Source organism: Cryptomeria japonica, chromosome 10, assembly GCF_030272615.1.
Source record: "Cryptomeria japonica chromosome 10, Sugi_1.0, whole genome shotgun sequence".
NCBI classification, from domain to species: domain Eukaryota; kingdom Viridiplantae; phylum Streptophyta; class Pinopsida; order Cupressales; family Cupressaceae; genus Cryptomeria; species Cryptomeria japonica.
In genome coordinates, this window is record NC_081414.1 from 587113485 (window position 1) to 587185573 (window position 72089).

Below are 72089 nucleotides of genomic sequence, written 5' to 3' on the forward strand. Positions count from 1 at the left end.
CCAACAATTGGTATTAGAGCCTAGCCCCTCGGAAGAAGCCTAACAACTTGAGGAGGATCTGGGAAAGTGAATCAAAGGATTTAGGTAGTCTTAGACAATAATTTCTTGTTGCAATTGAAGATCTTGATCAATCACAAGTTGAGGTCTGACAAGTGAAAGCAAACCTTAGGGATGCTAAGAACTTCATTGAATCATTGAAAGATCAGCTGAACAAGTCAAGAGAAAATAGAAAGGAACTTGTTGATAAGTTGAAGGAGAAGAATGTCAAAGCATTGATGACCAAATCTTGAAGGAGAAGATATAGGAATGTGAGAAGCTTGCTAGAGAGAATGTAGTTCAGAAGAATGAGATGGAAGCCATTATTATGAGATTGACAAAGGAGATTGAGGAAAGGAAGAAGAATGGGGAGAAGCTTTCTCTATCATTGAAAGAAAGATTTGATGAATGTTGCAGACTTGATTGTGACAATGACCAACTGAAGCATGAATTGCATGAAACCAAAGAAGACCTTGGAAAGGAGATCCTTCTTCTTAAATATGATCTTGAAGCTGCAAATGAGTATAAGGAAAAGTTCAGAATCATTTCAACCAGACTTGATGAGATTCTTGAAAGCCAGAAGAATACTAATGACACAAGAGGTCTTGGATTTGAGAAAGGTGAAAGCTCTGGATCTGGTCAAGGTAATACCAAATCAACACATTAGAAGATCAGTTCTAGAAGGCCTCTGGTAAGGCAATCTAATGCTTATAATTTCAATGGTAACTATTTTGTTTGCAATAAATTTGGTCATATGGCTAGTCAATGCAGAAATGAGATGAATAATAATCCCCCATCTTTCTTCGGTCAATGTTTCAAATGCAATAAGTATGGACACACGTCAAATGAATGCAGAAGTGTGATGAATAATTTTCAAAATAGAAGAAATACTAGATGCTATGCATGTGGTAGGTTTGGACATGTTGCTAATCAATGCAGATCAAGAGGAAATTAGATGAATTTCAGGCCTATGCAAGGAAATGTTGTTTGCTATGCTTGCAACAAATCTGGTCACATTGCAAAATATTGCAAGAGCAGAAAAGTGAATAGGAAGGGTCCGAAAGATAAGAAAAAGAATGTGAAGGCAAATGATAAGGGCAAAGAGAAAGTTAAAGAGATCATAGATTATATGAAGAAGACATGGGTTAAGAAAAATGATAATGATATAGGAAGTGGGTCCGCACTTGACTCCGACGTTGGAACTTCATCTGGTCACTAAGCTAAGGCATCCGGCCTTGGGGGATTTTTCATGGAATCTTATAAACCCCTTGTTTGAGATTTGTGCTCGATCCCGACAGGTTGCAGAAGTTTAATTTGATGATGACTAATCTATCTAAAGGATTTCTGGAAGAGTATGAGCAGATTTGAAGATCCAGAAAGGAATTCTTAAAGATGTAAAGTATCTGGAAGTATTAGGGTAAAGTGCATTTATTACAATGAAAAGTTAGGTATGCGAAAGATAAAAAGCATTTTAATAACTTCATTTCTCACTTTGCATTCAAAGAGAATAAGAAAGGAGAGCTCTACAAACAGAATGTTTCAATGACCGAAGCATGAAAGAAGATTTCTCAGGTGAAAACCGAATTTGGTGGTAAAGGTATTTATCGGTGAAACCCTTTAATTTGAAATTTGAAAAATGGCTGCATATAGTACTGCTACCCCTTTAGTTGTTGACATCACAGAGAGAGCCCGACCTAATTTCAAAATCCATATATTTATCTCCATGGAAAATGATTCGAAGGGTGCATTTTCATTGGTTCCGTATGGTGTATTGCATATTGAGGATGTTAGGGTTTATACTCATTTCCTTATCAAGGAATTGGGAAGCTCTGACCTATTAAATCTCTACGACAACCAATTTTTCGATGGAAATTCGATGCTTAAATCAAAGTTCCAAGTTTTGGAGAACAAGGGTTTCATGCAATATGTAAGATTTCCAATGTTTGATGAACCTGAATGGGTCTGATATGTGTTGAGCTGAATTCATGATGAGTTCATGTGGTTGATCAAGACTTGCAAGATCATGAAGAATGTTATTAGGGTTGTTACTAGTTTGTGTTCATCCAGAGAGTTGCCCTCATTAAAGGCGGTAAAGAATGAGATTGTTACGAATGCAACCCAGTCTAAATTCGATAAAAGCACAATGACTATCAATGATATCTTGGAGCATGATGTCAAATTTGCCTCAATGGTGATTGGGTACAAAGTTTACTACTCCAGTAGGGAGAATTGTATTTCCAGAACAACAATCTATGTTGCATATGACATTATGAAGGAAAATAAGAAGTATGACGTGTGAACTGCTCCAGAGTGAGCTAATAAAAACTTGAAGAAGATTAAGGAGAATAATAAACATTCGATCTAATACAAAACTCTAATCCTATTTTGTTTTTCTACTTCATGAATGAAGTAAAGAGAGTTGGTCAGGTACAGTGGGCCTTTGATAGACCTATAGGTGTGCAGATCGAGGAGTACTTGTATAACTCTGGTGACTCTAAGGTCCAGAATGCTAATCTGTGGGGATACTTTAAGAATTTTCAGAAGGAAATGCATGAAAGAGAAATAATTCCCAAGTCCATAGTGGAGAAATATTAGGATACAATCTATTTCATGGTTGATATAGATTAGTGTTTAATCGAAGTCGTTGAACCAAGAATACCCTAGATTATGCCAATGGGATATGAAATAGATGAGAAAATTCTGGATCTCAATGCACAACACTTGTTGAGAAAACTAGTGGATCCCTCTTAGGAGAGGTTTAGCACCTATGCGGAGAGAAGCTTAAAGTTGCATCAACAATTCAAGAAGCCTATGATTCAAAAGAAGGTGAGGAAAGAAGTTGAGGCTCTTGCAGAGAGCATGGGAATTACTAAAGAGGCAGTCCGGAAGGCAAGAGAGAGGAACATCCTCTCTGAAGAGAAGACAATTAAGAAGGCCAAACCGAAAGCATCTGCACCTAAATCAAGACAATCAAGGAGCTTTGCTCCCTCCTCCGGTCCTGCAAAACCAACTAAATCATCAGTCAAATCATCCAAAAAGGGAGAGAAGAGAAAGACAGTAAGATTTTTTACTGTGGATGATGAAGCGGTGAAGGAGGTAAAGGCCAAAGCTACTAAGGCCTCTAAAGTCACAAAGGAGAAACCATCTGGTGGAGGAAAATCTGGTAAGAAACCAAAATCATCTATAATTGATGAGGTAATGAAGAAAGGAAAATTTGAAGTTAAACCTCTTATGTACTTGAATGAAATTATAAATGAGGTAGTAAAGAAATGTAATCTGAAGCCTCTGACAAAATGGTATGACAATTTTGATGCAAATTGTACAAGATCATTAGAGGAAGCTACTGTAGAATAACTGAATGTGTATAGTAAAGCTCTAATTGAAATAATGTTAGAGATACCCAAGAGTTTGTATGAAATTTTGGATGCAAGAAGACTAACAGCTAATAAGGAAGATGGGAGACTAAGAGAATATGTATTAGTTAATTTATGCTCCGTGACTTCTAAGGAGGAGATAGATAGAATTCTTAAGTTAGTTAAGAATGAGTTCTGGAGAAAAACTAGAGTAAATAAGATAATTCAATTGGAAAGACATGTGTTGGCAATTTGGAGGAATTGATTACGTGTTGCATTAATGTCAACACTAGCTTATTTGGTTGTCTATCGGATTCTGGTAGAGTGGTTGGACTTTGATGATGATCAGGAGACTTTTCTCTAGTATATTCTGATTGGTGGAATTGGTTTGGTTTGGTCATTCATGTTATTCAGATACGTGTCACATTCAGTTGGTTTGGGATATGGCGATCTAGAAGCTATCATATGTTGTAGTAAGCCTTTTGGTTATCGGTAAGGGTTTTATCGACAGAGCTTTGTTGAAGATCTTTTGATGAATTTGATAAGTGGTGTTGGTGTGGATTCTAAAAGGTTTTCAGGATGTTGATGGTTATCGTGTTCGTGTTCCAGTTGATCAATGGTATTTCATTTGGCTTTTGACAACCTATTTTAGGTCTGGTGTTATTCTGCTAGGTTATGGACCGATTTATGTAACGCGTTGGTGCATGCTCTTGATGCGTTACCAGTTGAATTTATTGTTTGGTTAATGTTATTTCGGTCTTAGGCCGACTTGGTTTATCATTGGTTTGCAGGTTTATGTAATGGATTTATTGTATTATCTTTTAGGTGGCCAACCTAATTGTTTAGGTCCCGGGTTGGTATAAATATGATGTAAGAGCTCTTTGTAGATTGTTGGTCATGGTTATGGGATTATCTATGTGCGAATAAAGTTGTAATCATATGCAGAAGGTTTGGTCGATCATAGGTGATCGAATTGGGTTTGTGTAAGAGGTCTTAGACCTACGACATTGAGCTTAATCGAAACTGTACTCAGGCATAGGAGATGTTATTCTTGCAATTCATTCTTATTTCTGGATTGTGGTATGGATTTCTTTTGTAGTTAGTGAGGCTCCTTTGTGATGAGCAGTGTGCTATAGGTTGTTGGCCTTCCTGCATGTGCATGCCCCTTATTGTAATCACATACTTACTGCAGAAGTATTATTTGACTGTGGGTAGGCTTCCCACTGTGGTTTTTCCCTTTACTGTGTTTTCCACATATAAATCTTGGTGTTATGTGTTGTGGATGCATGGTATTTGGTTTATGGTTTATGTCTGTTCTTAATTGATATATCTTCTCTTCCGATATTTGGTTTATGCATTCTAGTAAAAGGTTTTGTGTGCTTAAAATTTCATAATCTGTAAACAACTGATTCACCCCCCCCTCTCAGTTGTTCACTGGTTATCCTAACAATCGGTATCAAAGCTTGGTCCTCTCTATAGAAGCTTAACCGCTTGAGGAAGATCCTATGGCAAGTAATCATTCAACTTCAATTACTTATCAGAAGGACAACCCTGGGCTTGAAGGAACAAATTACAAAGTATGGAAGCTTCAGATGGAGACTCATCTGAGATGTCTTAAAAAGGAGATTTGGGAGATCACTGAGAAAGGCTATACTCCTTATGATCTAGCATCTGGAAACCCTCCTCCAGTAGACTTGGATAAGAACATTGAAAATGACTGTAGAGCTAGATAAGCCCTCTTGAGCGCCCTTTCAGATTAGCAAGTAATGGGATTAATAGATAAATTATCTGCAAAACCTACATGGGATAAGCTGGAGACTCTGAATGAAGGTGATCATACTATTAAAATTGCTAAACTTGATGGTTATCGGGTAAGGTATGAGAACCTGAGAATGGAGCAAGATGAAAGAATTATAGCTTTTATGGAAAGAGTTAATGAAATTGTCTTCAGAATTCAATGTTGTGGTGGATCTCTAAGCGAAGACAAGATTATTTCTAAAGTATTGAGAGCTTTTCCTCCAGCTTACAAGATCAAGGCTCTTGGAATTAATGAGCTGAGAACTATGTCTAACACTTTTGTTAACAGGGATACTTTGGTTGGAAAGATATCTTCTTTTGATCTTGAAGAATTTGGTCCTCAAGGAGATGCAATTATAGATTCTGCATTAAAGGCATCTACATCATCAACCGACAAGAGTGATTGGAAAGCATTATATGCGAAGGAACTGGAGGATATGAGGAAACAAGATGAAGAGTTTGAAGAACTTGAAGCCCTATTTTCTATAAGTGTACCTAAAGGTCTGGGAGGAAGTAAGTATGAAGGAACATCACTTTTCAAATGTTTTGTATGTAATAAGATAGGTCATTTTGCATCTAGATGTCCTAAGAGGAATTCAAGATTTGAAGAGAAAGATAGAAGATCTTTTAGGCCTAACCATGAATATCAGAGCAAGCATATGTATAGGAGAAACAAAGATAAATCATGCTACTATGCGGATGAGGAAGGTGTAACTGATGATGAACTGACAAAAGATTCAGCTAGTGGATCTGACAATGGAAAGGAATGGGTATTCTTGGCTATCAAGGAAGATACTTCAAAACCTATAAAGGATAGAAACATCTTTTCTTTATACACAAACACCCTTAATAGGTGTTTCCTAACTATCCTTGATTAATAACCATTCCTTTGTAATCTTGAATATTTTGTTGTAGATCTTGGTCAAGAAGTTTCCTATTTGTGCTAGTCTCTTCTCTCCAAACAAGATAGTGAAGAAGTCAACTTTCAAGATATCATTATATTTAATCCAAATATCCTTTAAGTGAGACATTTCATGATGTAATAACATTTTGTTTCCATTAATCCCATATACAAAATGACATATTCCATATACTCAATTTTGTTTGGACATCATCCATCTTTTAATTTTACACCCAAGATAATGCAAAACTTTTTTTAATTAGACTTGCAAAACTATTTTTCCTTTTTATCTTATTTCTACTCCATATATACTTTTTACATGTGATCATAACATATGTAACTTTCACAGGGCCCTGTGTCCTCCTAAACCCATCTCTGTTCAACCTGCTCCCTCCATCCAGGGCTCCCCTGCTGGTACTAAAAAAGGTCTCAAAAAGACCTCGAAAAAGCCTATTATGCCTTGTCAATCCCCTGACCACGCCCCTCTCATTTCGCCCAAAATTGGGGAGAAAAACAAAGGCAACCCTTCCGTTGCTAAACCCACCTCCAAGAAACCCAAGAAAGAACCTAAAATCTTGTTAGTTGAGTCTGACACGGAGGATGGAGTGACCCCGCGAAGATCCCATGGGTTTGCTGGCAAACCCCAGATGAAACAAAATTATCGTGAGGAAGAACTATGTTAATGAGGAGGAGGAAGATTGTGAGAAGGCAGAAAGTGATAAGGTTGAGGATGAGATGGAGGCTACGGAAGACTCAGATTCCTCCAAGCTGGGTACAAAAGCCCCTGACTCTGAGATTATCAAGGATGATAATAAGAACGCCTCCCCTTATTCTAACACTTCCCCCCCGCATATCTCTGAGGAGGACGAAGGAAAGTCTGAGGGTGGGCAGACTGCTGCTGAAGGTGGGTACAAGGAGGAGGTGGTGCAGTGTGCAGGTTGTAATGCTATCTCCGAGGACCTGAATGGAGTGAAGAAGAAGATGGACTATCTGGAGTCCCATGTCAACAAAATTGGGAAATTCGCCATTAAAGTCATGCACTCCTCGACTACTTCAATGTGTTTGCTGTACCAGGAGAAATTGGAACATGGCGGTTTGAGTTCCTAGCTGAAGATTGGATTGGGCTTCTGCTCTCACAACACATGGGAGCTGGAAAACAAGATTAATGGTGGAAGCTTTTCTTTTTTGTTATAGTTTTAATTTCTGGATCAACTGGATCTCTGTTAAGTTTAATTTCCTTATTAGCCATATGAGGCTTGCCAAGACTCTTACTACTTTCCTCAGTTTTTATAGTTTGAACAATATGTTGATTATCTGTTGTTTAAGGTGCTATTTGGACGAGATTGTTATCAATCTTGGGTTATCCAATAGCTGTAGGCGGTTTTTGTTTTTGATGATTAAGGTAGGGATTGGCTGACTGCCGTTTGACAACTGTGTGTGTGCTGATTTTACTCTTTTTTGAGGCTTGCTGTATTTTCCAAATCAGCCCCCTTATTTTAGCTGCTTTATTATAAAAAATATATGTAAATTCTTTGATATAGTAATCTCCTTTTCCCCAAGTTAACTTCATAATATTTATCATCCATATTTTTATTTTCCTAATTCTTCATTTGGCGCTCTTTCTTCTACTCTTACTTTTCCTCCACGGCTGGTTTTCATCTCCAGTAATAAAGTTTCAGTCCAACTCATTTTCTCCTGCATACCAGAGACCTATATAAAGTGGTCGGGGCAAAAGTGATTGAATGGAGGAATTGAGCGAAAAGTTTGAGAAAACGCTAACCTGCAGTGCAATGGAAGTTGCTGAGGACGTTTCAAAACCTGTGGCGGTGGTCGATCTGCTTCGTCGATTTCTCTCCGTGCAGGAGAATAGAGCCGAAATTTATGCACGGCTAAAAAGGTGCAACCCTGTTAGCATTTCATCTTTATGAAAAATGTGGTTTACTGTCAACTCTATTACATTGAATTCTATAAACTCGGTTGCAAATTGCTGAATTGTAGACAACAGCGCATTTATATCTGGCTTCGTGGTCCACATATCTATTTAGGGCAGGGCTTAACGCACAATTTGTCATTTTGTAATAGCAACGCCAAAAGTTTTATGTTTTTTTCGCCCCTAATCTTCTATTGCGATCTTGCAATCCTGTTATTTTTTTGCTCTTACTTTGATGATGAAATACTGGGTGAACTGAAACGTTGATAACAACTAAACACACAATCTTTCAAAAGCTCTTCATCTATCTTATTTTGTATTTCAGAAACCAGAAGTTACATATTCCTTTACGTTGGATGTCCAGGTGTTAAATGGTTGCCCCAATTTTTTCCCTTCTTGGCTACGGATAAACATTTTTTTGATTTCACGGAAGGAACTACAAAATCTCGGTTGAAATTTCACTGAAGAAGTTATGAAACGTCAATTGAATTTCGATTAGTGTTTTTGGAGTTTAATTTCCTTGTTTAAACATTTTGGGGTTCTAAGTCTACCAGGGTTTGAACCTTGGCATTTTGCTTGTTAAACTCCTCGTCATCACGCAATTCAGTAAACGGACTCTGATGAAATCAGAATTTCATTAGAATTCTTTTTCTAAACATTAGGGACTATCGAAACGTGAACTCGTCTATCAGATGTCTTATATTGGGATGGAAAGTTGACAGATTATGTGCACAACATTGGTTTTAACTAAAGCCGAATTCTTAATTCAAAACCAGCGGTAGAACCGTATTCTAGTCTTGTTTTGGCGCCAATCCTTTGAGCAGAAGTTCGAATGAAATAAAATGTACTCATTATATTTGGGCCGACCTTGTGAAGTGAGCGCCCAGTTTTGGAGGCAAATGAAAATTGAATAAAATATTTATCTTGGCCGACTCGTTCTTGAGAAATGCAACCGTTGGTAAAGAGGCATGGGTTGGTATAAATAAGAGATCACTTGAGGTCATTCAATCATGCAATCAATTGAACATTATTTGAATAAGAGCAGATCTAGGGCAGTCCTAGAGCAGACAAATATGAATTTTTTTTCAGATTTGTTTTGTGCAGGTTTTGCAGATTTATAAGAAGATTATAAAGGACAGATTATGGCAGATCTATAGGGAGGAGTTAATGCCGATAAAACTGGAATATATAGCAGATTTATGAAGAAAAGAATATAAAGAAGAGATATATGGCAGATTTGTAAAGAATAGTATAATATAAATGCAAGATTTAGTCTATGGCAGAAATATACAGAAATATACGTGAAAGCATTGCATTCAGATTTGTGGAGGAACACATTGCATCATCATCAAGTAGATTTGTGAAGAAGAGCATTTGTATGATAACCATTGGATCATCTATAAACAGATTTGTGAAGGAAAGTATATCTACTTTCAGATTTGGAACTTGGTGCTTCCAAAAGGAGGGATTGGTGGTTCTCACTAAGTTGGTGCTTAGTTGTGGGGGTTGGTGCCTCTATTAGGTTGATGTCTATGAATTGAAGGGATTGGTGTCTACAAAGTTTTTAAGACAAGTTTATATAAGCAAATATTTTGCCGTGGTTTTCTTCCATAAGGGTTTCTACGTAAATCTTGTGTTCTTTTTGTGTTGTGTAATTGTTGCATCTTATGTGAATGATATTGTTCAATTGATATGCTTATAGTATTAAGTTTGGAAAAGTGAAGAATTGTACTATATTTATTCACCCTCCCTCTCAGTATAATTGTGTGCTCATCAATAAATACAACACAGATTTTACTTGGGGCTTAGAACTTTGGTCTGTGCTCCCTATTTTTCTTGCTAACAATGACCTTTCAATTATCATCCTCGTGGACACTATATTTTTACCTTTCTTTTTGTCCTTGCTCTTAGGTTGTACCTTGCTTTCTTTAAATAATTCATATGTTCTTAGGGAAGGGGAGATTCTCTCCCAACTGGTAGTATCAAAGGTCTGTTGGGAGACTTCCATATCTCTAACTGCTGCATCCCTTCTTAATTGGTATTAATGCTTTTTAATGTACACATTTTGAAAGTCCAGATACTCATCCTGAAACTTCTTTTCAACGTTTCTGAGGTCTTGTGGCCAGTAGTCAGCTTCTTTTATGTCTTCTTTGTACAGTGGAGAGGATCCTTCTTCTAACACTTTCATAAATCTTTCTGTTGGCAGCCTGAGTGTTAGTGTGACCTGTTCCATAATCATCAAAATAGTGAGTCTACAAGTAGACCCAGCAAGAATTCTATCTTTGCCTTGGTATAGATGTTCATTCTGTTTTTTCCATATAAACCACAAAATTTCAGTGGATAGACAAAACCAAAACACATTATGAACTTTTCTTACCTTTTAACACAACTGGACAAAATTTCAGACTAGGACCTTTTATCACAAACATCCCACCCAACAATATTACCCATGAATATGTTGGAATAAATAATTCATATATTAATTATTCACTTAATTATATTAATTCACTAAATAATCGATGCCTTAGTTAGTAATTAATTATTGGCATTTATTAGTTAGTTAATTAATTAATTATGAATAATTAATTAATATTTATCTCCATGCATAATGCAAACTAGGTAAAACAAACTATGTTTAGAATTTTGAGAGATTCATGCATTAATTAGTCTATTATACTTTTTGTGCATACATGACTGAATCATGCATTGTGTTTCAACTCTCAGTCTATCTTGTAGACTCCACCATTTAGGGTTTCTACCTTTAGAGTTAGATTTCTTTATAAGGATAACATATCCTTCATCGTAATCAAGCAATTTGAAAGCAATACATTCAATTATTGTTAATTGTCTTCAATTCTTTTTGCTGTTCAATTTTCTTTTTATGTGTGACGGGTATTTTTGTAGAAGATAACTGGGCTTGTGGGATTCGCATTTCATGAATTCTAACAAGGTATTAGAGCTCTAGATTTGAAGATTCCTGTTCACTTTTTTAAAGATTATTTGCATTTACACAACAAATTGTTCACCTTGGGTTAATTTGGAGCTCACCATCAATTCCAGAAGGCTCGAGAAAGTCAGGATCGTCTTTTGTTTCATTGAAATCCGATATACAAAGTCCATTTTGCAAGGGTTCGAAGTTCGAGGGTTTTCTTTGTTCTAGAGGGTACCTAAAAAATTGGAGCTTTTTGGGCCCAAAAGGACCTTATGGTTGGATTTAGAAGGTCGATTCCATGGATTTTGATATATAATTTGCCTATTTTCGGCATTAGGGGCATGATTTTTTCATTGGCACACTTTTTGAGGCACAAAAATCCGTACGGCTGTACCTATTCCTGCACTTGCGTCAGAAATTTTTCCAAAAAATAAAAATAAAAAAATCAACTGGCTGGTAAAAAAAGAAAAATTTGATTGTTGGGTTTTTTAATTAAAAAATAAAATTAAAAAAATGAAGTGGGTGCATGTTTTTCAAAAAGTTTTTTTTAATTTAAAAAAAGAAAGTCAAACTCTTTGCAGCAAAAGTACATTGCATCAGCGCTGATGTCATGTTGACGGACCTACTAAATTTGGAGCTCTTCTAAATTTAGTTGATTTTCTCCATTTTTAGCCCTTCAAAGTTAAAAAAAGTAGTGGTTGGTTTTTTGCTCATAACTTGAGCATACGGAGTCGTTTTTTGACAAACCATATATCGTCGGAAAACTTTTTTCGAGACGGATTCATTTTTGGAGGTATTTTTTTTGGTTTTTTTATTTATTGACAGTTGAAGTTGTAATTTGCAGTTTGCACTCTCGGGGGCATATCTTGTGCATTCAAACTCCCTTTTTCGCCAGAAAGCTGATTCAGAGCTCTATCCAGATCTCAGGTCCTTATTTGTAGGTTTTTTTATCTGATTTCTGTTTTTTCCTTTTGAAGTCAACAGTGCATTGTTCTGGTCCTATTCTGCCTTTCTGTGATCCGAGCTCAGCAATACTTGTTCTTAGAGGTATTTAGTTCTGAGTTTTGGGCTCTATTACTGTATTTTTTTTTGTCTCAGATCTGTACTTTTTCCAGCATCATGGAGAAAAACATCATGCCTCTTCTTACCACTTCTAATTTTCTCGAGTGGAAGTCTCACATTGAGATCACTCTTAAGAAGTTGGGGTTGTGTTGAGTCACCAAGGGTACAAAACACGAACCTACAAGTGCTGCAGAAAAGAGGAAATGGTTCAACAGATGTGATGAGGTCTTTGGCACTCTTTGCATGAGTATCTCTCCCGATCTCTTGTTTCATGTTGAGTCTTGTAATACACCGTAGGAAGTTTGGGCACAACTTGAGCTTCTATTTGGTAAGCAGGATACACTTAGGAGTTATCAATTGGAGAATGAGTTGATATGTCTTAATCCTTGTGATTTTGACACGATCCAGGACCTCTTCACAAAGCTTAAGTCCTTGAGGCTTCAGCTAAAGCAGCCAGGTATTGAGAAGAAAGATGATCAGTTAATCCTTTCTATTCTTGCAAAGCTTGTTCCAAATTATTCTGTCTTTGTTTCTGCCTTCTATGCTACAAAGGATGCTATGGGCTCCAACTACACCATGCCTTCTCTTGATGAGTTTTCCATTCAACTCATGCGAGAACAATCCAAGTTGATTTAGATGGGTACATTGAAGCCTTCAAAAGCTTCAACTCTTCTTACTACACCAACTCAAATGGATACGAAGGTTTCATCTAGCAAAGGTAAGAAACAAAATCCAAAGACCACAAGGCAAGGAAAGGATTCCACTTCACAGAACACCTCTGGTTCACCTTCTCCTAAGGGAGAATCATTGAAGAGAGAAAGACCTATTTGTGCTTACTGTAAAAAGGAAGGGCATAATGAGACATATTGTCATCAGAAGAAGTTTGATGGATATGACAAACAGATTTCAGATATGACTGCTCTTCTTGCAAAGAGCAATATTCCTTCTTCGTCTAACAGGTCTTCTTCTCCTTCATTCCAGACATATGGACAGTCCAATGGAAAGGGTCATGCATTATGTGCAACCACTTGTTCACCCTCTTCTCGATGGCTACTGGATTCAGGTGCTTCACACCATATGGCATCTTCTCAAGATATTTTCTCATCTTTTCAGGATTCCCCTACACCACACATCTTGATGGGCAACAACACTGTTTTGACAGTATGTGGGAAGGGTTCTATCGACATTGATGACGCTACTTTCAATGATGTACTTTGTGTACCATCTTTGTCTTCTAACCTTCTCTCTATTTATCAAATTGCTCACAGTGGGATAGGGAAGATAGTTGAGTTCACACGAGATTCAGTGCACATCAGAGACAGCACGACTGGAGACATTGTTGCTACAGGGACAGTTGATCATTCTTTTCGATTGTACTCCTTTTCTCATTTTGGTCCATCTTCTCCATTGTCTGAGAATTCATCTCTTTTTTCAAGAGAGCATGTTGAGGTGAAGTCAGGTCACTTGAACTTATGTGTTGTTCCTGAGACCAGTGTTGTGACTTCTACACCTCCACCTCCTGTTGAGTTTGCATCTGTTTAGTAGGATTCCTCTTCAACACCGCTAGACATTGGAGCTCCATGCATTGAGCCCACTACTGCAATTGTTGAGGACATATTAGAGGATTTTCATTCCCTCTTAGATTACATATTTAACACATCTGTTATCCCACCATCATTGGAGCTTTCTTTACAAGATCATCATGCATTCTCCTTTGATTAGCATCCAAGCCTTCCAGTTTTGCCTTACATACAAGTTTTTCCTCTACTTTGTCCGTTGACTTTGTTTCCTCCGCATTGGAGCCTCATTGGTTTGATCATCGACATAGGGGTTCTATCATTCTTGGGGGGCTTTGGAGCTTCGATCCTCTCTCATGGGGGGGTTAGTAGTACATATGTCCTTGAGAGAGTCTCTTGAGACATTGTTTTTGTACTTACTTTTTTGTTTCTCTTTTAGAGAGGAGTTCTGTTCCCATTGGGTTTTCTCCTTTGCTTCGTTTCTGAGAAACTAGCATGTTTGTTCATGGGTGCCTAATCAGGCTTTAGGCTGAGACTCATCATGCATTCATCTTTGCATGCTTTTTCCTATATCTTTGCCTCTCTCCCAGTTGTGCATTTAGGGGGGTGTTGGAATAAATAATTCACATATTAATTATTCACTTAATTATATTAATTCACTAAATAATCAATGCCTTAGTTAGTAATTAGTTATTGGTTAGTAATTAATTATTGGCATTTATTAGTTAATTAATTAATTACGAATAATTAATTAATATTTATCTTCATGCATAATGCAAACTAGGAAAAGCAAACTATGTTTAGAACTTCGAGAGTTTCATGCATTAATTAGTCTATTATGCTTTTTGTGCATACATGACTAATTCATGCATTGTGTTTCAACTCTCAGTCTATCTTGTAGACTCCACCATTTAGGGTTCCTATCTTTAGAGTTAGATTTCTTTATAAGGATATCATATCCTTCATTGTAATTAAGCAATTTCAAAGCAATACATTCAATTATTGTTAATTGTCTTCAATTCTCTTTGTTGTTCAATTTTCTCTTTATGTGTGACAGGTATTCTTGTAGAAGATAACTGGGCTTGTGGGATTCGCATTTCATGAATTCTAACAGAATAATGACCAGATAGAGGTAACAAACTGAGATATATTGCAGACTTGTCAAAGGTTAGCTTTTGGATCATAAATTGCCACCTAAAACATCTTTTCTTAGGATCAATTTTACTAGACCAGCAATGTAAAAACTAAGACCACATTTTATGTTCCCAATCAAGGTTCCATTTCTTATTGGCATGCTCAATAATACAGCTTGACTGAACAAGTATATTGTGTAGACACTTCCTTAATTTTCAGGAAAGGAGATCCATCAGTCCATTTAAAGTTAGAAATACAGTCAAGATCATTGTTAATTTGAATAGGCTGATTCAACATTAGTAATTTCTTCTTAACCACAACATATGTTCTTCTATTATTATCTGACAGATTATATTCATCTTGGAGAGTATTCCATTCTTTTGTTGTCCCATTGCAGAAAATATCATTTAATGTTGAGATTCCAATCTTATCCCATATTCATAATATTTAGAAGAGTGACATAATGAATTATGTAAATGCACCACATGGAGATCTATGGGGAACTACTCAAAATGTGATGAAATGCCATTCTCTACTATGGCATAAACTTGTGGCTTGAGTTAATGGTTGTTTTTTTTGATCGGTAAAATGCTATTTTATTAATTATTTATAAAAGTAAACTATTACATTGCTTCATTACACCCATCGCTGACTCTGTGAAGAAAAAAACCAGAGCCCGAATACAAGATATAAACCAAACCCCTATATCCATCAAGACCGCCATTCTCCCATAACCGGGCAAAAAACCAAGATTTGATTGTCATGCCCATTTCCAATATCATATTATAGTACTACACTCTATCCGTGACTATAACAAAGTTCAAAATAATGCCCATACATCCTTGTGTTCAGATTTCCACACAAAAAACTGAAAAACCCTAGACCACCAGCCCAAAAAACAGACCCTACCCCATAATCATAGTGACACTTTTACACATTTACAAAGAAACTTTCCCTATTCACAGAGAAATAAGCATTGCCGAAGCCGAATTTACAAAATTTCTACCAAAAAAGAAAAACCTTTTCATTTTTTGTCTGCAAAAAGCTGAAGCAAGATCAAAATCCTACCACCACCCGAACAAAAAGGCCAATTACTGCCCTCATGCACGCCTGCGTCGGCGTTGAGCTCGAGCACGACTGCCATTTGCATTCCTACTACCTGCATTTGCCACCGGAACCAATACACAACCACCCACAGCCATCCTCTGTCGCAGAAGGTTCTTCAGAGAGTCCCACGCAAGCACCACCTCTGCCCTCTATTCAGCTCTATTGAAACTGGTCGGCCACCGCATGAAGGGGACCAATTCATGGAGGTCCTCCATCCTTTGGTCCGCAAAACACTCACTAACATCGAATCCTGCTCCTGGAATAGCCCATTCCAGAATCGAGTTTAGACCCACCAACTACTCATCGTCCAGTATAGTCCGTACAACCCATTCCACATTCTCTGTGGAGTCACCCAATTCTAGCCCCCATGCCACCACCATAGTCACCACGTCCATATTTGAACGAAACCTGTGTTTCGCCTCTAGAAACACCTCCCCAAACAACGACTCCATAATGTGGATGAATTCATCATCCTTAACTTTGAATAAATGCTTCATTCTGAGCGACGAGACAAGATCGAAAAAGGCAGTTTGTGGCCTGTTAGTATAAAGAGGGAAATTCGCCTCCATCCTTGCCAAACACCTAAAATTGTTGCTGAGAGAAGGAATGAAAATGAATGCCACAATATCCTCCGACCGTCGATTTATTGATCGTCCCACATGTGCTGTCTCATCTCTCAAGCACAATCCCCTACCATTTCATAAATGCATTATAATGAGAAAGAGTGCCAACTCAGAAATCCTTGAAAAACACTGTACGAAAATCTTCCACACGAACTTCACCGATTTCGTTAAACCCAACCGCCCATTTTGACAGAGTGTCAGCCACGTCATTTGCTGACCTACGAACATGACCAACCGGGAAGCATTGAACATCTACCAATTCATCCCTAATTACAGAGATTATCTTACTCAAGTGCCATGCATGACATTCACCAGCAATAATAGCATTAACGATTATCAAAGAGTCACCTTCGATATGAATTTTGGATAAGCCCAAGGATTTAGCAAAGCGGATTGCCATTAATGCTGCCATTCCTTCCGCAGAGTTATTAGTTCCATTCTCAATTCTTTGAGCCCCAAGAGCCAGAATATCTCCCCGCCAATCCCGAGCAACAAATCATATCCCTGATGGCCCCGAATTGCCTTTAGAGGCTCCATCGAAATTTATTTTTACCCATCTTTCTTTTGGTTCACACCATTCTTCCTTTAGCCTACTATTGTGAATCGGATCCACTCGACTAAGCCCATTCATGGGCCTCAATTTAATGCCTGGCCAAGCCCTTTGAATTTTCTCATCAAAATTTGACATAACCACATTTGGAAGTAACCTCTGAGATACAGCCGCACTAGAAACTTCCCCAATAAGGTGATTGATCCGAAGGCACAATCTTTCCACCGACTCCTGTTTGTCCTGAAAAATTTGTCTGTTACGTTCCTTCCAAATCTCCCACACCACTGATGAAGGACAAACATTCCAAATACAAGACAATAGGGATGAGTTATTCATCCTGGGCCACCCCCAAAAAAGCTGCCTTAAACTGGCAGGGAGGGGACCATATCACCCCAATTTATTTTGAATCATTGACTAACATTATTGAGCGATGTTACTATTGAGCACTAAGTGGTCCACACTCTCCTCATTCTTATTGAACATAACACATTTCGTGGGGTCTGCAAAACCCAACCTCTTCCTCTGTTCACCTGTCAAATCCTTCCCCTAAAAGAAAGCCAGGCAAAAGTACCTGCTTTGGGAAGGCAAGCATTGCCCCAGCACAACCTCATCGGCCATTCTTCATTTATTTCCCTGCTATCCAAGATCTGGTATCCTAGTTTGACAGAATAAGCACCACTTTCCTACTTTTGAAAATTGCCAACATTCTTTCTCTTTGATCCGGGGAAAGATTAATCCCCTCTAAGGATTTCCACTTGCATTCCTGTCCAAAAAGATCCTGCCCCAATTCCACATAATCTCTCACTTTACAACCCCATATCTGGCAGAATAAAAGTTTCAAATCAATCAGATCCTCCCAATTACCTAGAGTCTCCAAGCCATCCCATGAATCGTCCCAAAACTTAGCAGTTGCTCCATCCCCAATTTTCCACGAAGTATGGTCAGTAATAACACTTCGACACGACAGAATGAAATTCCAAATTGCTGACCACTTCACTGGATTTCTGATCGTGAAAATCTTCTGATTGTCATTTGAATCGATATATTTAGCCTTTTAATATCTTCACCCATAATTGATCCGGATTTGAGTAGATGGTCCATACTAATTTAGCCCCCATGGCTTCATTCATTAATTGCGAGTCTCGTAACCCCGCACCACCTTCCCCTTTTGCTCTACAGATACTATCCCAAGCTAAAAGAGGAATTTTATCCTGCTCTCTAGCCCCATTCTAGAAAAATTTCCTCATCTTCTGACTAATAACTTCAATAACCTTAGGGGGAATCTTCAAACACATCATAGAAAAGATTGGGATAGCCGAAATCACTGATTTATGCATTAGGATCCGCTCAGCTGAGGAGAGCCAACGACTCTTCCATCTGTCCATCCTTTTCAAACATATATCCACTAGTTCTTTCCAAAGGCTAGATTTACAAGCCCCACCAAATAAGGGGGTACCCAAATATTTACCAGGAAGGAGACCAGACTTCATGCCCAAAATTTTCCCGATTTCAATCTGCTTTTGAAGTGGGGTATTAAAGAAAAATATATCCGATTTTCTCCAATTCACACATTGCCCCGAGGCCCTGCTATATAAGTCTATAGTTGCTCTCATAACTCTTGCTTCCTGAAAGGATGATTCTCCCATTAATAATGTATCATCCGCAAATTGAAGATGTGAAACTGGATCAATGCCCCTAGCAACCCTGACTCCTCTCCATACTCCTTCCCTTTTTCTATCTCTAATCAAACGCCCAAGAACCTCCGCCATAGTGATGAACATAAAAGGTGATAGGGAGTCACCTTGCCTTAACCCTTTACTGGACTAAAAAAAATCTTGAGGACTCCCATTAACCAAAACTAAAAACCTGGGAGTGTTGATGCAACTTTCAACCCATTTAACCCAATCACTACAAAAACCAAAAGCCAATAATACCTTCAAAAGAAAACTTCTATTTACCTCATCGTACACTTTCTTGATATCCAGCTTGACCAGCATGCGATTAGTGCGAGCACATCGAATGGAATGAATAGCTTCATGAGCCACAATAATACCTTCCACAATTGATAGCTGAGGAGAAAAACCAGTTTGTTCTTCAGAGATAATAGAGGGCAAAATCCTTTTGAACCTGTTAGCCATTACCTTAGAGATGATCTTATAGATAGTGTTGCACAGGGAAATCGGTCTAAAATCCTCAAAGGAACAAAATCTCTCTTTTGTAGGAATAAGGGCAATAAAAGTATTATTTAGATCCCTCAGCATATACTTCTCCAGTCTGGATTCCTCCACCACTATATCATTAGCAAAGATATCCCAATATTTTTGAAAAAAAATAGTCGGGAAGCCATTCGGCCCGGGAGCTTTTTCACCCCCCATTGAGAAGAGAGCAACTTTAACTTCCTCCATCGAGACCGATCCCATTAACATGCTATTTTGGCTCGCCGAAATACAACTTGGGATAACAGACAAAACCTCATCCACTGCCCCATCTTGATGCTCCGTTTCTTTGAGGAAGTTTGAAAAATACTCAATAGCTTCCTTGTTGATCTCCTCCGGGTCCTCCAAAATCTTATCACCTTGACCTGTAATAGAATAAATTTTGTTAAGGGATCGCCTCGCTTTTACTGAATTATGAATTTTTTTTTGTGTTTCGATCTCCCCCTTTCAACCACAACTCCCTTGACTTTTATCTCCAATATGTTTCTTCTTTAGCTAAAATTTCAGCGTACTCTTTTTTAAGCAATTTTTCCTCCTCAAATTCCATTTCAGACATTCCATTATCAATTATTCTGGAATGTAGAATTTCCAAATCTAATTCCACTCTAGCTCTTTCCATAAAAATATTCTTGAAAACTTCCTTGTTCCATCTCTTCAAGTTTTCCTTAATAGACTGGAGCCTTTTAAAAAATATGAAAGCTTTTGAACCAGTCCATAAGTGGGGATGAGACCACCATTGAGATAACAAATCCCTCAAATCCTCATGTTTCATCCACATCTTTTCAAACTTAAATGGACATCTTACCGGGGCTTTGTCCTCCTGTACAATAACACTGATTGGATAGTGACCAGAACCAACAAATGGGAGAATCTCTGCCTCCGTGACCCAATTACCCTTCGCCCATTCCCTGCCAAAAAAGAAACGATCAAGCTTCTCAACAATATTAAGAAACCCCGCACGCCTATTGTTCCAAGTGAAGTCACCTCATTTGAAAGCAATTTCCATTAATCCATTTTCAACCACAAAACCGCTGAAATCCTTTTGTGATTGTCTAGCCCACCCAAGACCACCTTTCTTATCAGAAGGATGGAGAATAACATTAAAATCTACACCAATTAGAAACACACTGTCCTTATCCTCAGCTAATCTCCCCCCCAATTGCCGCCACAAAATCCTTTTCCCTTCAGTACTGGTAGGTCCATACACATTGATAATAAAGAAAGTGCATTTTAAAGACTTAGAGAAAATCCTAGCACAAAGCCAATTGAAATCCTGGTTCACAATATTTACCTCAATAGTGTTCTCATTCCAGAGAATACCTAACCCTCCAGAAGCAGCCACTAAATGGCCTTTCCATCTAAAAAACTTTTTGAAAAAAGAGTCAAAATCCTCATTATTCAACTTAGTCTCCTGTAATAAACAAATATCTAGTCAAGTTTGATCAAGACATCTCTTGATCAAACGAATTTTGTCAGGGGCATTGCAACCCCTGACATTCCACGAAAGGACCTTCATTGCCCCCGGGAACAGGCATAGCCTCTTCCCGATCTCAATTTGCTTTGCCCTTTGGCACTGCCTGCCATCTCCAGCTTATCCCTAGCTGATTTTGGGCCTTTTTTCTTTTTCTCTCCATTCTTCACCTTAGTTGTAAGTGATGAAGTTTGTCCCAGGCTTCTCTTCTCCTTAATGCCAATTAGTTCATTTAATCCAAAAGGATCCTCATCCCCCTTATCAACTTCTAGAGTATCCGACTCGTTTGAGTCATCAGAAGACTCACCATTTCCTTGTTCCGCCTCAAAGGAGCTCTCCAGGTTCCGAATAGGAGATATTTGGATATCTTTGAAGATTACCTCCTCATTATCCTCACCCACCTCTTCTTCTTCTCTTTCGATCTTCGGAGATTGGAGCCTAGCTTGGTTCTGATCCTGATCAATGACTCCTAACTCATAGCTTGAATTAATCTTTTCCCCTTTTGACTTATCTCACACTGCGGCCTTTGGTCCTTCTAGACTCACTCCACTTGATCCCCAGCTCTCAAATTCATCCGAGTATTCAAAGGAAATACGTTGTCCTCCAACAGCAACATTTGTCCCACCCGATTCAATTCCAGTCACCTCATTAGAGTTTAGAAGGTTGACACCTTGAGTCCCTTCATAAGCCTTGTCAGTTGTATCTTTATTGACCTCAACTCTTCCTTGAAAGTGATTTTACCCGACTTCTTGTTCCATAATAGCATCAATGGCTCCGACCCACACCATATGTTCACCATTTGACATGTCTGTGCTTTCCCCAAGTTCATTTTCTTGACTCAATAAAATTTGAAGCTTTTCTTGTACCTCGTCCTCTGTAAGCCCTTTCCCTTTTTCTGAGACTAGACGATCCTTTGTCAAATGCCGAGAACTTTTGCAAAGTTTACAATTCTCAACCACTTCTTCCAACTCAATCTTTTGTTTCTAGATCCCCTATTGAGAAATAAGATCAATCTCTTGGGGAATCAGGGGTAGTGGCCTCCAATATACACATATTCTGGTGTACATACTAAAGTCTTTCTTTTCCACCGCATCTTCTGCACTAATAAAATGCCTAATCTTGTTACCAATAAGTTTTAGGGTTTCTGGATGCTTATATTCGCTCGACAGGTTATACAGCCTAATCCATACTGGAATCTCCTCCATGGTTGTCGCTAGGGGATCAAAGTTTGGGATCCAATCTTTAATAAAGAAAGCCATACCCCCCATAATATAAGGTCCACCATTTAGAATCTTTTGTTTCTCCTCTGCCGTATTGCAGATGATAAGGTAGAATCCGTTCGGCAGTGTGTTGATAGTGAAATCTTTGCTCCAATGTTCGTTACACCACTTACGTATTCTAATGTAGGCCGACCATTCCCCAACCCACTTCATAAAAAAAGCTTTTGCATACATGGAGTTCATTGCCTCCTTCCATTCCTCATTCTCTATTTGGACTGCAATAGTACAGGTTGGGACTGAATCTCTTACCTGGTTAGATGTGTCGTTTTCTTTCACTCGCCAAAATTTCTTTTCAATCTCCTTAAGGGGATTCCAAGCTCTTTGCTGAAAACTATTCCTAGTTCTTCGGGGTCTTTGCATCCCTTTGCCCTGTGGAAATCTCCGAAACCCTAGCCATCCATCACCCATTCTCAAAGCCATCCGATCATTGTTGACAAAAAAAAAAAATCAAGTTAATGGTTGTTGATGTTGGGGTATTGTTGTAGTATTTGTTGTATGCTGTTGAGTCTTGACTTGTACTTATATTTGCATCAGTGTTACCCGGAAACGCATTTCCGGCCTTAAGGCACCTGTTTCGGAAACGGAATCCGTTTCGGGGACTTGGGGACGACCGAAAATGTTTCCAAGCCGTCCCCGATCCCCAAAAATTTTCGGAAACCGTCTCGGAAACTCGGAAACGGTCAACTATTTTTTCGGGGACAGTTGACCATCCCTGGGACAGCAGGGGATGCCCAAGCCGTCCTGTAGCCGTCCTGGGGACAGCTAGCTGTTTCTGGCGCTAAGGGCAATTAAAAACCAATTTTTTTTTATAAAAAAAACTAAAAAATATTATTTTTCAGTTTTGAAAGCAATTAATTTTTTTTTGAGAAAATCCAGATCCTTGTTCGCAGCGAGTAAAGTTTTTCTGATTTAAAAAAATTAATTGCTTGTAAATTATTATAAAATTTATTATTTATTAATAAATATTAAATATTATAATTTAATAATTATTAATAAATATTAAATATTATAATTTAATAATTATTAATAAATAATAAATATTATAATAATTTATGAGCGATTAATTTTTATTCTTTTGCAAAGTTTCATTTTGTTTAATATTTTAGATATTATCGATATACTTTGATATCGATATAGTATTATATCGATATCAATATAATACTTATCAATATCATAGAGTAATTAGTATATGATATCGATATAGATTATATCGATATTATATATGATTATCGATATAATCTATATCGATATTGTATTGCTTCCCAAAGTTCAAACGAAAAAAAGAAAACATTGCTGGGCGTCGGATGGGAGGAGTTCACGGCAGGCAGCACTCAGGAAAAATTGGAAAATAAAAAAAATACTGGTGAAAATTGAAAACGTGAAGTCAGAGACTCAGAAGTGAAAGGGTTTTTTGCTTTTGGTCTGAGAAGGAAAAAAGATAATGAAATTAGAATTAGAATCAAGACTCTAATATATATATATATATATATATATATATATATATATATATATATATATATATATATATATATATATATATATATATATAGCCGTTCCTTGTTCCGGGAAAAAAAAAAACGTCCTGGAAACCCGTTTCCCCGGCCCCCGTCCCCCCAACCCAGAAACTCGGGGTAACACAGATCTGCATATAACAAGTTTTGTTCAATTTGAATGAATAGTTCTGATATTTTCTAACAGAATACTGTAAATGATTTCTTCACTGTTGCTAGATTTGTCTTGGGTTTCTAATCCATGTGTGGAATTGGAATGTGGATGCAAGCAAGTTATATTATGCAGCTTAGAGTTTCTGATGTCTGTGCTGTGACTGATAGCTTAACTTTGGTGGATTTGTGAAGCTGACTATTAGTAGTGTCTATGCAATGAAAGACAATCTTATTATATTCTTTTTCTCATTCAGGGGTTTTACGGAATATTTAAGTACAGGCTCTGATCGGGCATACCAGCAACTTTGCAGTGAGATCACTACAGATTTTAATGATTGTTCAAAGCAAGTGAGTAAATTGTTTGATTTTATTTATAATTTGTGATTTCCACACATATATTTACTCGTTATTTCTTTCCGTTTAAGTATTTTCTATGTATTGGTCTAATGGCTCCAAAATATTTTAGTTATAATTTATGCTATCAACTGCCATATAAACATAACAAGTAGTTTAATTAAACCTTCTCCACACTGGCAATACCAGAACGTTGAATGATATTAATGTGATTTTAGTTGGTAGTTCACAAATTGGAAGCATTTAAAAGAAATTTTATCCACTTCAGAGATCAACTCCATTTTCACTGTTAGAATTTAATATTTGAAGCATAAAATGTTTGGTGATACCACAAAAAATTCTTTCTTGTTAGGGTCTCTTGCTTTTCGCTTCTCCCTTCTTCAAGTGATTGCTTTATGCTTGAATTTGAATTTGTGAGCATTAGTTTTACTCTTTAACATTTTAATCTATTTGTAGCATTGTGAATGTCACAATTTCTTTGTTAAATACATTTTTTCCTCACATAATCTTTGTTAATTTTTCTATAGTGAAGGTACCCTTGGTTAGTCCTTTGATAGCATTTGATCTAGTAATGCATTTTGATTTCCCTTGCTTTGAGATTATGAAAGAATACATATTCTTTTGTGAAGATCACTGCACCTAGAACTTCACCTTGTGATTTTTATTTTTCCCTTTTTGTTTTTTAATGTTGGACTTACTTTTATTTGGCTACATGGCAATGCACTAGCACAATGTTGATCTTTCTAGACTTTTATTTTTTCTGATCCAACCCACATGCAACTATGCTGTAGTTGGTTGAGCCTCCGTTTGTCCATGAAATAACTGGGTTTGAAATCTCTCCCTCTCCAACAGATAAGAGTTTTTAATTTAATAATAGTGAAACCCATGTGATGAATCATAAAATCTTACCCAAGTAGAAGCCTCTGGATATTCCTTTTTACAAACTAAATTTGGCTGGCCCAGCCCATCTTGGTGAAATTGAGGAAAGCTTGCTTGGTAGTGTGATAAGAGACACAAATGGTTCATGGTTGGGTAGTACATCAAATATTTTGGCACAAATTTATTAACAAATGCTATGGTACGACATAGGAAGCTTTGGTGCCGTTTTGGCCAATACTCAGTACTTGAAAGTTGATCTGATGGCCTGGAGCCCTGCAAAAAAATCAATGTCAAATATGAGCAAGTGAAATGACATGAACCATGATGCAGAGAGATCTCTGTTGTCCATGAATCATTGTGAACTGCTGAATTATGTGCCATGCCAGAAGAACATTGATTGGTACTATGCAGATTGTGGCTATAGGTGATTATGTTCGTGAAATTCACAGCCTCGACCATGATACAGGGAGCCTATTCAATCTGACATGAATGAAGATCTTGGTGAAATTTGGGTGGCTCTCTTCTTTGCTTCAGCTGGTCCTTTTTGATTTCATTTTTCTTTGTGGTGTTCTGTTTTTTTGCAATTGTAACCGTGATCTTAAAGTCATTTTCTTGTAAATGGGTGAGGGCTCTTTTCCCTCTATTATTATATAAAAAAAATACAAAACAAAACTAGGAAATGCTATTGCTACTGGAGATGCCCTATGGTGTCCCTTGAAAGCATCTATCAAAAGCATCATCAAAAAATTACATTCTATGATAATTACAAATTTACAAGTTTGGCAAGCACGTGAAGAAGGATAATAGCCATTGGAAGATTACCTGAATTCTTGATGATATCCAATTCCTCTAGATCCAGATGTTTCTCCTATAATGATATACATAGGTTGGCCAATAAAGTGGCACATCAGTTAATCAATGCTACTGTCAGCAGAATAGATATTTTGCCTTGCCAAGGCAGAGAGGGCAACTTTTTTAGATGGATGGACTATTAGACATCTATGGACAAATGAATCGTGAAGTTTTTGGGGCTTTGGTTTTAACATTTTTATCTAAGTTCCTATGCCTAATGCTTGGTACAAGTGAATTATGATCGTGACAGTTATCCCAGGAGCTAAGCTTGTCCATATGGTTATAAGGCTTAAGTTACTTGAATTGGGATGACGATATTATATGTGGATTAAGTTATGTGCATTTGACTAAATGATTCTTCAAAAACATGAACAATTAATGTAATAATAATTTCCTTATTTATTTGGAGCAATTTATCCATAATTGTAGGTTAATAGATAGTCATTGCTTAGTTTTACATAAATAACAAAATTTAGATCACACAAATAATTTTAAAATGCACCATGTATTCCTATAAGCCTTATATTGAGAGCCTTGATTTACAATATCATGTATGAATTTTGTAGTGCCTATTATTTGCATTTAAATTCCTTTAAAAATATTTATTTGATATTTTACAAATTTCAATTTAGATATAAGATTTTTTATTGGATTGTTGCAACTTTGGTGTCTTATTTGCTTGTGGAGAGTTCTTAGGTGAGAGAAGAGTTGGAATTGTTCAAGTTCTTGATAGGTTTGATCATAGATTAGTAAAAAGTGTCATAGCCTATGCAATAGAAGGTGGTGGAAGTTAGATGTTGTGGTATGGCATGGAGGTATTTTATAGCTCAGTTGCTTTGGTAAGAATTGTAAGATGTTTGTGGTGAAGAGCTCACTATTGCATCATGAATTGAGTGAAATTGTTGGAGCATGTATGACAGTGCAGATGCAAATGTGGCATTGTGGGAGTGCATGTGGTGACAATAGTAGAACATGTAGATGTTCTAGAGGATGCGTTTTTTGCTTTTGGTGTCGTGTTTGTTATTTCGTGCCACATTTTTTGCTTTAAGCTCGCGTCCAACCCTAATTTATTTTTTGGGAGACGTCGGGAAAATGAACCCGTTGTGAGGTATTCACACATCGCCCCATTGCAATTGGGGACCCCCACTTTTTGCTTTCTCGGTTGTGTTAGGGTCTTTGCTATTAGTCTTTGCATTGAAGGGCTAGAGTTTCTTAAGTGGCCAAAAGGTTTGTCAAGTCAGGGGAAAGGGTTGAGTGAAGAGTTTCCACAAGTTCATGTACCTCACTCAAGGTACCTAACACAAGGTAACTAACACAAGGTCATGTACTTTGTAAAGAGCCTAGAGCGAAATTTATTAAAGGCCAAGTGATGAACTTTGCTAAGAACTTCTTCATTAAGGCATGTACCTTACAAGCCTCTGGGAGCAAATTTTTGAAGGCATGTACCTTGCAAGGCATTGAGAGCGAATTTTATGAGATCAAGTACCTTGCTCAAGGATTCAAGCGAATTTTCTCCATAGGTGCTCTTGAAGGTCAAATTGGTGATACTTTCATTTGCTAAAATCAACAAAGTGAAAGAGAATTGAAGGAATCAAATTGGGGATCAAAACAAGTTTATGTACCTTACTCATTTCCTAGAGCAAATTTTCACTTACCACTTGAAGTGAACTTCTTCATCAAACCATGTACCTTGCTGGCCTTTCAGATCGAATTTCATCATGTCCCTTCCAAACCCCTTGGAGAGAACTTTTCATTGAGAGTGAATTGCTTCAATTGATGTACCTTTCAAGGAGTTCAAAGTGAATTTTGCTAAGTTCAATTATTTACCTTCCAAAGGTTTGAGAGCGAGTTTCATCTATCATGCCTTGTCCTTACCAAGGACACAGAGCAAACTGTCTTATCAATCTTGTCCTTAGGACGGTCATGGAGCAATCTGTTTTAGGGCCTGTCCTATTAAGGACATAGAGCAAATTTTGTTTTCAAGCCTGTCCTTACCTTGGTCCAAGAGCGAAATTAATCGTTTGATTATGTCCTTAGAAGGGTCATTGAGCGAACCTGATCATGTCCTTAGAGCTGTCATAGAGCGAACTTGAGTTTGTCCTTAAGAAGGTCTTAGAGTGAAATTTACATTATAAGTCCTGTCCCTGCCAAGGACACAGAGCGAAATGCATTGTAGGCCTTGTCCTTACCTCGGTCATAGAGCGAACTTGATCATTTAGAGGCTGTCCTTATCAAGGACAGTGAGCGCACTTTATGGTATAGGTCCTGTCCTCATCAAGGACACAGAGCGAACTAGAATATGAGTCTTGTCCTTGGAAAGGACATGGAGCGAGCTGCCTGTTTTGACCTTGTCCGCCCATGAGACATAAAGCTCATTTGATAAGAATGTACCTTGCAAAGGTCAGCCAGCGATTTGTGATTTAGGTCCTTAGCAAGAGAGCGGATTTTTCATATAGGGCCTGTCCCTAGCAAGGACAGAAAGCGAACTACATATAGGTCCTGTCCTTGGAAAGGACATAGAGCGAAGTGCACTTCATGAGTTGATAAAATGGAGTGAAATTGACTAATGCATGACTTAGGCGCCCAAAACAAATTTGAAATCAAATGAGGCAGGTCGGCCAAAGGTAATTTTTATTTGTTTTAATGTGACAAAGTCGGCCTTAGGGTAAAAGATACATCCATTCATCTTAAGTGCCTATAAAGGAGAAGTTAAAACATTCATCTCAACCATTAATTCAAGTATATTCTTCTCTCCAAGTGCAAATTTGTGAGCAGATCTACTGAATCTGATCAGCAAGACAGTGAATTTCTCCAGCTAGACATCAAATTTTGTCAGCACATTAGCGAGTTTTATCAGAATATAGGTGAGTTGCTGCAGCACAAGGGCAAAATTAGACATTAAAGGAGCGGACCTGATGATCAAGGAAGACAAATTAAGCATTGAAGATGTGGATCTCATGTTTAGGAGGAGTGAATTCATCAAGAAGACAACAAATTTGCTTCAATCAAGGAGTGACCCCTTCTATAGATGCTCTTGTTAAACCTGCAAATTACATCAAACTAGGAGGTTATAATACAAGGGATTTCATTTGATGCTTGCTTATTTGTTTTGCAGGAGATGAAGAAACAAATGGAGGAAGATTGGAATAAAGACCTCAAGGATAAAGTTTCAACACCAAGGACAAGATACAAGGAAGACCTCTTCAAGAAGCTCCATCAGCATCAAGAATACCTCAAGTGCATGAAGAAGACTTAAAGTGCTAAGCACCTACAAGCAGTAGAGCGGGATATCTTCAAGGTTCTCATTCTATCACATTGACACAGAGAGATCATAAGATGGCAAAAGGGAGATCATACAACCATTCTAAGGCAAGATATACAAGCAAGGATTGAAGGTTAACCACGACGAATACTTCCTATCACCACTATGCAAGATCAAGAGGAAGCTTCATCAAACGCAAAGGTATTTAGGAGAGAAGAATCTCAAGTATTCTCACCACACCCTGGAGGCATGATGAGATCAAAGGAATGTTGGGGATAAGTTATACAATCACTCCAAGGCAAGCAAGTGAAGGATATCCCATCACCACTACTTTGAGCAAGCTTGTAATGTCGAGTATCAAATCTTCCAAACCTACAAAGTGCGAGTTGAGGTGGCGTCCTAGTCATCATCCTAGTCACCACTCACCAATTAGGGAAGGTCTATCTCTGCATGTCTTGATTCAATGTACCCGACCCACCAGTTATGGCACAAACTCCGAGGCACCTACCCCCGAGGCCTATTGGTCCACACTCATGGAATGTAATTTTCTCATTGGCTAAAGAGAGTTTGTTGTAACAAACCCTAATTAGGGTTTTCATTGTTAAATCTTGGCCATTGATGGAGATTCAATCTTGGCCATTCATTGTAAATGAGCTCTCTATAAAAGCGCAGTCTCTTCGTTTGTAAAGGCTAATAGTGAATAGTTAGCTAGTAGTGAATAGAGTAGTGAAAAGTGAATAGAATAGCAATTAAAGTAGATTAGGAGAGGGAAGAATTGTTGGTATGACTTGTAAATGAGATACTCTTTTCATTGAAGTTATGGTGCAATTTGTTATTTCAACAATCCTCATGGTTCTGCTTCTCAATTTATTTTCATGTTGATTAGACTGAATGGAAGAAGTTGTTGAATGTATTCATGTGGAATCTGCCTAGTCCACACCACTACCCTCTTGCTGCTTGCAAGTGTGCCTTGTGTGGTCAACTGGAATGATATGAGCTTAATTTCGAATTGTTCTACACTCATTGTTTATGCATTAACTTGAATGGTGATCAATGTTTGATGGTATTGATTCAAACATCTTTGAAACGTCCTTAGAAGATTGCACTGAGTTTGTGTCAAATTGTTCAAGTTGATGGTGAGACCTCGCTCGGTAGGGTTCCATATAGTCATTCATCTATGTTCTTACATTCTAGATTTTAGAATAGGCTTTCTCAACCCTTTACCTTTTGCCATTTTTTCAAAATCAAGCTAGTTTAGGACAAAGAGTATCACCATATAACAACATCAGATGATCGAGTTCCAGCAAATCAAGCATTCAGGCATTCTAATGCAAGTCCCCTTGTGATTCCAGCAAAATCACATCAAACCAATGAGCTTATCCACACGTAGTGACCCTACATTCATGAACCTTGGAGTCTTCTCAAGTGATCCTTAAGCTAATCTTCAGCATTTGAGAGATTTTGTTCAAGAGAGGATAAGATACTTATGGTATTTTATTTTGTGTTCGCATGTGCCTAAAAAACACATCAACAGAACCCTACGACTCCAAACGTCTTCAAAGATGTTTCTTTTATCGGAAACGCGTCCCAGGGGTTTGGGTACACGTATCCCAGTAAGATTGATATATATAGTTAGTAAAATTAATAAATTATATAATATAATTAAATATAAAATATTTATATAATAATATACAAATAATAATAATATAAATATAATAATATACAAATATTAATAATATAAATATAATATAATATAATATATATAAAATATTTATATAATAATATAAATATATTATAATATAATATAATTATATAATAATATACAAATATTAATAATATAAATATATTATAATATAATATAATTATATAATAATATACAAATATTGTAATACAATATATATTAATTTAAATATAATATTATATGATCCTAACATATAATTATTAATAATTTAATATAAACATATATGATAAAGTCTAGAAGAATGGTGATTGGATTTGGCATCACAATTTTTGGTGCTTGCCTGCGTGTGATTGAATCAATAGGAGCCATGTGTAAAAGACGTTATTATTCACTTGTTGAGGAAGAGAGAAATGAAAAGGCCCAACAATAATATAATGTTACAAAAAACTTCGACGGATCCCTAGCATGCCAAAGTGGATCTTGAATTCGGTACAAACTAAAATAGGATCTGGCAGCTTGGCCCATGGATCTAGTAACATAGTGTAGAAAGCATAATAGGGTAAGTTTTTCTTTTGGAAGTACTAGAGTAAGATAGATTCTGGAAGCTATTCACAACAATGTATTTGGTCATGTGAATTTGCACTCGTCTTGTCCCCTTTACAAAGATTAGATGAAAGACATCTTTCTTAGGGAGACATCGGAGATTGGGGGTTAGGATTGCCGCTTGACTATGCCAAGGATAGGGAGGCATTGGAGATTGGTGGTCGGGATTGCCACTTGACTCATGCTAGGAATTGTTGGGCATTGGGGTTTGAAGATATCGCCTAACACATGCCACGAAGCCATTGGTGATTGGGGATTAGGGTTGTGGCTCAACCCATGCTGAGTCGAAAGGAAGGAAAAACCACAAACCTTTGATAGGAAAGGTCTATAAGGCCTATAAGGCTGACTTGTGATGTAGTGTGTACAATTCAAATTTTAGGCGGTGGTGCCAATTTGGATTTAGGATGACTAGTTTGATCTTTTGTGTGGGAAGCCTATAAAACTAGGAAAACATTTGAATTGTAAGGATCCATTTCATGTTTTTGTATTTTGGGCACTTGGTGTTGAAGTAATCTTCTGTTTACAAAAACCCATAGGATATTGTGACCAGTGGACGAAAATCCATTGATTGCTGGAATCAGAGTACAAAACCCTTTGGTTATTGAGGGCATTCTCACTCAGGGAGTGCATTGGAGCTTCAAGGAGTTTTAGGGAAGCTCAATTGTTCATTTGAGCATCCTATGTTGCAGAATTGCACTTCTTGTTGTTGCTACTGTAATGACTGTCATAACAGTCATATTTGCTGTAGAAGCCATATCTTAATCAATACAAGTTGTTGCTAGAGTTTCATCCATTTTTTGCAAATCTACATGATTGTCTAGCTAATTATGGATGCTGTTTAATATGATTAATTGTTGCTGTTTGGATATAATTTGGTGAAGGTTGTTTATTTTGCAAACTTGTTGTTTTCATTGAAAAATCTGGGAAGGGACGTTACAACACTCCATTGTTAAGTTATAGTATCGTGTGTCCTTTATTGATGATTATTGTAGACATGTTTGAATGTATTTTCTAGCAAAGAAGTTAGAAGTTTTTCACAATTTAAGAGAGTTTAAAGCATATGTAAAGAATTAGACCGGTAAGAAAATCAAAGTGTTAAAGGTTAGATAATGATGAAAAGTATTCTTCTAAATAGTTTGAAGTGTTTTACAAACATTTTGGGATTGTTAGATAGAGGATGGCACTCTACACATCGCAATAGAATGGAGTGGTTGAAAGGCTGAATAAAATCTTGTTTGATTGAGACAGAATTTTATTATGTAGTGTTGGTCTAGGACACGAGTTTTGGGTTGAGGTGGTTAATATTGCTTGTTATGTAAAGAATAGGTTTCCCACTTATATGCTTGAGGAGATGACACCATATGAGATGTGGATAAGTAAGAAGCTTGTTGTTACACATATGAGAGCATTTGGTTGTGAGACATTTGTTCATGTGCCAAAGAAAAAGCATTTTAAGCTGTATTTTAAGGGTAACAAGTGTAAGGGGAACAATCAAAGATAAATGCAGCTGAAAGATGCGTTTTGAACACAAAATAAAGTAGGAGGATGCATTTGCAAATGGATAAGCTAGTAGACAAGACAATGTGGATGGAGATGATGAAGGTACATCAAACACAAATTCTGGTGCAGCATTAGTCATTCTAAGAAGGTCTACAAGGTAGCCAAATTACTTGATAGGTATAGCCCACCTGATTTTCATAGCGTTTTTGAACTTTTGTTGACAAACCAAAGTTTGTAGCAGAAGCTATCTCTTATAAGGAAAGCAAGTATTCAAGTAATGCCAATAAAAGGGAGATGTTGGCATTGTAAAAGTGTGAGACGTAGGACTTGGTTGATTTGCATGATGGAAGGCCATTGGTTGCAAGTGGGTGTTAAAATTGAACTTCAATGCAAATGGTACACTTGAAAGGTGATTTGATCTACTTGTTAATGAGAAAATCACATCTATAGAGCACAATAGTACCATTATAGACTGCAAGGCTTTAGCCATGGTTTATGCCTTGTAGATGCTTCAAGAATACTTGTTTGTCACTATTAGAATATTTTATTATATTTAAGTCACCTATATTTAGTTCCTTGTTTAATGGTCATTTAGCTTTTTAGTTAATTAGCTTTTAAGCTTTATTTAGCATTTAGCTTTTTCTTTTTAGTTAATTAGCTTTTAAGCTTTATTTAGTGTTTAGCTTTTTAGTAGTTCACTTTAAACGACTTGTTCTTAATTTAGAACATCGTCCTTGCAATCTCTTTATACACGCTTGTATATTGTTGAATAGATTATCCGATTATTGAATCATTCATTCAATTTATTTTTCAGTCACTCCCTTTGTATTCTTCATAGATCATCAAACATTCAAGTGTCTAGTTTTTTGGGTGGATATGTTGTTGGTTGATTTTATTTTAGGAGTTTGATTTTAAGATTGTTTGAAGAATGGATTGCTTGACTCACAACTTTTTTGTATTGTTGTAGTGTTGGATGCAATGGAGGATATTGTAGCATTTTGACATTAGGTCAAGTGCCACTAGTTGCACAGTTTTGTAGTGAAAGTAGTTAGCGGTGTGTTGTGACCTTTCACACATTGCCCCATTGGTAACAGGGACCCCCTCTTTTCCGGCTTTATACGTCGTTAGGTTAGGGTTTTGGCTGCTTAGTGGGCAATTTTGCATTTCCCGTGCTCGAGTCTTGGAGTTTTGATCATGCCTAGTGCCGTCTAGGGTTTTTGAAGTTATAGGATCAGGTTGCAAACGTTGATATTTTAATGATCCTAAGTTTTGTCTAAGTGTTGACCATTTGAGCGTTAACGTGTTTTTAACACGCGCATTGGTGATTTTAAAGTGCCAAGGTATTCCCAAACCTTTTGGAGTTGTTTTTTCGCTCCTAAGGTATTATTTAAGTTGATTTTGCACTTTATCCCGATAATTTCCTAGCGTTTCGCTCAATATTTTAAAAAATTTGCCTAAGTCCAGTCTAAATTTGAAGTTTCTAAGTGATTTTGAGTGGTTAAATTGTCAAATTCTTAAGGGAAATCCATATTCCAAGGGTTAGAAGGTCAAATTCCATGCTAGAGGTGCTTTTCCCCTCATATTCCAGACTACCCACCTTTTTCCCCCATTCAAAATCCACACTACACATGGGTTTCCCCTGAAATCCATATTGGCTATTATTTTCCACCATTGTTTATCCACACCTGGATCGATTTTCCCCTGGAAGTGCTAAAATTTGGCTAAGTGTTAGGATTTTTCCAGACTGCTATCGATTTTCCACCAGGAGTGCGGATTGGAGTGCGGACAACGTTAAGGATGATTCCATGCCTGGGTCGATTTTCCACTAGGATGTTTTATGGCAAGTTAGTGCGGATTTTGGTGCAGACTCTCAGTCCAGACCCAAGTTGATTTTCCACTGAGAGCATTTTAGTGAGTTTTGAGTTCGGATTTTCATCTAGATTGAGGTCGATTATCCACCAGGGAGTGATTTTTGCAAGTAAAGTGAATTTAGAGTGTGGATTTTCTGTCCAGACTGCCATCGATTTTCCCTTGGGAAGTTTTATGTGCATTTTGATGAAATTTGAACGTGGATTTTTATCCAAGCTAGGATTGATTTTCCCTTATGGGGAAATTTTTGACACTTTAATGTTTTTTAAAGGGATTTTTTAATCCCAACTTAAGTCGATTTTCCCCTAGAGGCTCAATTTTGATTTAAAATTGAAATATTTTTTAAGTGAGCCCCATTTTTAATTGCTTTTAAATAATGATTAATGATTATTTAAAATTTTAAAAGCAAAATTTAATAACTTGCAATAAACATTTAATATTTAAACCTTCTAGAAGCAAGTTAGTTTTTTACCAAACAAGTATTTAAGCAAATGTTTTATCCCACATTGCTTGTGTTGTGAAAGTGTGAGGTAAAAACAAGTATAAGAGAGGAGCTTCCAACATTATTTTATTATTTAAGTTTGCCAGGTGTCTCCATGGAAGGCGATTTTTCTCCATAGTTGGCAAGTGATTGAAGTGAAGTAATTTGTTGAAAACTTTGTTGGCTGCCATTGCCATTCCATTTTTCCAGCTGGGCGCCATATCTCCTTGTTGCCATTGTTGATTGAATGCCACGATTTTTGCAAAAATGGCGATTTTTGGTGAAGTGCGATTTTGTTAAGGAAGGTGATTTTTTGTGTTTGGGGTGTCTATTCCCCAACTTGGGCGATTTTCCAGGTTGCTGCCATCCTTGCTTCCATCCTTGCTGCAGATCAAGGCTGCCATTAATGACATTTTCAGAATTTTGACTTTGGCGCCATAGCTGGGAAAATTTCGATTTTCATTTGGAGAGGTTTGGTGCCACATTTTGATGATTTTCCATGCATGCTTGGTGGCTGCCATCATTCCTAGCTTGCTGATCCGCTTCAGATCTAAGGTTTGTCTTCAGATTTGACCTCCATTAATGGCTGCCCATTAATTTTCAGACTTCAATCTTCTTTGCCCAGCCAATTCCAATTTAGGCGATTTGCATTTGGAGGTGTTTTGTGGAGTTTTCTGTGCATTTTCAGACCATTTTATCGCTGTTGCAGGTCTGGAAACTCCATTGTTAGGCGGTTGTCCTCATAAATTTTCATTTCGAGCCACCTAACCACTCTGGCGATTTCGCTTGGAGCTGATTCCTTAGCTATTTCCCATCATTTTTAGGGATTTTTAACTACTTTGCAAGGTGCTGGTAAGTTTGAAGTAATCAATTTTCAGACTTGTCCTCAGGAATTTATTTTTTACCAGCCACACTTACATTCCTGAATATGATTGTTTTCATCATTAAAACTGATTTTTATTGAGTTTATGCACATTTTTGAAGACTACAACATGTTTTAAAAGTCTGATTTTCAGGTTGTCTTCAAAATTGTTGACCTCCATTGTTGATTGTGGAAGGTGTCTTCAGACATACTTTGTGTGAAAACACGACCTTTCACACCTTTCCTTAGTCATCATTAATCCGGTATACTCCTTTGCATTTTAGTTTGCATATTTTCTAAGCATAAAGAGGTATTAATGAATTTTATAGAGGGTTTCCATGCCCTAGTGTTGTCACACTTTGAATCTAATTGTCAAAATTTACCAAGTGTATGGATTATTTTCCTGACTCCATGCTCTAATTAGCTAAAATCTTTAGAAAGTCGGGAATTTTATCAAGAGCATTATTTATTTTCCTAAGTCTAACTTCAAGCTTCGTACAGGTGCGATGTCGAAGTCTGGATATAAGGAAAGGAAAGAACTATTGAAGATGCTGGAGACTGGATTTTATCTAGAGCTTAAGATTTCATCTAGATGGAAGGAGATCACAGATACAAACATGCATTTCCTAGACTTCGACTAGATGCAACAGCGGATGTTCGGAGTCGGAGATCAAGTTCCTTCCCTAGCATATGCGAACATTATGAAGAGTGGTATTTTTCATGCCGCTGGATTTCCACAGTCCATACAGTGCAGTGAGCTTATCCTGGAGTGTGCATGGTGTTACGATCCTCTCACGAGAATGATCAAGACTCCTAAGGGCGTTGTCATTGCCTACCTTGCTGAGGATGCTATTGCAGAGGTGTTCGGGATTCCACGCGGAACGGACATGAAGGATGTGACCAAGGATGAATATGAAGAAAGATACACGAAGAAGATGGGTGTATGCAAGAATTTGATAAACAAAGAGTGGATGATTGAGCCTAGGTCTCATCATTCCAAGGCTCCCAAGACACTTATGTGCGTAGACTTCAAGGAGGAGTATAGCGATTTAATATTCCTACTCAACAGAGTGATGGGGATGCCACAGGGAGCAATATTCGATGGATGGATGTTCTACTTCATCCAGGATTGTCTTAGAGGAACATTAGTAAATTGGTCTAAGATTATAAGTGACAATTTGGACTTTCAGCTGAGGAATGTAGAGCGGTCCAAGTCATTTGCCATGACTTCTTACTTGGTATACTTGCTTGCACGGTTTGTTTCATACAGAGGATTAATATGCAAAGGTGAAGTCGGGAATGGGCAAGGACAATTCAGGAGTCATGAGTGCTACCCCCAGCTGAGCATGTATAGAATTGAAGACTATAAGAGAGTGAATAATGCATTCACTATGTATATCACACGGATGCTGCAAGGCGGAATCCACAAAAGATTGTCCAAGGAGGCAATTGAGTTAATTGAAAAATATGGATCATGGTATATTCAGTTTCCCACTTTCACATACCTTAGGATTCATGTGTTTCAATCTGAACCCTACAGACTTCCTAGGTATTCGACTGACAAAATGATCTTGTTGGAAGTGGTGAGACAACTTCTATGGGTCGATGTCATTCAGAGAGAGAAGCACAGGACATGCATGACATTCCCTATTTCAGTTGGGAAGACATCAGAGGTTTGTCAGTCTGCCATAGCCGCCAACACTGCGAGTGAGGAGCTTGCATTCTATCAATTTGCTACATACAAGAAAAGAGAGAGATTCGATCCAGACAAGAAAGTTGGAAGGATCAGGGGAGAGAAGTTCATCCACAAAGTTTACATAGAAGATTATTGGGCTAACTTGATGGACGAGCAAGCAGTGAAGAGAACAATGTGGTCCAGAATGTCAGTGGATTTTATGAGGAAGTGTGGACTTTTCCTCATTTCTGATCAAGTATTAGATGACAGAGATCATACACATCCACATTATGAGAGTGAAATGAAGAAGGCAATCCTATTGCCTAATTGGTCAGAGTCAGAAAGATTGACTTGAATGTATTGATGAGAGAGGTCTTGAGTTTCTCTTGTACATGGGTAGATATACAGATGAATAAGTTAGTTGAGATGGGTGTTCCCTTCACTTATGAAAGGATGAAGCCGGAAGAGTCTACTTTCGAGGATGATCAGAGGACTATCAGTGATGTCAGGATTCATGCAGACGAAGAGAGTCAAGCTCCCAAGAGAAGGAAGAACACGCCAGGAGAAGTCAAGGCCAGAGGGAAGAAGATTGAGGAGGTGAAGAAGAAACAAAAAACTATCATTCCTCCACTTATCATTCCTTCACCCCCTCTCAGTGTCTCATCAATTGAAGTGATTGAAATAACAAAACATAACAAGGAGACTCAACAGTGTTCCAACACAGTGATACTACCTGGGAATACTTAGGAATTTCATGCCACAGCGACATCTACACCTTCGAATGAGAATGATGATCAACCGGGATCCCCTACTGTCCTTTTGGAAGTTAGTTTGGGAAATGAGGTATATGATTGGACCAGGAATAATCTTGATGATAATGATGATGTTATCTCGGCATTGAGAGGACTTGATCGAGAAATATGTCTCGATGATGGTATGGAGATGGCCGCTATTCCTGAATGGCTGATGAGAAGTATGGGGAAAAGTAAACAAATGATAGAGGTACAACCTATTGACGACATTGATGACTACCTAGCTAGGAGTGCTAAGGAGAAAGAGCCCAAGAGAGTGGAGATTTTGTCACACATAGCTAGAGATGAGACAGGAATGCGGATTGCGCAGATTGCTGTTCCTATTGCAGGCGTGACAGCGGACATTGCTACTCCTATGGATTTCTAGATCACTTCAGTTGCCCTTGGTCGTACATCCAGAAAGCAAGAATTTCAGGAGGTTGGTGAAAACCTCAAGGCAATCGATGCAAGGTTAGACAGAGAGATTGCGGAGAAAGAAAAGTACACAGAAGAGAATATCAGACTTAGAGAGTACATTGCAGGTATAAGGCGTGAAGAGCCCACCCTTATTTCCCCTATTGCAGTCGACCATTGAATGCATTCACACTATGAAGCAGCGAGATGTACACTCTCGGAGGTGGAAAAGTGGATTGAGAATACAAGAAAGCAGACAGATGATTTCCTTACTCAGTTTGTCCATGCATATGATAGGACAACAGTGTTCGCATTCAGAATCTAGTATTTGGAGGGAGTTTGGGAGGAATTTCGGCCTATTCAAGACAAGACTATTCCACGCCTCCAAGCTTTGAAGAAGATTCCGAATTCCACCTTGGTCAGCGAGAACATTGTGCACAGTGGAGACAGATACGATTTCCATGTCTGGTATTGTTCATTAGCCATGAAGAAATCAACTTATGAGAACGCCCAGTCGACTTGTATGGAGATGGAAGGATTAATTCAGGACATTCAGATGAAGATCCTTGCCTCGATTGAGGAATTATTGGGTGTTGATGTTAGTGATGTTAGTGATGCTAGTGGTTTACACTTAGCCGAATTAAGAGACAAGATGAAATTTATGTATTTTTGCCAGTTGGACTCTTTGAAGAAGAGTCAGATAGACGACTTGGTCTCTTTGTTGATTCATATTCATAGTTCGCAGAAGCTCATGCCAGAATGGGAGAACACTTTGGATGCTTGCTCGGATTCACTGGACGTGATTGATTTACAACAGGATACCTTGCCTAGCATTTCCATGGAGGAGTTAGATTCAGTATTGGCTAGATTTTTGGAGTATGCTAGGAGAGAGAGAGATGTAGGGAGGAATCTTCTAGAAGATTCCCTATTTGATGACTAGTTATCTTTTCATTGGGCCATATGTAGGTGGCGCCATTTTTGATGTAAACCCTAATTAGGGCAATTCTAGGGTTTGGTTGGCATGATCTCGGCCGTTGATCTTGGATCAATCTTGGCCATCCATTTTGTAAGAGATTCTATATATGCCTCCTTGTCTCTCATTTGTAAGAGAGTTTTTGTAGAATTGTTGGTATATGCTGCAGCTATTTGAATCATACTCATTGTTCAATTGTTGGTGATTTTGCTCTTCAAGTGTTGTATTTGCATTCATGGTTCTCAATTCCTCCAAGTTAGATTAGAATTTATTTTCATGTTTGTTAGATTGAGTGGAAGATTTGTTGAATTCATTTGTGTGGAATCCTTAATCCATACCACTAGCTTCTTGCCGCTGGTAAGTGCGCCTTGTGTGGTCAACTGGAATTATAAGTAAGCTTAACTTCAACTATTACGCTTCCGTTGACAAGTATCAACTTGGATGGTGTCAATGTTTGATGGTGATAGCCTGAAAATCTTTAAGTATACCTTAGACGATTGCACTAAGCTTGTGTCAATACCTGATTGTGAGACCTTGCTTGGTTTGATTCCACTAGATCCATTCATCATTTCCTACATTCCTAGGCTTAGAATAGATTTCCCGAACCCTATTCCTTTTGCCCATTTTTTAGTAAGAAGTAAATCCAGAGCCATATTGATAAATCTTAAGTTGTTAGCACACCTACTCCGCATCATTCATGATAATCTAAAAATTTGCGTAAGTCCCCAAGTGAACACAGCAATTCACATCGACCATTGAGTTACCCACTCGTCAAGACCTGACATGTAGAAACCTTGGAATCATTTTAGTTGATCTCATTCTTAGCATTTGAGGTGATTTTGTTCAAGAGGGGGTAAATTATCTTGGTAATTTATTTCGTAATGTTATGTGCCTAAAACCTACATCAACATGGTGCATGTGATGCTCTATTAGCTTATTAATGACAATTATATAAGATGCGCTTGGACAAAGTACTACATTGTTGTATCTTAATTAATGAATGTGAGGAAATTTTTTGGGAGCGAGATGAGGTCAAGTGGAAGGCAATTATTAAGGGTGCACATTTGCACAAAAAGTGCTATAGGTAGGTCTTTAATGGTCTAAGTATGCACATGATTCTGTGCAGAGTTGTGATATTTGTGAATGCACTAGTAAACCTGGTTGCTAGGATGAGATACTCTTGACACTATTTGTGTCTCAAGACCCATTTGAGAAGTGGGCTATACATTTTGAAGGGACAGAAATGCTCCCTGCTCCTTGTTGCCACTAGTTGCATTCCTACCTATGGCTCCTCTTCAGTGTCATCTTCCTCTGTCCTACAGACTTACCTATATAATCCTCTCTTTGTCGTTTTTCTAATGTTATCCACAATGTCTTTGTGTCTTCACACAACACCTTTGCTCCAGATTATTAGGTCCCATAATAATATGGACTATCAAAAGGGTGTCTTCATCCAGACTTTTAAATAATACATTTCAGAGTTTGGCTAGATATCTTCCTAAGTGCTGCTTCCTCTTTGATAGGGTTTTTTTAACAGATCCATGCCGGTCACATCCTCATCCATGGCAACTCACACACCCTTTCAGACAATCATTCGTTCTTGCTGCTGCTCGCTATAATAGTAAGCTGCTGCCACTAAGGATGAAGAGAATGAATGGGTAGAGTAATGAAAGAACAGTGATACTGGGGAGCCTCAGGCTGTGACACCAGTCATTGTGGCAGTTGGGTCTCATTAGAAAAGGCAGCTGGAGGAGAGAGGCTGTTAATGGTAAATCATCATTATATAAAGTCTCACTAAGGCCCTCCCAATATTGGATTGGTATAATGTCCAAAATCAATTGTCGATCTACTTATTGACTAAGAGGTTTTCTGGCCTATTTGCTTTATAATAATAATGATTGTATGAGGTCTCAAAAAGCATGGAAAGTTTTAGTGACAGCTGCAAGAATGTTCTCTGGACACCATTTTGGGACTTCTTCCTCCATATCCCTTGGATTATTTGGATAATAATCATGGAATCTCCTTTGACCATTAGTTTTGTAATCATGAATGGATAACCATTTTCAGGCCTTAAACTAGATTTAATTTTTGCTGCAAATTACTGATAGCTAGGTCAGGCTAGGATTAGTTTGAAGGAAAAAGCATGTATCAGTTTTGCTCGATCATCTCAGAGTAGCCTACTTGCTCTTGGTTTGCCTGGTTTGCCTTTAGGGACTCTCTGCTAAAATTTAACTTTTGCCAATCTTTGTAGGGGGAGCAGCTCATTTTAGCAAAACCCAACTTTGCTTTCTGCAACAACTCCCTTATTTTATTAATTGAGAAGTCAATGTTAGAGTCTTTAGATTTTTTCAAGCTTTCTTAATTTTGCATTTATCTCTTAACATATGCCATATAACCATAGCTAGACTGACTTCCCACAAACTTTTAATCCTTGGACTTGATCCATTAACTAGCCACGACAGGAAGAGACTATTTTTTGGCTAAATTTCTTTCTTTCTAATCTACGTAGAACCAATGCCCAAATTTTGATGGTGATTTTACATTGAGGGAGAAGATGGGTTGCTGATTCCTCTATTGCCTGCATGGCATGCAGATGGAGGGTCCACAGTTACCTGATCTCTGGCGGTAATACTGAGTGGAATCCTGTTATGGCTGCTATTCATGAGAAATTGAGAATGCATAGCTAGAGCTAATCTTATAAGCTCCTTGACTACTTTCCACCTATCTCAATTGTTTAGTTATTCAGAGTATAATTTGGATACCTTGGAGAAAAGGCCTTCAAAAGTACTGCACTTTTGTGGGGCAGATCCTGGATTTGGGTTGGATCCCACCTTTTTCTTCTTGCAACTCATATCTTCTGTGTAGATTTGTCATATTCCCGTGTAGACAGCAGGCAATGATTAGAAACATTAAACAATACATGTACATAAATATATATATTTTCAATACATAAATTATTTTTACCGCTTAAAATACGTTTTATCTTAACTAGTGGGAGTAATGACAGGACGCGTCCATTCCCAAGCCACCTCCGGAATAGACGCCATGTTTCAAGAGGAATCGCATGGTTTCAAAGAGTTATAAACCCGCACCCCAAGGAAACACGGGAGAGGAGGTGACAAGGAGAGAAGGGCAAGAAGAAGCATCCAACAGGTAACTTCATTACTCAGTAATAATATTTATTTCAGTTTTCATAATTTATGATGCCTAGACAACCGTGAGGACTTCCCTAGGAACGCATCAGTCAGTAGACGATGTAAAAGGGCTAGTCGCTGGTTCTTCCCAGCGATGAAGAACCAGCGCCTAGTAAGCATTCCTTCCCATCACCAGCAGGCTGGTACGTCCCCAGGCCAATCCGCTTAAATGTTGAAATGATGAAGTATGTCTTTGTGCAAGTTGTATTAAATCTGCTTTCATTCTTCATATAACAGTAATTAATATAATTTAACTAGTGACCCAGATTAATTGCTAAATCGGTTCCATGCCTAAAAATGTCCTTACCAAATGAACTAAGCACATTTGTAATGTACAAAAGGGTAAAATGAACTTAATCTTCATGCTAGATAGGTAACCTGCAATATCAGGTTTAGTATGCTGCATTAAAATACACTTTAGTGACAGATAGAAGAATAAAAATAATTCATTCATTCTCAGACACAACTAATAAGTAAAGAAAAGGAATACTAATTAATGGTAGTCATGTTTTTGCAACTAGGCACAAATATAATGAATTTATCCCTACAAATTTATATATAATGGATAAATGTTAACCAAGTAATATAGTCATGAATCTATGTTTTCTGTATGCATTTGTTATCTTCCTGATATCCTCTGTTTGTTAGTACATTCAAGATAATGAGTGCAAGCCAGGGGCATGCTGGGCCCATCTTCAGGTGGCCCTATTAGCCCTAAGAGACGGGATGGGTCTGGATGGGTAGCCTAGCCAACCTGGAAAATCCTCAAAATCTAGAATGGGTCGTGTATGTATTTTGTGCTGCAATAATTATGCCACTGATCTAATATTACTGCTGACATATAAAATAAAATATCTAAATGTTGCAAGAAACCGTAATTTCCTTTTGTGGCCCTAAATCCAACCTTCGGTGGATAGATCAGGCCCTAATTATCAGGAAGGCGAGGTAGGTACAGCAAAGGTTCATTACATGATTCCCAATAATCTATCACTTTTTAAGTCCTATACTTGAGTGAGCCTGCCTGCCACTTTGGCCAACAAATGAAGTGAGTTTAGGCACCATTCTTCCATTTCTTTTTCCTTATTTTTAGAAACTCTTATTGTAATTTGTTTTTGTAAAAGAGTTCTAGAAGTCTACAACAAATAGGAATCTGCAACATGTCATGTTAAGAATACTTGATAGCAGTTGCCTTGCTTTAATTTCTGCACGTTCATTTGCCAAGGCATTCATTTCAGGATTACATGTGTGCAGTATTTACCATGAATTAGAGTATCAAACATTTAACGAAAGATTTACTTCTATTAATAATTATTTTCAGATTTATATTGGACCGCTTCATTTATTTCTTGCCTCATTTATTTCATAATTGGATGTTAGGTACCATAGGATTCCAGGTCTTTAATCCTTTGTGTTTTTGCTAGATCCAAAACTTTATAGAGGTCTTGGGACAAAGACTTATTTGTAATTGATGTTAGGTTCTGTTGTGACGTTTTCACACATTGCCCCATTGCAAATGGGGACCCCCCTTTTCTTTCGCTTTTTAGGGTAGTGTTTTGGGTCGCCAATCTTTGCAAGTATAGAGTTAGGGGTTTTTCAGAGAGTTTTCTAAAATTCCTCAGGTCAATTGGACCAATCTGTTAACAATTTCTGATACAATTGTTATAATGAACCGGAGGAAAACTGAGAGGGTGGGGGGGGGGGGCGGTGAATCAATTTTCCACAAGTTAAACAATTAATGCAGATTATAAACCTTCTACCGGAACACAATGAAAACAACACAGTGAAAGATAAAGCATGAAAGTACAGAACACACAACACCAATATTTTTGATGTGGAAAACCCAGTTAAGGGAAAAACCACGGTGGGAAACCCTACCCACAGTTAGATAATGCTTCTATAGCAGTATGTGAAATATTACAATGGGGATTGCACTTGCAATCAGGCCAACCGCCTAGAGCGTACTGCTCATCACAAAGGGAAGTCTCACTGACTTACATAAAACATCAGACTACAATCTGGAGGAAATGAACTGTGGAAATAGCATCTTCTAATGCTTGATACAGTTCCGGTTAAGCACAAATGTCTGCCCTGCAATACCAAACTCTCCTCAAACCTTCGCTGAATGATATAACCTTGTTCGCACATAAACCACTTTCTGATAATGCAGACATAACCATATTGTTGGTGTTGGAAATAAGCCACACCTGGACCGATGATGGACTGGTCCAAGAGGGGCCAATAGCTCAGTGGTAGAGCACTCCAACAGCGTATGGAAGGTCCTAGGTTCGAGTCCTAGCTGGTCCATGTCTCAACATGGTATCAGAGCCAGGTCCAGGCTAGGAGCCCCAAGCACACGAGAGGTGTGGCTTAAGGGGGGGTGTTGGTGTTGGAAATAAGCCACACCCGGACCGACAATGGACTGGTCCAAGAGGGGCCAGTAGCTCAGTGGTAGAGCACTCCAGCAACGTATGGAAGGTCCTAGGTTCGATTCCTAGTTGGTCCATGTCTCAACACATACCATACATACCAATTGCATGAATATATCATCTATATATATAGATCATCAACCTTGATAAACAAGGTCGGCTAAACCCTAAACCCATAACTCATAATTACATAAATTACATCACACGATACCACCGGACCAATATTATGATTTACATTACATAGCATGAACCTAATTCAAATTCCCAAACAATTATAACCACCGTAAATTCCGCCAAGACCAAATGCAACATGTTTCACCAACCGGTAGAAACCCTCAGTGTTAATAACACAGAATAACCAACCGGATCCAAATAGGATCACCAAATCATCATGCCAGCCAATGCGAAGCCACCAAACAATTAGGGCACGATCTAGATCACCTTCAGCACGCTAGGAACCATTTCTAGAAGCCGGACCAAAACTAATTAACCATTTCATCAAATATCACCAACCGGTACCAAGAATATCAACCGGCAAACCAGAACATAAACGATAGCTTCCGGAGCACCAAATCACGAACCAACTGAATATGACAAGCATATAATCATCTTGAATAACCATCCAAAACCGAATCCAACAATCTGATCATACCGGATCAGAATCTCTGAAAACCTCAGCCAAAATCAAGACAAACTGGAACAGGTCCAACCGGGACAAAACCATGTCCAACTGGAGCACAGTGTTGACATCAATGACAACACAATCAATTCCTGCATATTGCCAACAATCTCCGCCTTTGACATTGATGACAACACTGAATATGAAAAACATCCAAGTGCCAAGGAATGCCAACAATCTCCAGAACTCCAAAACTCCAAAACTGATCTGAAATATCTCTCCCCCTAATATTTTCTGTTTTTCACATGAACACCTCTCCCCCTTTGACATCAATGACAAAGCGCTGATGCCAAACCAAACAACTGACTACTCCCCCTGAGCATCATCATCATCCCATCAACCCGGATCAGAAGATATTTCTGATAAGCTCACCGAATTGATGCATCCCTGCATCTCTAAGTCTCTTCCAGAGGGGTGGTGATCCCCAACTAATCTCTGAGATATTCAAAAGTATCTTTAGGCAATGGTTTAGTTAGAATATCTGCAATCTGTTCCTTAGTGGGTACATATACCAATCTGACTTCCTTTGCTTCAACCTTTTCCTTCAAGAAATTATACCTTATAGATATGTGTTTTGATTGGGAATGAAATACCAGATTCTTTGACATATCAATAGCAGTAGTATTATCACAGTGAATAACAATAGGTTTATCATAACTTACCCTTATATCCTTCAACATTTGCTTCATCCATAAGATTTGAGTGCAATTAGTTGCAGCAACTACATATTCAGCTTCAACAGTAGATAATGGAGTGCATGATTGTTTCTTGCTAAGCCATGAGACCAATTTCTTCCCAAGAAAGAATGCACCACCTGTAGTGCTCTTCCGGTCATCAACATCTCTTGCCCAATTAGAGTCTGTATAAGCACATAATCTGAAATCATCATCCTTTAGATACCATAACCCATAATCTATTGTTCCTGCCAAATATCTGAATATCCTTTTAACAACAATATCATGACTTTCTCTTGGATCAGACTGAAATCTAGAAGCAATGCAGACATCATTCATTATATCCGGTCCGGTCTGAGTTAAGTATAGTAATCCACCAATCATTGATTTGTATCTAGATGAGTTCACTCTAGGAGATTCATCTTCCTTTGACAGTTTGTAACCGGTTATCATAGGGGTTCCAACTGGTTTTGAGTTTTCAAGTCCAAATTTCTTAAGCAATTCTTTCACATATTTAGTTTGACAAATGAAAATACCTTTATCAGTCGGAGTGATCTGCAAACTTAAGAAAAATTTCATCTTTTCAATCATAGACATTTTAAATTCATTCTTCATGTCATCAACAAATCTCATGCACAGACTTTCTTCTCCTCCAAAAAATGATATCATCAACAAAGACTTCAATGATTAGTATGTCATCATGCTCAATCTTATAATATAAGTTATTATCAACATTACCTTTGCTAAAATCGAGCTTTGAAAGATATTTATCCAATCTAGCATACTGGGCCTTAGGGGTTTGTTTCAATCCATATAAAACTTTCTTCATGCAAACAAAGTCCTTGTCCTTTGATAATGAAAATCGATTAGGCTGCTCAATGTAGACTTCTTCTTCAAGATCTCCATTTAGAAAGACACATTTGACATCCATTTGATATACCTTGTAGTTCTTGTGTGTAGCATAGGCAAGAAATAGTCTTACCACTTCAATCCTTGCAACCGGAGCATAGGTTTCATCATAATCAATTCCTTCTTGCTGTGAGTAACCTTTGCAAACCAATCTAGCTTTGTTTCTTACAACCTGACCTTCTTCATTTAATTTATTTCTGAAACCCATTTAGTTCCAATGACATTTTTATCTTTAGGCCTAGGAAACAATTCCCATGTGTTATTCTTTTCTATCTGATCTAGTTCTTCTTCCATTGCTTTCATCCAATTCTCATCTTTAAATGCTTCAATAATTGATTCCGGTTCAATTTGAGAAATTAAACATACCTCTTCAACAACTAACCTTCTTCTTGTCATCACACCTTTCCTCTTTATCTCCAATGATTTGATTTTCAAAATGATTCAGCTTTACATACTTGGGAGTCTTTGGATTATCTTGAATTTTTGACTCTTTATGGTGTTCAACAGTTACTGTGGAATTTTCTGATGATACTAGAGCAACTGTATCAATGCTTTGAACTGATTCTTGCACAACCGGTTCTAATTTGACAATTTCATCTTCTGGTCCATAATCATATGATCTGATCTGATTATTGCCTTGCTCATCCACTTTGACATTTATGCTTTCCATTATCCTTTGCAATCTTTTGTTATAACATCTATATGCCTTACTCTTAGTAGAATAACCCAAAAATATTCCTTCATCACTTCTAGGATCAAATTTCCCTAATGCATCATCTCTTCTGATATAACATTTATTTCCAAAAATTCTGAAATACTTGATAGTAGGAGTATGACCAAACCATAATTCATAAGGAGTCTTACTAGTATATCCTCCCCTTGAGACACATGGCACTTAGGCCACGTCTCCTCCCTTGGACACTTTCCCTCTTATGAGCAAGGCTCCTTGACACTTGTCACCACAAAGATGACAAATGTCCCTCCTTCCAACCTCTTCTCCAACCTCCTCCAATTTCACCCTTGATATCTTCAGATTCAATCTTGACTGTTGATTCCTGCCACCTCACCCCTGGCCTTGGAAATCTTATAAATATCCCCCATTTTGGAGCACAAGGGATCCCATCTCATACCATTTTATGAATTTTTAAATTCAAATTATCCACATTCCTCCTAACTTCTAACCACCTAACCTAACCATCCCCTAACCTAACCCATTCCACCTAATCCTGGGTTTAACTAACCCTATCCTATCTTGCACATCCTAACCTCCTATGGGTTGGATATCCTCCCCTTGAGACACATGGTACTTAGGCCACATGTCTCCTCCCTTGGACACTTGCCCTCTTATGAGCAAGGCTCCTCGACACTTGTCACCACAGAGATGATAAGTGTCCCTCCCTCCAACCTCTTCTCCAACCTCCTCCAATTTCACCCTTGATATCTTTAGATTCAATCTTGATCGTTGATTCCTGCCAACTCACCCCCGACCTTGGAAATCCTATAAATATTCCTCATTTTGGTGCACAAAGGATCCCCATCTCATATCATTTTAGGCATTGTTATTATAGGCACATCCCATCTCAAGCATTGTTATTATAGGATATCATTTCTAGCATTCATTGTTATCATGTTTTGCATCTTAGATTTAGTTTAATTTGATCATATTCTAGCATAATCAATCTCTCATCTAACTTAATTGCATCATCATCATAGCTTAATCATGCATATCATTAGCTTAATTATCTTCTTGGATCAATCTAGCATAATCAATCTCATCTAGCTTGCATATCATATCCTTTTAAATCCTCTGTCTAGGTGTAGTCAAGTCACTGAGATTGCTTATCCAGATCTGAGAGCAAATCCATACTCGCATCTCTTAGGAGGTGATAGGTCGTTTTGTCATGGTTTATCTTTCGTTTGATTTCAATTTGCTAACCATGCTTGTAATGATCTATTGAGTGTTTGTGTTGTAGCTGCAGGTACCCTACTTCACATACGACATTTTGGCGCCACATAAGAGGGAAAGTGTCCAAGGGAGGAGACGTGGCCTAAGTGCCATGTGTCTCAAGGGGAGGATATCCAACCCAAGTATTTGTTATCAAAACCCAAGTACTTATCCCTAAGGGGAGGATATCCAACGCAAGTAGACGTGGCCTAAGTGCCATGTGTCTCAAGGGGAGGATATCCAACCCAAGTACTGATTACAACCAACCGGTAACAACTGGATTACAGAAACCAGCTCACAGGCTTGCTAAAACATGCTCAAAATACAGAACAGGTCACAACCAGGATCTCAAATCTTAAGATCTATCTTCTATGCTCGATCTAGCTTTTTGATTACATTCTAATGCTTTATTACAATGATTTATACGATCCGAGAGAATTCGGTTGGCCCAAAAAGGGATCAAAACCCGAAGAACAAGACCTAACGCGCAAAACCAACAAGGTCAGCCTCCGCCAAAGAAACTCGTCCGGAAAATCCAAAGGATGAAGAGAAGATCACGGGAAAAGGTCAACCACATGCCAAGGAACATCATAATCAACGCTCAGGGCTCCGCAAGCTACAGAAGGGATCCAGTAGATCACCAAAGCAAATAGGTCTAGGCAACCGGTAACAGGAAACTGTCTCGGAAATCGGTAGCGATAACTTGTCGGAAAACTATCCAAATGCTCCACGGTTTGGGAATAAGGAAGATGATCAGGTCTTCAAGCAAAATCCAACTCCACAGGTAATTGACAACTTCTCTTTAATAAATATCAGGCAATTTGGCTTCCATCATCATTCTTCTTGTAGCATCTAAGATAATTCTGTTTTTCCTTTCCACTATTCCATTCTGCTGTGGAGTTCTAGGTGCAGATAATTGCCTTCTGATTCCATGCTTCTCACAAAAATTGTTAAACTCACTGGATGTAAACTCACCACCTTGATTTGATCTTAAACATTTTATCTTCAATCCTATTTCTGTCTCAACCATAGTTTTGAAAATTTTGAATTTCTCAAGAGCTTCTGTTTTTTCTTTCAAAAATGCAACCCACATCATTCTAGAGTAATCATCAATAAGCAACATAAAGTATCTATCTCCTTGAAAACTTTTAGTCCTTGCCGGTCGACATAGATCAGTATGAATAAGATCAAGAATTTCATTAGATCTATCATGTATGCTTTTGAAAGAAGTTCTAACTTGCTTACCCATTTGACATTCTCTACATACCGAATTATGAGGCTTGATAATCTTGGGTAAATCTTTGACAGCCTGGGTTGAACTGATCTTCACTATGCAATCAAAATTCACGTGACACATCCTTTTATGCCATAGACAACTTTCATGAATATGAGCAATCAAGCGGGCCTTCTCACTGGAGTTCAAATGAAAGATATTTCCTTTGGTCTGAGTTCTGGATGCAATTTCCAATCCAGATCTATTGATAATCTTGCATTTTCCATCCTTGAATTGCAAATGAAATCCTCTATCCACCATCTGACCTACACTCAAAAGATTATGCTTCAAGCCTTCACAATAATAAACATTGTTAGTACTATTCTTACCATCCAGGGATATTGTTCCTTTGCCTTTGATTTTGCATGCGTTGTTGTCTCCAAATCTGACTAATTCACCATCAAATTCTTGCAGAGTTAGGAATCTCCTCTTATCACCGGTCATGTGATGTGAGCAACCACTGCCTATAACCCATTCATCTTTCTCTTAAATTTTAGCAGCTAGTGCCTTCTCCTCAGTATGAGTTGTATCATTGACAGGTTCCGGAGATTCTCCCTTGATAGCAATAAAGACCCAATCTTTTCATGAGCTTCCATTACCGGATCCACTTACAGGTTCATCATCATTAGAATCATCAGTAATGCCAAAATCATCATCACTAGCATAGTAACATGATTTGTCCTTATTCCTTCTATATCTAGGTTTGATCTGATATTCTAGATTAAGCTTATAATTCCTCATAAATCTTTCATGATTCCTAGCAGCTCTTTCAGGACATCTAGAAGCAAAATGACCAATCTTATTGCATGAAAAACATTTAAAGGGAACTTTTCCTTCATACTTACTTCCAACCGGTCCTTTAGGGATTCTTCTAGCAATTAGGGCTTCCAACTCTTCAAGTTCTTTGTCTTCTCTTTCAATGTCTTCCAACTTTTTGGCATATAATTCTTTCCAATCTATCTTCTACTTACCGGAGGCAGATGCTTTAAATGCAGTCTCTGTTTTAGTAGCACTCTGATCTCCAAGCTCTTCAAATTCAAAAGTAGTCAACTTCCCAAGTAATGTATCTCTGGTAACAAGGGTATTTGACATTGTCTGAAGTTCATTTATTGCAGTAGCCTTCATCTTGTAAGCCGAAGGTAGAACTCTCAAAATTTTTGAAATAATCTCATCCTCATTAATTGTTCCACCACAACATTTGATTCCCATGACAATCTCATTCACTCTATCCATGAAAGAACTTATCTTCTCATCTTCTTCCATCTTCAAATTTTCATATCTCACCCAAAAACCTTCAAGTTTTGCAATCTTTACTGCTTGGTCACCTTCATATAGAGTTTCAAGCTTCAAACAGATCTGCTTTGCATTTTCCAACTCTATGACACTCAACAATTTCTCATTAGATAGGGCACTTAACAATGCTTCTTTTTCTCTAACATCATTATCAGCGCTCTTTAGTTCATCAAGAGGTGTTGGAGTTCCAGAATTAGGATCATGAGGTGTATAACCTTTTTCTACTATCTCCCAAACTTCAGCTCCAAGACATCTCAGATGAATCTTCATTCGCTCCTTCCATAATTTGTAATTTGTACCATCAAATCTAGGACTCTCCTTCCGGTAGGGATTACATGTAGAACGTGATGCCATCGGATCTCCTCAAGCAGTTAAGCTTCTGCAGAGAGGACCTTGCTTTGATACCAATTGTTAACAAGTTCTGATACAATTGTTAGAATGAACCGGAGGAAAACTGAGAGGAGTGGGGGTGAATCAGTTTTCCACAAGTTAAACAATTAATGCAGATTATAAACCTTCTACTGGAACACAATGAAAACAACACAGTGAAAGATAAAGCATGAAAGTACAAAACATACAACACCAATATTTTTTGACGTGGAAAACCCGGTTAAGGGAAAAACCACGGTGGAAACCCTACCCATAGTCAAATAATACTTCTGCAACAGTATGTGAAATATTACAATGGGGATTGCACTTGCAATCAGGCCAACTGCTTAGAGCGCACTACTCATCACAAAGGGAAGTCTCATTGACTTACATAAAACATCGGATTACAATCTAGAGGAAATGAACTGTGAAAATAGCATCTCCTAATGCTTGATAGTTCCAGTTAAGCACATATGTCTTCCCTGCAATACCAAACTCTCCTCAAACCTTCGCTGAATGATATAACCTTGTTCGCACATAAACCACTCTTTGATAACGTAGACATAACCATACCATACATACCAATTGCATGAATATATCATCTATATATATAGATCATCAACCTTGATAAACAAGGTCGGCTAAACCCTAAACCCATAACTCATAATTACATAAATTACATCACACGATACCACCGGACCAATATTATGATTTACATTATATAGCATGGACTTAATTCAAATTCCCAAACAATTATAACCGCCGGAAATTCCGCCAAGACCAAATGCAACATGTTTCACCAACCAGTAGAAACCCTCAGTGTTAATAACACAAAATAACCAACCGGATCCAAATAGGATCACCAAATCATCACGCCAGCCAATGCGAAGCCACCAAACAAGTAGGGCATGATCAAGAACACCTTCAGCATGTTAGGAACCATTTCTAGAAGCCGGACCAAAACCAATTAACCATTTCATCAAATATCACCAACTGATATCGCCAACCGGTACCAAGAATATCAACCGGCAAACCAGAACATAAACGATAGCTTCCGAAGCACCAAATCACGAACCAACTGAATATGACAAGCATATAATCATACTGAATAACCATCCAAAACTGAATCCAACAATCTGATCATACCGGATCAGAATCTTTGAAAACCTCAGCCAAAATCAAGACAAACCGAAACAGGTCCAACCGAGACAAAACCATGTCCAACTGGAGCACAATGTTGACATCAATGACCACATAATCAATTCCTGCATATTGCCAACACAATCATGATCAAATGGACATTTTGACATCTCATAAGTGCTAAGGCAATCCAAAGGACGAAAAATGCAACTGCTTAGGGTCAATTTTGACAACTTCCTATTTTTGTGGAATTTTGCTTTTTTGCTTTTTGCTTTTTCAGTTTTGGCACTTTGGGACCAATTAGAGAAGCAACTTTTTCGCCCGCTTTTTTCTTTTTGTTTTCTTTTTTCTTTTTTCAGCTTTTTTAAAAGTTGACCTAGGATTGGATCATTCAGGTCATGACAATGAGGTTCTTATTTTCGAAATAAAATTTTTGTTCTCCAAGATGGAAAAGCAAGAGAAAAATCTCCAAACAAGGTGTAGATCTAGAAAGTTCTAGATGAACATGGCAATGAGCAAGAAATTCCACTAAGTGTTTATGGCAAAGATAAAATGTCTTGAATCAAAGCAAAGTCGGTCCATCATGGAGAAAGCAACATCCTGAGACATGGTGAACTCCTCCCATCATGGAGAAAGCAACGTCTCGAGCCAAGGCGAACTCTACCCATCAAGGAAAGAAAATGTCTTGAGACAAGGTAAAATCTGCCTTCCACATGAAGAAAACGTCTTGAGCCAAGGCAAACTCCGCCCATCAAGGAAAGAAAATGTTTGGAGACATCGCAAAATCTGCCCTCCACATGAAGAAAATGTCTTGAACCAAGGCAAATTTCAATCATCAAGGAAAGAAATGTCTTGAGACAAGGCAAAATCCACCTTCCACATGAAGAAAACGTCCTAAGCCAAGGCAAAATCTGCCTACCACATGAAAAAACGTCCTGAGCCAAGGCAAACTCTACCCATCTCTTGTGAAAAATGTCTTGAACCAAGGCAAAGTCTGCCCAAGCCTTGTGTAAAATGTCTTGGCAACACGTGAACTCCACGTAGGAAAGGTTGGAAGATTTCTTGGCATTACATGAACTCCACCTAGGAAAGGTTGGAAAGTTTCTTGGCCACACATGAAGTCCACCCAAGGATGGCATAAACTTCCTCAACCACATGCAAAGTCTGCCCAAGGAATGGGTAAAGAAAGTGGTTAAGTGTTGGCATTTTTGAAGGGAAAAGTCAGAATTTTGGCTAAGTATAAAGAGATGAGAAAAAATTCTGAAGTCAATATAAAGTTCACCTTGGAAAATGTGAAAGTTCCATTTCCTACTACCAGGTCCACCCTATCAAGTGGCATTTTTTCCTTATCCTAGTGTGAAGTCCGCCCAAAGCATGGTAAAAATTCCTTATCAACACATGAAGTCCGCCTTGGGACATTAGAAAGTTCTTTATCCACACATGAAGTACGCCCTAGGTGGATAAATGAGAAGTTTGGCTAAGGGTGAAAGCAAAGTGAAAAGCATGAGGAAATTTGCCTAAGGAAAAGAGTTTGACAATTTTGACAAAGTAAATCAAAAAGGAATTCGCATAAGTCTTGGAAGGGAAAAAATTAAAGAAAATTTGTAAAGTGTTGAAAAAGTTTAAAATTGCAAATTTCCAAGACATATTTCGGGAGAATTTCAAAGCCAATTTCTACGCTTGAGGTCAAAGTTGGAGTGATTTAATAAAGATTTTCCAAACTTGCAAAACAGCTTTCACTTCAAATCGTCTTGCTTTTTTATGCTTTTTAGGGGCAAATGCTTCAATTCCTAAAATTTTCATAAGTTAAAATTAACCTTTGAAAATTTCTTCAAACTTTGCACTCCAGGATGGGAACAAACATCCAACTCCCTCATTGTTTTTTGTTAACTTAGAAAGTTTTCATGATTTTTAGGAGATAAATGATCACTCAAGGAGGACTTTCAAGGAATGTTGAAATGAAGTTTGCTAGCAAGGGAGCACAACTAGAATCTAAAATCACTTCATATTGGAAGAGGGTTGGTGATACCAACCTTGGTCATGTTGACTTCAAAGACAAGGAAAGATTGAAGAGAGAAGTAGAAAAGAAAGAAGAATTAAAGAAAAAGAATGAGCAATTGAGAAATTATCTCCAGCACTTGATCAATCTTATTGCTCAAGGAAATGCCTCGATTCCCCTGCCTTTGGCTCTTCCACAGGAAATAGTTGAACTCCCCTTTGGCTCTTCCACAGGAAACAGTTGAAGACTTTGAAGAGATGAAGGTGACAACTAAAGAAACTAAGGAATGGATGGCGGACAACAATAAAGAGGTTGTCACATTCGTGGAAGAATTGATGTTAGCATATGGGCAAACTTCTTCTTTGCTATCTAGAATTCAAGACATGGCAGAAATGTGAGAAAATCTTCAAAACATTCAAGATAAAGTAATCCCATGCTTGAAGGCGTTGAAAAAAATTTCCAAACAGGAATTAATAGATGGACAAGTAATTGCAGCTGGAGATATCGATGACTTCCAACACATGGTATTGGGCATTGATAGCAAGAAATGAAGTTTTGGAGAAGGTAAAAGTTGATGGAGTCAAAATTGAAGAGCAGATTAAAGAAATTCAGGATAAGATTTTCCTTTTGGCTGCTGATGTGCTTGGAAAGGAAGCAATCTGAGAAAATAAAATGAACACGGGAAATTTGAAGGTCAAAGCACAAGAGAATTTCTTCACTTTCACTGGATCGATCCTTAAGCAAAATTTGACTAAGGCATCCACCTTCTTTTCCATTAGGGATGCCTTTCAGAAACATGAATCGGATTGGGAGAATGCTTTTGCCACCTATGCTGATGACTTGGACGTGATTGAATTCAAGATAATCATGCTGCCACATATCGCAATGGAAGAGGTTAATCCTCTTGTGTCCAGGTTCATCGAATATGCTGCCACAGAGAGAGGATAAGGATGCATTTTTCTAGAAGAAAGCTCCTTGTGACACTTGTCTATCTTTTATTTGCTCTTATTAGATAAATATTGTAAATCCTATTTGGGGTATCTATGTTTTGATCTCGGCTGTTGATCTCTGTTTGATCCGGGCCTTTCGTTCATTTTCAAAACTCTATATAAACCCCTCTTCTCTCATTTGTATGGGAGAGACTGGTGAAATTTTTGCTTAAGACTGTTAAGATAATAAAGTTCATTTGCATTGCTTTGAATCTCTGTGTTATCTTATAGTTGCATGGTTTCATTTTTTCTTCAACATAGAATAGAATTTTCTTTATAAAAGTTGTTAAATGAATGCAAGATTTGATAGTATTGGTTGGTGAAATCATTGCTCATATTTTTGATGAATAGATGATTTTTGTTTATTGTGCAAAGTTAACTTGAGCATATTTTGTGGATGTTTTAACTTCTACCTTCAGATAAATATTGTTCATTTTGATGGTATTATTCATGGTATGAAAATTCTAAGCACTACTAGAGCGTGGTTTAGTGCGAACCAAAGCATGCTTTAGTTTCACCTGATCGCTACCGTCTCTTAAATTCCTAGGAATAGTATAGAATTCCTGAATCCTTTTCCTTTTTACCTTATTAAAAAAAAATCCAAAATCCAAAATCTCAAAAGTAAAGAGTTTTTATAGCAGAAAGTCTTCATTGTGAATGAAATTCGCAAGTCCCCCTTGGATTACCAGCATACATCACCAGACAAACTATATCCAACATTAAAGTCGCTAGTTCGCAGTAAAAACATTGGAATTGCCATATGATCTTCTTTGCAATCTTAGCATACGCGGTGATTTTATTCAAGAGAGGATAGAGTGTCTTTTGGGCATCTTTAATCTGTGTTCGGTGTGTCATAAAACACGCACCAACAGGTTCCATGTTAAACTAAATGATTTTTCTCCTCGTGTATAATAATTAATCAACCTTCCTGCCCCCTGCTCGCTTACTGTCTTGCTTAGCCTTCCCAGAAAGCAAGTCAGATTTGAAATATTATTCGTAGTGGCAGTGAACCAACACCATTTTTTTCTTTTCAGTGTGTCGTTTCCAGGATGGGGAAATGCGGGCATGTGGGAATGGCAGCGGTATGGCTGTTTAAATTACTTATACAAACTAAAACTACCTAATATCTTATAAAGCACACACCAAATGGAGCAGGCTGTCCAGTTCTGAAAAAGGGAGATGTCTCATTTAAGTCCTCGAGTCCCTGAGATGCCATTGATGTCACCTGGAACCCTGGGGATGTGTCCCCGTGGAACACCTGTTATTTTTATTATCCCCAAATATCTCTTATATAGTTATACATGGTTACTATGCACGGATGCATGCATGCATACATACATACAACATACATATGTACATACATGCATGGATGCATACACACACATATACATTCATGTATAAATCCATCATGCATGCATGGATGCATACATACATACACGCATGGATGTATACACACACATACATGGTTACTATGCATGTATACATACATGGTTATTATGCATATATACATGCATACATATATACACATGCATGCATACATACATGCATACATGCATACATACATACGCACATACATGGTTACTATGCATACAGACATACATACAACATACATATGTACATACACGTGTGGATGCATACACACACACATACGTACATACAGACACATCCATCATACATACATACATGCATACGTACATCCATAAATCCATGCATGCATACATACATACATGCATGCTTACAAACATACATGGTTAGTATACATACATACATACATGGTTACTATGCATATATACATACATACATGCATACATACATACATACATACATACATACATACGTATAACCATAGTTTGCTCAAGATGTACAAAATCAAATACAGAACACAGCTGAAAATTGATATGTCAACGTCAATTGTCAAACATCATACGTAAGTGAAAATGGTTTAGATTAGATGAAGCCAACATGCAAACAGATGCTCAACTATCTATGCAGAATATAATTTTTGTATTTTCACTTTTGTTTTCTTAATTTTTGTTACTCAGGTAATTGAAATGGAGTCAATACTGGGGAGCTCTGATTACTGTCGGGAAGACCTTGTTAACTTGTTGAAGACTGTTCAATCCCATGAGAAACAAAAGCTACACATGGTAGAGGGTTTCCCATTTATGTACTTGCATTTTTTACATGAAGTTGCGTTTTCTTAAATTCTGTTACAACTTGTTGCTTTATTCCCATTCTTAGCAAAGATGTTTTTATCATACGCGACTTCTCACTATGTTCACTGTTACCTTAAACTGAGAAGACTGCTACCATCCAAGTTTTGAAGAAGGCTGGTCGCCCATCAGAGCGTCTTGTCACACATGAGCAGTGCCAATTCAAGGGCAGGCCATATCAGCATCAGTGCATACATGTTCATGAATTAACAGAAGCAACTGGACTTGAGGATGCAGAAGCAGATGCTGAATATGATGCTGCATTAAATGAAGCCATCAGAGCTGTACAGGAAGCAGTAACATGTATTAATGAGCATGTGGAAGAGATTAGATATGAGATAGAAGAGTTAGATTCTAGAGAATTGTCAGAAAGTTAATCGCTATTTGCAGATGGATTTACTGGAGCAGACTATTCGGAAATTGTTTCATCCAATTTTTGTACAATACATGAGAGAGACTGCTATATGTGAACATTTTCTTAAGCTTGAAAGAAAGTAATTCTATATGTTTGTAAATACCTGAGCTTTCTCAGGTCAAATGAAGGGCATGGAATTCCTGCCGATGTATTATCTTGCAGTAATGGTCACCCACCAGCCTGGAGTAAAGGTACCTAAACATAAAGAACTACTGGCTATTGAAAGGGGATGCCAAATCATTAGGAACTTTAGTTAAGTATGAGACTATAACGGCATCAAGGTAATGTAAAAGGAACTCAGAAAAGTTACAGCCTGTATCAATCAGTCGAGTCATTCTTTTTATGAATCAAGAATCTCATTTTCATGGAGGTTATGACTGGGTATAGTTGCATGTTCTTCAATTGAAGTAACCACTCAATATATTTACTAAAGATACCTGAGGTTAGGGGGAAGAGGTTAAACAACCAGCATGTTGTGGCTGTTTAGGTTGGGAGAGCGCCCCAGATAAAGAACAATGTGTTGGCTGTTTACTCTCCTCTGGGTTAGGGGCCCTGGACCCTTAAATCCTGAGAGTGAAAATATTAGTCGCTGATAGAGCATTATCTTATTAGAACCTCAAAATATAAGAGCTTGTTAACAATCTCCAAGATGCAGTGCATGCCAAACCCCCCTGATTTAGAAAGCAGCTTCTGTCATTAGTAGATGATCATTCTAATCCATTAAGTTGACTTCCGAAGTGTTATAGTGAGCATTTATCATCTCATTCAAGAGAACAGCCACGAGCCAACCTTAAATAATATCAACAGTATGGTCCCTAACTTAGCTTAAAGACTGCTTTCTTGATAGGAAGTTAGTGGGAGAAATAAGAGAAGAAATCCATTTTAACACAACACAAACAGAGGATTATCATATTCCTTGTATGCCTTTCAAACAATTGATGACATGGAATAACATCATGCATTCTCACTCATTTCTATTTGTAGCGAAGAAAATCTGAACCAATTAATTGCATGCCAAGCAAGATTCAAAGTTTAATTAAGAGTGATCAATATGTATAATATTTTTGATTATATTACCTTTCTTCTTTTTGTAGAAGCCTTAAAGCAGAAAAGAATGCTACATTTTGTAGAAGCCTTAAAGCAGAAAAGAATGCTACATACGGATTCCTTTTCCTTATCACAAGAATTTTGGCAATATTTCCTATTTTAATATGTGTAGACTGTGTAGTAATTGGAGTATTACTAGATATCAATACATGCTATTGTGAAAGGTTTATAGAAATGCATTCAACAATATTGCAAATGACTACTATAACTTTGCTGGCCATGCAAGAGTGGGGAGATGGTCAGTTTCTAATCGAACTCTTACACTATATCTCCACATATCACTCCACTACTTGTTCCTTTCAATTGCACAATTCAACATGCAAAAAGACAACCATTCCACTTTGGAATACAGAAAAATGCCCCAAGCTACACGTAAGTCATTAGTCAAGAGAACATTTTTTTAAAAGAATCACACAAAAACGACTTTGTTGTCCATGATATGACAATAACATGTTGCATAGAGCATTAATGCGCACAAGTTGTGTCAAACCCCACAACACACATTTGCACACACGCACATCAACGTCACCATTGCCCCAAGCAAGCTGACATTGCCAGAAGACAACCATTGTGTGACGAAGCCACCATGTTGAACCTATGAAAGAGTAAACACCACAATGATGCTCGAGTACTAACCCACAATCATGTTCTTTTGCAAACACAACACAAAGGTAGGATAAGGGAATTGTCTACATCAAATCCACACCTTAAAACATTGGACAACATCCACAACGCCCAAGAAGGTCTACCCAAGCGATGGGATAATTAGGAAGTGGCATACCTTGATTATGTAATTAGTGTACAATGTATATTATCAAGATGTAGTCAACATACAATGTCTATTATAAAGATGATGTAGTTAGCATACGATGTCTATTATTATGTTTCAACAATATTGGTTATTCAATTATGCACTAATTGTTTGTCAGCTTTAGGCAGTTATAAGCATCAATTGGTTAATGATTGTGTTCCTCGTGTTTCTTGAGGGGTGGTAATTACCCTCTTGACCTTGACAAAAATAAGAGAAGACACTTCAAACTACAGTCTATCCCTTATGTGTTAATGGACGACTTTTTGTTTAAAAGAGACCTGAATGGAGTCCTACTGAGATGCATCAAAGACGATCAGGTTAGCAGATTATTAGAAGAATTTCATGATGGCCCCTCAGGTGGCCATTTTTCTGCAAGGACCATTGCCATGAAAATAATCGGGGCAAGCTATTATTGGTCATCCTTATTTAGAGACTCACACAAGTGGGTGAGAAAGTGCAAAGAGTGTGCCCTTTTCTCAGGTAAACAAAGGTTGGTTGCCCTTACTCTTCATCCCATACAGACTAATCAACCTTTTACTCAATGGGGCATAGATTTCATTGGCCCAATTCATCCTCTATAAGTGCTAGTCATAAGTGGATTTTGGCTGCCATAGATTGCTTCACAAGGTGGATAGAGGCAGTTGCTTTAAAAGATGCTACATAAAGTTTAGTGGTTCAGTTCCTAGAGGGAATTGTAACCAAATTTCATGCCCCTTCCACCATTATATCTGACAATGCCAAGGCTTTTGTTGGAGCTCAAATCAGTTTATGGGCAGTTGGGTATGACGTATACAACACGACATTATCAAACTACTACCCCTAGGGGAATGACCTAGCCGAGTCCTCAAATAAGAACCTCATCAAAATCATCAAAAGGACTTTGGATGGCAACTAGAGGTCCCAACATTTAAAGTTGGGGACAACTTTATGGGCTGACAAGATCACACCTAAGAGAGCAATTGTTAATTCACCTTTCATGTTGGTATATGGAAGGGAAGAAAGGCTTCCTTTATCTCTTGAATTGCCCTCTCTTGACTAATCACATCAAATAGAGCTCTTGAAGAATGATGCCATGACAATCAGATATGCAGAGTTGATGGAACTGTAAGAAATCAAAAGTAGGGCCATGCAAACCCTCAATATCCATCAGGGACAGGTCAAAAGAGGCTTTGACAAAGGAGCCACTCATAGGACCTTCAATGTTGGTGACTTGTCCCTATGTGGGATGTTGACTGAGCCAAACCAGGTAGGCACTCCGAATTTGATTTTATTTGGAGTGGCCCATATGTAATCACCAGCTGCAAGGAAGCCAACTCTTTCCACCTATCTAGGTTGATGGTGAAGCCTTTCCCATTATAGTCAATTGCATCCATCTTAAGGCTTGCTCTTGAGGTGATTTTTGGCCCTTGTATATATTAGTTTGTTTTCAAGCTTTCCAAGAAGTGCACGAGAACATGCCATTCTCCCCTAGAATGGTAGAGTTTTGATCTTTTGCAAGTTGCAGGGGCAGAGGTTTTTTTTATCATGTTTCAAGTTTTGACTCTATGCCCAATGGAGTTCCCCAGGCTACTGGCCATATGCCAAGCATGCTTGCCATCCCCTCTAAGTCACCAGAAATGTTGACCATTTTGTGTCAACCTTAGCCATGTAGATAACCAATCTGAGATATACTATTGGCTAAAAGCTCTATTACTTCCCCAAAGGCCTAAACCCTAAACCCTTGAGGCTTCATGCCTTAGCATTTTTCAGCCTTGTTCTTTTTCTGCATTGACTAGATGGGACAGTCACTTCACTTAACCTCATTGACTAGAGGGTCTCTTTTTCATCTCGGGACCGACCCTGTCTACCCGCAATCGACAGTTAGGAGAATCATATGTCTTATTGCAATATCACAGTTATTCGAACTTACCTTTGGGTTCCCCCCACGATACTACGGTGACTGTTTTAACTACCTCTCTATTGTAGCGGTCGAAACTCATGTTGCGTTCCCCTTGGCGATATTGTGATGACCACTATGCCTTATCTCTTCATCGCAATGGTTTGAAAAGAAAGTGAAATGCCCCCAGCGGTATGACGATGATGATGGTGGGGCCCCAAGGAAATGCTTATTGCTCTATCACAACGGTTAGGTCTAGGTGATTAGTTTCCCTTGCAGTGATCGACAGGGAAGGAGCAAATAATGTTATCGCGGGGTCACTGCGGTTATCCCTAACTGCTGCTTGACCCCTGCGATATGGTGATAGTCCACCGACGGTGTGAATGTTTTATTACCGCTCTACTGTGGCATTTTGGAGATAGCATTGCCTTCCCCCTGTAGGGTTGCAATAACTTTGGTGATGCGAGTATTTGATATTGTAGTATCACAACGGTCAAAGAATACATTTTATCCTTGGCTACGATACTGTAGTGAGATTGCTTAGTTGATGGGCCCAGTTTTTGTGGTGCAATCTCAGTCGTCCATCTGCATTCAATAGAGAGAGATCCAGTGGCCCAAATCCAAACCTAATGTGGACGTTAATTTTTTAAACTAGTGTCTGGGGGTGGTTGCTGACTTAATGGGTTGAAAATCAGTTGCTGACCCAATTGGTAGCCCAAATCGAATCTGATCTACTCCAACCACTTTTAGAGGATCGAGGGACGACTGCCATTACTCTTCCATGATCTTGTAGATGTTTCTTCCAGCCGCCTATGCTCATTTATTGCAGATTGAAGACTTATGGATCTGACAGAGGATGTTCAGATGCCATCCCAGTGCAGGATCTCCCTTAATTTCGGGGATTGTTGCTCCTCAGTTCAGCAAGTATCTACAGGGAACACAACCATCAAATCAATTTGCTCGGATCTGATCCTCCTTCTGCAACCTAACCTTAGTTGGTTAGGGTTTCTGAACTCAGTGTTTCATCTGAGTTATGCCTAATCTATAAAGAAAAATTTTGTAACCCTTTCTAAGGGTCCTCTCCCTATTTGTCTTATAGAAATTCATATTTTTTGTAACTGTAAGCTTTGCTTTGCCTTTACATCAATAAAATTATCCGTCTTGCCCTTTTTCAGTTCAAATATTTTGTGTAAGGTATCTTACCTCTCTATCTGAATACATTCTTTTCTATTCTTAGATTATATGATTGTGTTAACACCCTTGTAGACGTTGTCTGTGAATTGCCTTCATACCTCTCTTAATCATATAGGATTCTAACCTTTGCATATTCTTTGGGAGCTAATTAAAATAGGAAATTGTGCATATCTTTGGGTAGTTGCTTTTGGTGTCTTGTGCAGTTATGGGCAAGGAGGATCAACTTTCAATCTAGGTGCATCACCTCTCATTTCCCTTTCAGGATTCCTTCTCCCCTTTTCCCCCGGGCTAAAACCATAGAATAGACTTTACAAGTGTTGGGTTGGTCCAACACTGCACTCTGATTGGAAAGGAAGTCGGCCTTCTCCAGAGACTCAACCTCATGCATGCAAGGTCCCACACTTGGAGGTTGTTTCCATGTTTCACAAGGTTGCTGAGCATTAGTGTTCAACAAGGGTGCAAACTATTGTGACAACAATAACCAAGGAATTGTGCTAATTTAATGAAATTGACAACGTTCTAAATTTTGAAAAGTATTCCTCGATAGGATGATTATCAAGTAATTATATTAAAATGATAAAAGCTAATTAGCTTAATCATTAATTATAGTTAAACATTAATTTTTATAAAATAATATTTGGGTAATTTCATTATCTATATTGTTATCAACAACGATAATCAAAACTATTAAAAGCCCCCCTTTCATTCACTGGCTTAATATAATTGTATCTCCCATGGTGTGAATAATTTGGAAGGAGGCAATTGTTGGTGATAGAGAAAAATATGAACTTATTCAGGCTATTTGCAATTGTCTTAATATCCTTACCCTCCTATATTTGATATTTTGTGTACATCTTGAATTCGTGATATTTAATGAGACCACATTCTTGAGACATTTTTTCAAACAATTCTCATTCCTTGCCAAGGTCTCTACATCTTAGTCTTTAATACAAGATCTAGTATAATGATGCAACTATGAAGAAAATAGAAGTGTGAGAGCCACTATAATAGCACAAAATGGCACTGAAGTAATATGTTCTACAACATAATTTGTTTGTAGAAGAATGTAGTAGGTTTAACATATGTCCTTAGTCATGTAGTGGAGTCCCTTGTTGACTCCTTAACACTTGGGAGCCTTAACCCTTGTGAGTTGTCTCCTTTATGCGCTTATGCGTTGTAGATTGGATGTTAGCATTGACCTCAATCCTTCACCATTTATGAGTCTAGTTTTTTTTTTAATCTTACTTTTGGGGTTCATGTGTGTTTTTAATGGTTTATAGATCTAGAAATGGGCTTATATTGGCTATTTGGCTATGACTACAATGTGAAAACAAGACTAGCATTAGGATTGGACTACAACACATTTTTAGAACATAGTGCCAAATTAGGGCTTCAATATTATCTTAGGACACTTGTGTAGCGTTGCACTAGTGTCCTTCCTAGGCTCTAGTATTTTGACTGGGTGCTAGTGTCCTTTTGGCACATTGTAATCCTCTAATGCATTGGCATCCCTTTGTTCATCAAACAAAAAGTATTTCTGGGCATTTTTTGAGGAAAATTTGTATATGAAATATATTCCCCTTGCTCATGTTTGTCTTCAAATATTCTCACCTAATGGATAAGATTCTTCATTGAAAAATTATGTCAACTTTTAAATTGAGATACACGCCTTTACACAAAATCAACCTATCATCATTCCCTGAGTTGGGTATCTTGGACCTACTAGTATTTTCATTTCTTGTAGGGGCTCAACCCTTGTGTTATATGTCCCTTATTGGTTCTTATCCCCTATGGCATGGGTTAGTACATGTGTTTAGCATTGTGCCACCTTGTAGAAGGCAACCATGATGTCTTGTGTGTGTGACTGTGCATTGCAACATGACATTGTTATGTTGTATTTGTGTAGGTATTGTATTTTATAAAAAAGGTATTTTCCTAGCTAATGTCTCATGTAGCCTTGGTAAGACATTACACTTCTTGTCCTAATAATTGATCACTAAGTGTGATATGAAATAATTAAAAAACATATTGTTAAAACCTTTAAAGAAAGCATACAATGTATATGATCCAAAGTGTAAGTTGAATTTGTGCGTGTGGGGGCAAAATTGTCCTCATGGACCATGTTGTTTTGTTTTTGCTTCTTCTTTCAAATAGAGTATTCTTAATTATACTGGAAGAGCACTCGCTGTCGTTATAGCTAACTTCGTGCACCCACAAATCCTAAATGATACATCGGATTTTGAGGATATTTTTATGTTGTCTTTGTATGCAACTTAACTGCTTATAGCTATTGTTTTGGCTTATGGGTGGTAACGATGCACAATGTAGGATCCATTATGCATGCAAGGGTCAAAAAGTACACATTCCAAAGTGTCACCTAATACCTACTTAAAAATACCCCAATAACCATGCACTTAAAATTGCCAATACTTATGCACAAATGACCTAGTAGTCATGCACAAATGGGTCAATTATGGAGCAAAAAAGCTCAAAAGTGAGCAGCTATTGGTACAGGTGAAATTTATTAATCGGCTTTTAGTTATCATTTATTTGGTTTCTTTAAAGTTAGCAATTGGGGGTAGGTGAGCAAGAAGTGAACGATTATTGGAACATGAGCAGTAAGTGGTGCTCTTCCTCTAATAGAAGAAGGACAAAAAAATAAATAAAAAAATACTAGATACTTGTCTACTGAAGAGACCAAAAATATATATAGCTAAGATTAGAAGTTATTGCAAATTGTGAAAAAAAGAACTTAGAGGTTGTAAGTCAATGATAAAGTGTGTAAAAAAAGAACTTAGAGGTTGTAAGTTATTGTAGATTGTTAAAAAATAACTTAGAGGTTGTAGAAGTTGTAGGGGAAGAGCACTAGTTATCGTTTATGTTCCAATAACTGCTCACTCCTTTCACACCCAACCTCCCAATTACTAACTTAAAAAAAATAAAAAAATAAAACCTAAAAGTCCATTAATAAATTTCTCATGTACCAATAGCCACTCATTTTTTTGGCATTTTTGGCCCATAATTTGCCCATTTGTGCATCTTTATTGGTACCCATAGCATAAGACTACTTAGGCATTTATGCATAAGTATTGGCATTTTAAGTGCACGGTTATTGGGTCATCTTTAAGTAGGTATCAAGTGACACTTTGAAATACTTTTTGACCCTTGTGCACATAACAAATCCCACAACATACATCATTACTATCGAGAAGCCATAACAATAGCTATAAACAGTTAAGTCGCATGTAAAGACAAGTAAAAAAAAAAATCGTCAAAATCCCGATATACCATTTACAATATATGAATATGAATGCGTGAAATTAGCTATAATGACTAATTGACACTTCCCTAATAATTCTCTTTTGAGACCAAACCTAAGAAAGGCTATAATAATTGGCTCCACCTTCATCTTGAAATTATAGGGTAAGCTTGTACGCATTTCCATGCAGCTTGCCTTCCGACAAGCATCACATGACAAACCCATATACGGACGTTATACCATTCGGGAAAAGCTGAGTTCCAGTCTTCCAAATTATTGTACTTATTAACATTGGTGGTGTCTTCACACCATTCTAAGTTGAAACTTGCTGTGGACCCATTTCCTTATCATTTCTGGATTAATGCTATCCACAAATGAAGAAAGTAACTCTCTATAACTTTCTCATTCACCTAAACCCCACCAAATCATATATTCTGATTAAGTTTTTGGCTTATAGATCATCTCAATATACTCGTGAGTGGGATAATATGTTTGTTCCTTTTTGTCTTTCTTCTTTCTTTATCAAGAATTGAAATGCGCGCTTGTGGCGAAGGAGGATTCAGACAACATTCTCTTTTTTAAAGAATTATTGAAAAATTGGTAAAAGTGCATCCAGCACGCTGGACAGTCACAGGTGAACCCAATTCCGTATGAACAATATTTCCTGAAAGAGAAGTGCATGTACACATTTCTTTTTATATTCAGCCAAAAAGCTATCGATTCATCCTAGTGGAATGTGTGGAAATTAATCTCCACAGGCTCTAGTTCTTTTTCTATTAGATTAATTTTCCATATACAAGACATTGCTATATCAAAAATTAGGGTTCTCTTCAAAAAAGCATTAAAAAATAATCAATAGCCTAGCACTTCACTTTTTTTTTTATCTATTTTCTTTTTCTTTTTATATAATTCTCAGTTTTCATCTAAATTTGTTTTCACCTCTATTTTCTAGAAAGCTCATTCATATAGGGGAAGAGCACAGTAGTTGTTATAGTTTTCCAATAATCGTTCATTCTTTGTGCACCTAACCCCTCAATTACTAATTTTAAAGAAAAAAAAAAAAATGATAACTAAAACCTCATTAATAAAATTCACATGTACCAATAGCCACTCACTTTTTAGCTTTTTGGACCGTAATTGGCCCATTCGTGCACAACTAGTGCCATTTGTGCATAAGTATTGGCAATTTTAAGTTCATGCTTATTGGGACATCTTTAAGTAGGTATTGGGACACTTTGAAATGTGTATTTTTTGACCCATGCACGCATCATTACTTTTCAGAAGCCAAAACAATAGCTAAAAGCAATGAAGTCAAATACAGAGTTAGCTATAATAGCTACTCGTACGCTTCCCCTAACTTTTGTACAAACAACGAGGCATCATCTAGTTTTATTTAATCTAATTGAAACATACCATCATTTTCTTTATCTTTTAATCTACCTTTTCTTAACCGTTTTTCTTTTCTTTTTAACCTCCTCACTTCAAACATCATCTCAAAGAAGGGTAAAATATAGACATTGAAATAATTCTTTTTTCATCTATCATTAGTTTATCATTTTATTCATCAATAATATTTATCACTATCATTTATAATTGTTTAATTAAATAATTCTTATTATTTAACTAAAGTGAGCTAACATTATCCATTAAAATTAATGAATTAAATTCACTCATTTATCCATCAATAAATTAAATAAATATCAAATTTCATCTCATTCACAAATTATCAATATTATAAATAATTAAATCCTCAAATTTCATTTCATTTAGTTAAATAATTAATTGAAATCAGTTAACTCATCAATCTATTCATCCATACAATCAATCCACTCCCCTAGTGCATTGAGTCAATTTTTTCATTTACTTATTTCACTCTTTCATGCACTTGGTTAACTCTTTCATGTAAATAGTTAACTTCTTTTAACTCTCACTCGTTAAATTTAGTTTAATAGTCATCATTATTTTAATTAAAAATTTCAATAATTAATCTAGACTAAATTAACTTGAGACTAGAATCTATGTTGTCTCAAGATCAAGAATAGTATTTGTTGGAATGTTATTTGAGTTGGGATTACAAATTATTTTGTTCTATGTAGGGTCAAGTTTAAGGATCAAGACCAAGCCCATAGTTCCAAAAAAATTCTTTACATGCGAACTTGATCTAGTAATTTGTAGAACTCTATTTTTCACTTTGTCTAATTTGTGTGTGTTTCTTTTGTCTTTTGTCTTTTTTAACTTTTGAAGGCTAATATTAATTAATAACACCTTTGTAGGGTACACATTCTTTTAGGTCAAGTTGTGGAAATACATTCACAAAAGTAAAAATAACACACTCTACAAATATATATGGTCCTAAAATGTTATGTAGATTGAGATTCCTTTTAGTGCATCCAATAAGTGTGAAATGCAAATATATCTTGGAAGATCAAAATGAGTAAATGTATGCATTGAATGATTTTCAATTTAAATACATGCAATATGTTTAGTCGACACTTGGCAAGGAAGGTATTTATAGAAGTTGGTCCAAATTGAAAACTTGAAAGGGCTAAGTTCAAACTTTAAGATTAACCCTATGACTACATAAATGGCCCCAAACACAAAAGGTGTCAAATTTTCATGAATGATATGTATATGGTAGTATGTGCATGTACATTTAAATAACAAGTGTTTGTATATAGTGGATGAATTATGATGAGTGAACATATGGATGGAGTAAGAGGTAGGTGTAGTTCAAGAATGTTGTTATGAATAGGTAGGTGATATAGGACAAAGGATCTAACTTTTTACAAAATTATATCATTTGTCAATACATCAATACATAAAAATGGACTCCTCAAAATAAACATAAAATTAAATAGAAACGACATGACTATGTAAATTTCACTATTATAAAAATATACAACCTATTAGTATGACGCATTTTTAATCTTGTTTATATCTTTACAAATAATTATTGATAAAATTCAGTTATCATTAATCAACTTTATAACTTAAATTGATTATTTAAAAAAAAAATTAAAATTCACTTTTCATGATTCTACAACTAGTATTTGCACCTAGGTGTGCAATGGGTATGCCGAAGACATTTGGAAGGTCAATTAGATTTAAAAATATATTTTTTGAGTACACTTGTGCAATACATGAGGTCAATTGATAGGAGCAAATAGTGTTGTTTGTGCAACAAAGGTCCTAGTGGAGAAGTCATAGCTTCAAATCGTATACACATCAACTGATAGGGAGCCAAAAATGACTAAAATAAATCATTTTAATCAAGAAGATAACCAATCTCTATTACCAATAGGGAGAGAGGGAGAGAGATGGAGAGATGGAGGGAAAAGTGAGAGAAAGAGAGAGGGGTGAGAAAATAGAGATATGGGATAGATAGGAGAGAGGGATAGATGGAGGTAAAATAAATATATATGTATGTATAGAGGGAGAGATATGAAGAGATAGAAAGATATGATAGAGATATGAAGTGATATAGAGAGAGGTAGATAGTGAGAGATAAGGAGAGGGATAGAGATGAATAGATAAAAAAAGATATGGATAGAGATTAGAAGTGATATGTAGAGAGAGGTAGGGAGAGATATATATATAAAGCGAGAGAGATGGAGAGATAATTAGAGGGGGAGAGACGGAGACATGCCTATAGATAGAGGGGGAGAGAGGAATATAGAGATAAATATGAAGGTAGAGAGAGAGTGAGATGGTTATATAGAGAAAATGATAGATAGAGATTAATGATATTTAGAGAGGCAGATGGAGAAAAAGAGATTAAAAAGAGACAAATAAACACACACACAAAGAGAGATGGATATAGATGTAGAGAATTATATGAATACAAAGAGAGAGAAGAGTAAGAGAGAGAGATAGAGAAATAGAGAGATGGATATTTAAAGTAGGATAAATGGAGGGAGAGATGAAGTGAATAGGGGAGAAGCAAATAGGGAGAGAGAGGAGGGGGAGAGAAGAGGAGATAGCTCAATATGTAGAGAAGGTTAGGGAGAGAGAGATAGAGAGATATGGATAGAAAGTGAGAGGAGAGAGAGGTAGAGAAAATGAGATATAGATAGAGAGTGGGAGGGAGAGATACAAAGACAAATATAGAGGGGAAAGAGTGAGAGATAAAGAAGGTGATGAAGATAAGTAATAGAAAGAGGCAAAGCGATAGAGATAGGGAGGGAGAAATAAGGAATGCGTGTATATGAGTGAAGAGAGACATGGAGATAGATAGAGATGATATATATATTTAGAAAGGAAGGGAGAGGGAGGGAGATAAGTAGAGAGGAAAGAGGATTTGAGAGATATAGAGAGAGGGAGTGATAGGGAGAGAGGGAGGGATGAAATGAGAGATAAAGAGATAGGTATAACTTGGAGAGGGAGAGATAGAGAAATAAAATAGAGATAAAGAGGGAGAAACAAGAGTATACATGTGAGTGAGGGAGATGTATAAAGATAAAAATAGGTAAGGAGAATCAAGGAGTGTGTGTGAGAGAGAGATATGGAGTTAGAGACATAGGGGAGAGAGATATAAATCAATAGATATGGAGGGAGA

General features: G+C 37.4%; 1 protein-coding gene across 1 annotated transcript; it reads left to right on the forward strand.

The window, feature by feature from the left end:
* The first annotated feature begins 7711 nt into the window (after positions 1 to 7711).
* Positions 7712 to 59656, forward strand: LOC131071900 (uncharacterized). Its single transcript, XM_058007871.2, has 4 exons — positions 7712 to 7984; positions 23828 to 23921; positions 58702 to 58806; positions 58962 to 59656. Exons 1-4 carry the CDS (start codon positions 7830 to 7832, stop codon positions 59247 to 59249), a joined length of 642 nt encoding a protein of 213 aa, XP_057863854.1. The 5' UTR covers positions 7712 to 7829; the 3' UTR covers positions 59250 to 59656.
* The last annotated feature ends 12433 nt before the right edge of the window (positions 59657 to 72089 follow it).

Coding starts and splice junctions, on each gene's coding strand:
- LOC131071900 (XM_058007871.2), top strand. CDS start 7,830: ATGGAGGAATTGAGCGAAAAGTTTGAGAAAACGCTAACCTGCAGTGCA. Junction 7,985..23,827: donor ATTTATGCACGGCTAAAAAG/GTGCAACCCTGT, acceptor TTTCTCATTCAG/GGGTTTTACGGAATATTTAA. Junction 58,807..58,961: donor AGAAACAAAAGCTACACATG/GTAGAGGGTTTC, acceptor TAAACTGAGAAG/ACTGCTACCATCCAAGTTTT.